The following is a 72,089-nucleotide window of genomic DNA, read 5'->3' on the forward strand; positions in this document are numbered from 1 at the left end:
TCATTGCATCAGCCCGGAGACTGCTAATGCCACCCTGAGCCTCGTCCCCAAACCTCCTCCATCATTTAAAAATCAGATTGACAGGACCTGCTGCAGGCTGGGAGTATTAGCTTCCCATCGGCATGGTCATTTTTCAAAAGCATGGATTGCTCCAGGAACGGAAGGAGTGGCAGAAACCTTGGCCATCCATGGAAGGAGAGAGAGAAAACCCGAGAGGCTGAGATCAGAGTTGAATCAGAAATGCAGACAGTCACTGCCAAAATGCATAGAAGTCATTGCCAGGACATAAAAGGTCAGAGAATTCCAGCCCCGGGAGGAACCAGGTTAGAATTGCTGCAGCTCAATGGGAAGAAACAGGTCTTAAGGTACTCTGGAGTGAGCAGGATCTGAGACCAAAGGTCTTTGAATAGTCCCTCCTCAGTAGCGACCATTTTTACAGTTGTTTGATTTTTAACTAGCTATGCTCTGTGCGTTTGTATTAAAAACAGAAATGCTTCTAGAATGCTCTGTGCCAGGCTTGGATAGTGACAGAAAGCCCAATGTGATGCATGAGTTGTGTGTGTGTGTGTCTATTTTCTGAATTCGAAAGGGCAGTGATGCTCAAGCTGGGGCCTGATAATATCAGTGGTTGATACCCTTTATTGAGCATCTACTCTATGTCACTTAGTGTTTAAATTTTTATGTGCTTGAATAGTTCTAGAGTATTTTCTTATAACTGAGCTGAATCTGCCTTTCACAAACTTATACTCTACGGCTTCCTCTTCCATAGAACAGTCCTCAGAACATGTAGCATCTTCTGAGACGTCTCTGCTCCAGGTTAAATACTTCCTGTTTTTTGATTAGCAGAGTCCCCTCCCTAAGTGGACTCCATCAGACCCATTTGTTGCTTCCATATTCCTGCCATTTGGTGAATCTCTAAAAGGAATCAAGGTCAGCTATTCCATTTGAGTCTAAATACAAAAAGAATATTTCCTGGCTGGAAAATTCGCATTTGGGCTTGTTGTTCAGTTGCTCAGTCGTGTCTGACTCTTTGCAGCCCCATGGACTGCAGCACACCAGGCCTTCCTGTCCCTCACCATCTCCCAGAGTTTGCCCAAGTTTATGTTTGTTGCATCAGTGATGCCGTCCAGCCATCTCATCCTCTGACGCCCTCTTCTCCTCCTGCCTTCAGTCTTTCCCAGCACCAGGGACTTTTCCAATGAGTTGTCTGTTCACATCAGATGACCAAAATACTGGAGCTTCAGCTTCAGCGTCAGTCCTTCCAGTGAATATTCAGGGTTGATCTCCCTTAAGATTGACTGATTTGATCTCCTTGCTGTTCAAGGACTTTCAACAGTTTTCTTCAGCACCACAGTTCGAAGCAATTTGGGGTAAGCTTCAATTTTCCTAGTGTACAGAGCTCTGCCTTCTATTGAATAATGGTGGTCAGGTGAGCTAGAATTTGACCTATTCTCTCTGGGCTCAGAAGGTAGAGGTAGGGCCATTGAGGATGCAGAGATATTACCAGAAAATTATATTTCAGCTCTGCTTAAAGGAGAATTTTCTAGTGAAAAAAAAATGCACACAACAATGGGGTGAGGTGCTTTGAGAGGCGGGGAGTATCCTACAACCTAGGGGTTCTCAGCAGACATGGGAATGGTACACTTGTCCACTGACTACAGGGTTCCATAAATGGCTTCTAAGGCACCTTCCAACTCTGGGATTCTGGGCACTCATTCACTCTCACATTTACTTAGGACATAATGGAAGCAAGGTGCCATTCTAGGCAAGGAGGGGATTCACACTTGTTATGAATAGTGGAAAAACAACTATTTTTTTCAATTGTGGCAAAATACACATAAGATGTACCATTTTAACCATTTAAAGCATGCAGTTCAGTGGCATTAAAACCTTTCACATTGTTGTGCAACCATCACCACCACATCATTCACTGAGCTACTTGCAGCCTGCAAAACTGAAACTCCTCTATCCATTTAACCCTTGTTTACCCTTCCCCCAGCTCCCTGGCAACCTCCATTCTACTTCCTGTCTCTATAAATCTAACAATGCTATGGACCTCATATAAGCAGAACTATACAGTATTTGTACTTTTGTGATTGGATATTTCACTTAGCATAATAGTCACGTATGTATGTGAGAGTTGGACCATAAAGGAAGCTCAGCACCAGAGAATTGATGCTTTTTAACTGTGGTGTTGGAGAGTCCCTTGGACTATAAGGAGATCAAACCAGTCAATCCTAAAGGAAGTCAGTCCTGAATATTCATTAGAAGGACTGATGCTGAAACTGAAGCTCTAATACTTTGGCCACCTGATGCGAAGAACTGACTCATTAGAAAAGACCCTGATCTGGGAAAGATTGAAGGTAGGAGAAGGGGACAACAGAGGATGAGATGGTTGGATGGCATCACCAACTTGATGGATGTGAGTTTGAGCAAGCTCCAGAGGTTGGTGATGGAGATGGACAGGGAAGCCTGGCGTGCTGCGGTCCATGGGGTTGCAAAGATTCGGACACAACTGAGCGACTGAGCTGAACTGAATGGTCAACCATGTTGTAGCATGTGTCAGATTTTTCTTTGCTCTTCATGACTGAAAATTATCCCAGTGTATGTATATCCATATTTTGTTTATCCATTCATCCATCAATGGACACTTGGGTTGTTTCTACCTTTCAGCTCTTGTGAATAATGCTGCTGTGAACATGGGTGTGCAAATATATGTTTGAGTCCCTGCTTTTAATTCTTTTGGGTATGTACCTAAAAGTGCAATAGTGAGATCAAATGCTAATTCTATGTTTAGTTTTCTGAGGAACTGCTATACTGTTTTCCATGGTGGTTACACCATTTTACATTCTCACCAATAGTGTACTAACATTCTAATTTCTCTACTTCTTTTTCCATGTTCACTGTTTCCTGTTTTATTGCTATTGTGCTTTTTCAGAGTAGCCGTCCTAATGGGTGTATGGTGGTGTCTCATTGTGGTTTTGATTTGCGTTTCCCCAATGATTTAGTGATGTTGAACATCCTTTAATATACTTATTGACCATCTGTATATCTTCTTTGGAGAAATGTGTATCCAAGTATCTTGCTCATTTAGAAATCAAACTGTTAAAAATATAAACAAATAAAAATAAAATTGTTTATTTTGTTACTGTTAAGGAGTTCTTTATATATTATGAATATTAACTCCTTATCAGATATATGATTTACAAATATTTTCTCCTATTCCAAGGGTTGCCTTTTTTTCTGTTGGTTGTATCCTTTCTGCCCAGAAGTTTTTAATTTTGATGGAGTTCAATTTATTTTTGTTGTTGCCAGTGTCTTTGTTGTCACAGCCAAGAAATCATTGCCAAATCCAATACCATGAAGCTTTCTCCTATATTTTCTTCTAAGAGTTTTACAGTTTTCGTTTTTATGTTTAGGTCTTTGATTCATTTTAAGAAATTTCTGTGTGAAATTGTGTAGGGTAAGGATCCAACTTTATTCTTTTGCATATAGATATCCAATTTTCCCAACATTATTTGTCAAAGAAACTGTCCTTTCCCAATTGATGCCATTTTGGTATCCCAGCTGTGAATCATTTTACCATATGTATGAGGATTTATTTCAGGACTTTCTGGGCTTTCTAGTTTATTCATTGGTCTCTGTATATCTATCTTCATGCCAATACCACACTGTTTTAATTACTACAGCTTTGTAGTCAATTTAGAAGTCAAGAAGAGTGATATTCCAATTTTTTTTCTTCTTTTTCAAGATTATTGTGGCTTTTTGTGGTCCTTTGAGATTCCATATGAATTTTAGGATAAAGGAACTAATGTTTATTGAATATGTATTTTCTCCTAAGCATTGTTGGTAATGAAAAGATGAGGTAGGGAAAAAGCAAGCCTTGCCCCTCTAAAATAACACAACTTTATAAGAAAAGGTAAAATAAAGGTGAAGCAGAAGTGGCTAGGTGCTTTAAAAATGTATGTATTATGAAAGAGTAGAGAAGGGAGGAAAAACTGAAGGTGAATGCTCTATAATATTTGTAGAAAGAAAAGTTATAGTGAAGTCTTTGATTTATTCTTTGTTAAAGTCACCATAATGCTTTTGCTGAATATGAAGACGTGGACCATGCTAAGATAGCCAAGCCTTGTCCCTTGGTTCCTCCTCTCTCCTCTTGCATTAACCTAATGGCTCATAGCTGTCCCTGATGACATTTAATTCATTCAAAAAATTATTTATCATATACTATGTGCTAGGCATTGGGAACAGTGATCAAGAACAGGTTTAGCCCCAGGGAGCTTACATCTGGAGGGACAGACGGACATCAGATACTTATATAAGTATACATAGCTACAACCTGATCAATGCAATGAAAGGGAAGTTGAGAAAATGATGAGAATATACACTTGGGAGACTGAACTGGTTGGAGCAGGAAGTATCAAAGAAGGCTTTCCCAAGAGTGACATTTGCTCTGAGATGCGATAGATGAATAGGAGTTAGCCCTGTGCAGGAGGCTTTCCAGGCAGAGGGGACCATCATGTGCTGAAACCTCATAACAGATGAATAAAATCTACTCTTAATATTAAAAAGAATAAATAGCCAAGCAAGTATAGTCCTACAAATGGATTCTCTAGTTTCAGAAGTTACCCAGAAGCCAGGAAAATTGAGGAATTCACTAACTGAAGCACTCAAATGTTGTTGTATATGTGATTTAAACAGGAACATGCTGTTATTGCTGCCATTTGGATGAATGCCACCAAAAAGTGTAGTTAAAACCATCCGTGGCTCCACAGCCTACTTGGCATGATGTGGGTCCATGAACTTACTGCCAGGAAGATACTGGAGTGATGAATGGTGTTCAGTGTACAGGATCAGTCTTCCTCAATGGCAACAGAGCTGGTTGCCCCCTGGGCACTTCCAGCAATATCTGTACGATAGATTGTCTCAAGCAGCAATCATCTAAAACACTGGATACACCATGAGGGACTTAAATATCCAAGGCTGCTTTATCTGTATTAGCATAATAGAAACAACTACTCAAAAATAGAGTAATGGCTAAGCTTATTGTGGTAATTGACTCAATGGAATATTAGACAGCAATTAAAAATGATAATTTCAATGAAAATATAAAACTTGGGAAAATGCAGCATAATAGCAAATGGAAAAAAAAAAACATGCAAAATGGTATGTACACCAGGACTACAATGGTGTGAAAATATGTGTACATTTGGTTGAGGGCTGGAAAAGTAGGTATGAAAATTGGGAACAGTTGCTATGTAGGTAGAAAAATGATCAGTAATATTTTCTTTTCATGTATTTAATTTTTAGATTTATTTTTATTTCTTTAGAAATTGTGGACTTTTTCAAAACAAGAATTTTCTTGGAGACAGAAAAAAAGACAATGTCTTCATTTTTGCTTGTTTATTTTTTACTTTTTGACTACACTGCATAGCATGCGGGAATTTAGTTTCCTGACCAGGATCAAACCCACAACCCCTGCATTGGAAGGGCAGAGTATTTTTTTTTCAGAAATTATTTATTCATTTCTTTTATCTTTTGGCTGTGGTGGGTCTTCATTGCTGCATATGGACTTTCTCTAGTTGTGGTGACTGGGGGCTATTCTTCGTTGTAATGTGCAGGCTTATTGCAATGGCCTCTCTTGTTGCAGAGCACAGTCCAGGTGCACAGGCTTCAGTAGATGCAGCACATGGGTTCAGCAGTTGTGACTCACAGGCTCTAGAGAGCTGCCTCAGTGATTGGGGTCGGGCTTAGTTACCCAACAGCATGTGGGATCTTCCTGGAGCAGGGATCAAACTCACATCCCCTGCATTGGCAGGCAGATTTTGAACCACTAGACCACCAGGCAAGTCCCTCTTTACACATTTTTAAGTTCACTGATGTGAAATACATTCACCTTGTTGTCACTGCTGTGCAATGGATGTCCAGAACTTTTTCATCTCGCAAAACTGAAACTCTGTGCTCACTAAACAATAGCTCTCCATTTGCCCATTCCCTCAGCTCCTGGCAACTACCACTTTGTTTTCTGTTTCCATGAATTTGGCAGCTTTAGATATCTCATATATGTGTGCATGTATGCTAAGTTACTTCAGTCATGTCCTACTCTTTGGGACCCTATGGACTGTAGCCCACCAGGCTCCTCTGTCCATGGGATTCTCCAGGCAAGAATACTGGAGTGGGTTGCCATGCCCTCCTCCAGCAGATCTTCCAACCAAAAGACTGAACCCAAGTCTCTTATGTCTCTTGCATTGGCAGGTGGGCTCTTTACCACTAGCGCCATCTGAGAAGCCCTTGGATATCTCATATAAGTGGAATTATACAGTATACTTGTGACTGGCTTATTTCGCTTAGCCTGAAACTCCTCAAACTTCATCCATATTGTCACATGTGTCAGAATTCTCTTTCTTTTTAAAGCTGAATACTATTCCATTGTATGTATCTACCACATTTTGTTTATCCATTCATCCACTGATGGATATTTGGGTGCTCCCCCCTCTTGGCCACTGTGACTAGTGTTGCTACAGACATAGATGTGCAACTATCTCTTCGATATAAAGTTATATTGTAATGGCCCCGTGATTTGGATCCTCTTTGGGAAATCACATTCCTCCATAGGCCTGATGCTCACTCTTCTATGTCTGGAAGTCTACCTTCTCTAAGAATTTTCTTTAATTAATCCTTGGCCTTCAAGAATTGGGAGGCTTGTTCCAGTTGGTGTGAGCTGAACTTCAAAGTCAGAAAGATGTCTCTTACGTAGTGATTGCTCATCACTTATCTCTTACCGGGTGCTTTCACCTATTTATAATGTCATTCTTTAAGTAAGAAGTATCTCTCAATGCTAGCACCAACATCTGAAGAAGATGCTGGTTTCCCAGAATAAAATTATGGCCTCAAAACAGCTTTATGTTTCTCAAGTGCGATTCGGGTTTGTGACTAATCCATCCTATACTCATCATATGCTCAGAGATGATTCCACCACTTAATAACTGGGTTTTCAGTGTGTGATAATTCAGCTGGTGCAAGAGTGATATTTATTTTTATACTGTTTATGAATTAAAAGGCTGCCAAATAAAATAGTTCTATAAACAAAATTACACAGTGGGGAGAGGATATTTCAACTGCTTAAGGGGACAAAACATATCCAAGGATATCGGCACTATAATTTGCATATAATTGATGTTCTAATTATAGATAAGTTTGTCTACTCATTAAAGTAACATTGTTAGAACTTCTACTTAGAAATATTCGTTAACAAAGTATAGACTTGAAATTAACAAAATTATATTTCTTTTCCTTTGCAATTTAAATATGAAAAATTTCCAATTTTTGCTAAAACTATTATGGAATGAGTTACTGTCGAGTAGTTTATATTTACCAGTAAGAAATGTTGGTAAATATTTGTCCAACATACATTAATTATGTGTCCAACAAACATTTTATTGAGCTCCTACCATGTACCGAGCATCGTGCAAGGCACCAAATAGAATATAACAATGAACTGGGCAAGTAAGATCCCTACTCTCCTAGAGCTTACCTCAGTGGATGAGAGAAAGATAATTATAGATAAATAACAGCTTAATAAATAATTTCAGATTGTAAGAAGTGTTTTAGAGGCAATAAAATAGGGTCACGTGACAATATGAGTAGGGGCCTTGCTCCTTTAGATTAATGGGTCAGGGGAGGTCTGTTTGAGGAGTTGACATTTGAGCTGATACTGGAAATTAGAGAAGGAACCAATGTTGTGAAAAACTAGAGACGGAATATTCTAAGACAAATGCTCTATGATTGCCTAAGGAAGAGCAAGGCAGACTACAAAAGCAGCAATTCCAGCTAATCATCAGTACAATAAGTAGGAGCAGTGCCCTGGGTTTGTGGGCAAGCTAAAAAACAAAAACAAAACCAAACTCATTTCCTAGATATTCATTTGCAAATTAACTCCCCCCTCCCACCCCGTAACACAAGCCCTAGGGTAAGGGACTTGGAGAGTGCTTAGAGGATCTGGATTCTTCTCATGGAACTTTCATCACATGTTGAGGAGGAAACAGAATTTGAGGTGGAAAGGAAGGGGTGTAGAAGTGAGAAAATCCTGGGTTTTATCTATCTGCCCGGCTTCACTCAGTTTTTCAAAAAAACACACTGAATTCATAAAGAGATTAATCCAGGAGGATTGCCTTACAAAAGGGTTCCCTAAAGAGTTTCTTCAGATTGAAAGGTCTCCCTAGTGCCTTCACTATTGTGAATCATTAAGTGGGAAAGACACGGTTCGTATTAGGACTTCGGGAGCCAATGGGAGCTGAGCTCTCATCCCAGGTCAAGCTCAGTGCTCTGCTTTCATGGTCCGTGTGGAATATGGGTCATCCAGTTGAATTCCTACTTTGTCTGAGCTATTTCCGAACTCCTGCTACTACTGTTGGCCTCCTCATTTGGCCTCTGCATCTTGTAGAAGATGCCAAGGCACTTGACATTTAAAATTTATCAGCAAAGTTAAAAAAAAATCTACCATGAATTAAATGGGATTTTTAATCCCCTCAACTGTTGCCATCAGTATAATCACTAACAGAATGAAATCAGCATCAGTGGAGGAAAATATTAATCATGCATTTGCATCTATTAAGTATAATGCAAGAATGAGTAAGTTGGATGCTCAGGAGTGGTATTCTAGTATTTGTGAGGCAGGCAGCTGTGGGTCACTGCAAGAATAGGGTGATATTTGGGGACATCCGCTCCCTTCCCACCAGTTTTTGTTCCCCCAGAACCCATAGAGGCCCAGCCTGCTCAAGGGTGACTTGGTTTATATCATATAGGGACTTGTGGGGAGAATTCAGGACTTGGAGTCTCTCTTTTAAAAAGGAAGGGGTACAGAGTAGACCTCACTGGGCTGGGAATTCATCTCTGAAGCTTTGAAATAAATCCAACTTGGAGTATTGAGTCAGATAACAACTGCAGGCCAGGAGTGAGGGTGACAGAAGCTCTTTGGAGATACTGTCTTCAGCGAGGAACTGGCACTAATGGTTAAGAGCTTGAACTTTACAACAAAATATACCTCTTTTTTTACTAGCTGTGTGACTGGGAAATGTGAGAATCAATGAATGCTCCTTCAGTTTCCTCCTCATCACCTCACCTCACCTCTGGTTTCAACCTCTAAAGCCTGAAAACCTTTCTCTTCACATCTCTTATCTGCATTCCAGACTCAAATGTGTTCTATACAGGATCCACAAGCACCTCAAACTCAAGTCCACACCTGAACGATAAATTCCCCCCGACCCCAGTCCAGTCCTCCTCTAGCCTCTCGTGGATAAAGGGCACCACTTTTCCCACAGCTACTGAAACCCTGGGGAGCATCTTCATCTCCTTCAACCTTACCTTCACCATTCAAATCAGGTTAGGTTGTCCTCTGTCAATCTTACCCAATAAGTAGCTCACGAGTCCATTTATTCCTCTTCCCAAATACTTCCAAGCCTAGATCTCCAGACTTATCTTCTCAAATTCAACCCACCCCAGAGTCCACAGAGAGAACTACTGAAATCATCTATTTGATCATTTCTATTCTGCCTACAGCCTTTTGTTGGCTTACAGAGTAGAATCTAGTCTTCTTGGCTTGGGTACAAGACCCTTCCTGGCTTGTTCTTTGTTATCCCTCCAGCCTCATCTCTTGAAGACTCCTATTCCTCACTTTGAGTTCCTTTAGGGAAATAAAGGCATGAGTCTAACCCTGAGTGTTTTGTAAAATAGAGTTTAAAAGGTTGGACTTTTCCAACTAGATATTTTTTTAATTACAAAAGTACAGTAACCAGGTTTTTCCAGTGGTCATATGTGGATGTGAGAGTTGGACTATAAAGAAAGCTGAGTGCCAAAGAATTGATGCTTTTGAACTGTGGTGTTGGAGAAGACTCTTGAGAGTCCCTTGGACTGCAGGGAGATCCAACCAGTCCATCCTAAAGGAGATCAGTCCTGGGTGTTCACTGGAAGGACTGATACTGAAGCTGAAACTCCAATACTTTGGCCACCTGATGTGAAGAGCTGACTCAGTTGAAAAGACCTTGATGCTGGGAAAGGTTGAGGGCAGGAGGAGAAGGGGATGATGGAGAATGAGATGGTGATGGACAGGGAGGCCTGGCGTGCTGCAGTCCATGGGGTCACAAAGAGTTGGACACAACTGAGCAACTGAATGGAACTGAGGTGATCAATAACCAGGAACTTGTAGAACAAAGTAGCGCATCTGACTCCAAAAGTACAATAACCTATTAATTTACTTATTCACCATATCAATGAGTATTTGAGGACCTACTGTGTGCTAGGCAACTCTAACATTGCAAATACAGTAATAGTATAAAAGAACATCCCTTTCCTCTTGGAGTTGTAATACTGTTGCAGGATCCCATAAACAGATCAATGGAACTGAGTGGAAAATCCAACTATGGACTTAAATATATGAAATATATGTGGTATTGGGACTTCCCTGGTGGTCCAGTGGCTAAGACTCTGTGCTCTCAATACAAAGGGCCCGGGTTCAATCCCTGGCTGAGGAACTAGATCCCACATGCTCCGACTAAGACCTGGTGAAGCCAAATAGAAATAAAAAAAATTTTTTAAAGGCCAAATGTCCCTTGTAAAAGTAACTATGAAAAAAATGTATAAAAAAAAAGAAAAGGAAAATATGTGGTATTATAAATGTGACATTCAAAACTCGTGGAGAAGCACAGATGATTCAGTATATGATATTAGGATAACTTGCTTGCTTTTTGGGAAACAAATTAAGTTGTATTGTGCACTGCCTCACACCTTATATCAACACTTTTCTAAATAAATTAAAGATCTAAATGTTGGGGAAAGGTGTTTGTCTTTAACCCCATAAATTATAGTCAACCTCAGTTTCTGTTTTTGTCCTCTTTCCACGCCACTGGTCACAAACTCAGATGCTGACAAGGACCAGGCAAGTCATTCAGATAAATGAAGTGGTCCTGCAGGAACTGGGTAAACTGAAAAGCATTTGCACCAAGGTGAATACCTAATAAGTACAATTGCAATCATATTCATAATAGCAGCAGCTAACATCTGTAGATCCAGGCTCTTTTCTAATTGCTTTACATGAATTTACTAACTGAATCCTTACAACAAATCTACATGATATGTACTGCTATTATAGATAGATAAATTGAGGCACAGAGGAGTAAGCAACTTGCTCAAAATCACATGGTTGGTAAATGTGTGGATTTGGAATCCAGGTAGTCTGGTTCCAGAACCTAAGCTCTTAACTCCTATATTCTAATCAGTTATTGTTCAGTAACTCAGTCGTGTCCAAACTTTTGCGACCCCATGGACTACAGCATGCCAGGCTTCCCTGTCCTTCACTATGTCCTGGAGTTTGCTCGAACTCTTGTCCATTGAGTTGATGATGGCATCCAACTATCTCCTCCTCTGTTGCCCCCTTCTCTTCCTGCTCCCAATCTTTCCCAGCATCAGGGTCTTTTCCAATGAGTCAGTTCTTCCCATCAGGTGGCTCAAGTATTTGAACTTCAGCTTCAGCACCAGTCCTTCCAATGAACATTCAGTGTTGATTTCCTTTAGGATTGACTGTTTGGATCTCTTTTCAGTCCAAGGGACTCTCAAAAGTCTTCTCCAGCACTACAGTTTGAAAGTATCAGTTCTTCGGTGCTCATCCTTCTTTATTGTCCAACTCTCACGTCCTCTGTACATGACTACTGGAAAAACCATAGCTTTGACTATATGGACCTTTATTGGCAAAGTGATGTCTGAGGTTTTTAATATGCTGCCTAGGTTTTTCATAGTTTTTCTTCCAGGGAGCAAGCATCTTTTAATTTCATGGCTATAGTCACCATCTGCAGTGATTTTGGAGCCCAAGAAAATTAAGTCTATCACTGTTTCCCAATCTATTTGCCATGCCAGTTATAAGACCAAACAAAACACATACATGTGCCAGACCTCATCCATGGCTTTCCAGTTCTCAACCCATGCCCTGGATTCTTTTATGAATTTCACCCACTCTTGTCATTTTATTGTCTCCTCTCCATTGACAGCTACACATTTTTATCTCAAACTCAACCTAAACTTCTTTCCTGAGCTCTGTATTTTTTTTTACACTTTTTCTGGATCCCACTTGGATTCCCCCCAGGACCCTCAAACTTAACAGGTTTAAGGGGCTCTTCTCTTGCAGTTTACTCCCATGCCTTCTGCGCTTTCTTCTTTTCCTTGGATCTTCCCCAAGTGTCATCTTCCCAAACACACTCATTCACACATTCCTGCCTACACGTCTAGTCCCTTTCCTTCCGCGGCTTATTTTTCTTCACATCTTTTACAGTTACCTAACCTAACCATATATTTTTCTCACTTCGTTTGTTGTTTGTCTTTGCTAAAAGTAAGCTCCATGAAGGCAATGATTTTTTAATGGAACGTATTTATTTATTTAAATGGAAGAGAGAGAGAGACTGTTCTAGGTCTTTGCTGTACTGCAAGTGCTTTCTTTAATTTTGGCTCATGGGCTTGGTTGCCTCGTGGTAAGTAGGATCTTAGTTCCCCCACCAGGGGGTCAAACCTGTGTCCCCTGCATTGGCAGGCAGATTCTTAAACACTGGACAACCAGGTAAGTCCCAAGGCAATGATTTTTATTCATTCTGTTCATTCTTGTATATTCAGAGACTGGAATAGTGGGATTATATCGAAAGATGGAATGAATGATGAACCCTGGTTTCCTCTTGTACAACAGTGAAATTTCCTTGAGGTCTTACGTTTTGTCTTTGAAAGGAATCCAGATTTTGCATTCTACTCTGTCTATAATATATCCAATTTTATTTTAATATTAAAAGATGTTTTATATTGTTACCCCTACTCCCCATCCAAATCTTCAAGTAAAATCAATTCTGCCTGTTATTTTGTGGCCTCCTGTTTGCTGGGCATAGCATCACACCTCCCACCCTGCTCTTTGTCTTGCTCTTGTTTTGGTTTTCCCAATAGTAAATGAAGAGACCAGCTGTTCCAGTGAAAGGCCTTCCAGGAGTGAGGTGCCTGCAAGTTCAGGAGCAGCTGACGGGTGTGAGAGACTGTGGAATGCCTTGAAGCCAAAAGCGTTTCAGGCGTCATGAATAGGCACTGAAGTTGGAGGCAGGAAGGGACCACTCCTATATTTTTCACAAATCAAACCATGTTTTTCCTTTTGCTTTTTTCTTCTTTTTGCCCCTACCTGCTTTTAAGAATGAGTTCCCCCTTTTTTTTTTTATTTCTTCACTTTTTCTTCCATCATAAAATGATCTCACTCATTAATTTGTTTAATAAATATGCAAGGGATGCCTTTAGGTTTGCTAAGCAGTGCTCTGGGCTCCAAGGATAAAGCAGTGGGCGTGGTCCTATCAGGTACACACGAGAATCCAGGCTGTGAAATCTGGGCGGATGGTTGCTGGGTTGGGGAACCGCAGGGTGATAGGAGGACACCTACAAGAGCACCTAACTCAGATTTGGGAGTTCAAGGAAGTATCCCCAAAGGAAGTGATGGTTAGGCTGATATCTAAGGATGAGTACAAGCACTCAGACCTTTGAGAAGGGCCCTGTCCTGATGCCTATATCCTATAAGGAACACAGTACAACCATGGTGGGGAAGGGGCAGGGACAGTCACGATGTGTGTGTGTGTGTGTGTGTGTGTGTGTGTGTGTGTGTGTGTGTGTGTGTGTGTGTGTGTGTGTGTGTGTGTGTGTGTGTGTGTGTGTGTGTGTGTGTGTGTGTGTAGAAGCCACTCTAGCAAGTTGCATTTGGAAGCTGGCATTTTTTTTTCCCCTGAGGAAGAATGAACTCAGGATCCTTCAGGTATTTGAAAAACTGACACATAAAAATGAATTGGGCTTTATTCTCAGTGGCTCCAGAAGGCAGGTGATAGCCCCAGGTGAGTGTTACAGGCAAGTGGGGCTTTCAAGCAGAACTGTCCCCAAAACACAGTGGCTACCAAGGGAGGTTTAAGGGCCTTATCACTGGAGAGGCCAAGAAAGAGCTGGAAGGTATGTGCAGTGATGCTTGCCAGGGAACTGGGCTAGAAGATCTTTGGTGGCAACTCCTGCTAGAGGTTCTGTGACCCTGGGTCATTGCCCTTCAGGAGGGGCTTTGTCGAGGAGAGCCTGGGATGCGTTTGGATGCTGCCTTGCTCTTGGCTAGCAGAGAGGTATTACACCTGAGCCTTGTCCGTGGGTGCTTACACGCCCTTTGCTAAGAGAAGCACAGGCAAGTCTTCAGGTAACTCACAGGTGAATTTGTGGGATAGATCATAGGAGTAAAAGTTTTGTAAAGGAGCAATGGGCTTCCCAGGTGGTACTAGTGGTAAAGAACCCGCCTGCCAATGCAGGAGACGTAAGAGACGTGGTTTCAATCCCTGGGTTGGGACGACCCCCTGAAGGAGGGCATGGCAATCCTCTGCAGTATTCTTGCCTGGAGAATCCCCTTGACTAAGACACCTGGCAGGCCACTGTCCACAGGGTCGCAAAGTGCCAGACATGACTGAAGTGACTTAAAACTCACAGCACAGAGGAGCAAGGGACCAGCTCAGAGCAATACAATGGGGCACAGTGGAGTGGAGTGAACAACCCTGTCTGAAGTTTGTGGCCTTGCGTTCAAGTCCACGTCCTGCCCCAGACCATATGGAGTGGCTTCAGGTCCACCATTTCCTTCTCTGAGCCTTTGTTTGCTCCTCTGTGAAATTAGAAGCCCCACTTGAGCTCTAACACTGTAGGGTTCCATGACCAGCATCCTGTAATGACCACTTCAATAGCTGATAACTAGAAGGGGAAAAGAGCATTCACTCATTCACTCACTCACTCATTCTGTAAGTACTTGTCAAGGTTTCCCATGGGCTTGGCGCCCGGAGAAGGAGCCAGATGCAAACAAGAAGATGACTGAGATGGTCCATCAGAAGACAGGCACAGATGTTCACTGCAGCCTTGTTTGCCACGAAAGCAATTAAAAATCCATCAGTGAGAGAATGCCAAGTAATGAGTCTTATTCACAGGAAAGAATAAAATTCCTCACTTTAAGGAATAAGCTAGGTCTCTCTATACCAAATGGATAGACCTCAGAAACAAAACACTGAGAAAGGCAAGATGCACAATATAAGTTTGGCTAATAAGTGGCAGATACCATTCGTAGGCCCCTTCCCTTGATGTAATTTTGTGCTGGTTTCCACAGCAACCTGTGCAGCCTGTGTGTAACTCTCCCCTCCTCTTACAGGGGGGATGTGAAGCGGACAACGTTGACTAATAGAATCCCACCCCTGACCATTGTGTGATTCAGGGATGGTTGTGTGGATCAGTTTAGCCACAAGTGAAGAGAAGTTTATCAGGACTTCTGGGGAAGAAGCTTCCTCTCTTGTCTTAGAGTACTTCCTTACTGACTCCCTCTCTCCCGGGATGGGCACAAAGAGGCATGCAGTCCCGGGGTGGCCGGCAATCTTATTACAGCCTGAAGGGGAGCCCGTCCTGGGCTGAAACTGGAGTCAGGGAAAGAAGGGCCAGGAGACAAAGGAAGCGGGGCCCTTAAGGACATTGTTGAGCTGATTAATCACCCTGGCAATCCTCCTTGCCACTAAACTTTTCAGCTGTGGGAGCTAGTTCATGCATGTGATAAGTCACTTTGGTGGTGTCCGACTCTTTGTGACCCTGTGGACTGCAGCCCGCCAGGCTCTTCTATCCATGGGATACTCCAGGCAACAGTACTGGAGTGGGTTGCCATGCCCTCCTTTAGGGGAATCTTCCTAACCCAGGGAACCAGCGTCTCTTACATCTCCTGCATTAGTAGGCGGGTTCTTTACTACTAGCACCACCTGGGAAGCCCATGGGAGCTAGTAAATCCTCTTTAACATTGAAGTCAGAGTTGGGGCTTTCTGTGTTTGCAGTTCAAAGGACCACTGTTTGTGTAAATTAAACAGCACATACAAAAAGTACTAGCTATTTTTCAAGGATCTATACATAACGACAATACACAGCCTTGACGTACTCCTTTTCCTATTTGGAACAAAGCAGGGACTGAAAGCATACATCCTCCATCCGTGATGTGGTTGACTCTGTTGGATGGTTCGGGAGGAGCAATGAGAAATAGGTTCAGGAGTGGAAGACAATTTAGCATTTACGGAGCACTGACTGTGTGCCATGCAGGCACTGTAATGAGACCCTTACATGTATTAACTCACTGAATTTTCATGACAACCTTCCACAGCCATTTTACAGGTGGAAACTAAGGCACAGAGAGTGATGCCACTTGCCCATGGTTGTCTGGCTTATAAGTGGCAGAACTGGCACTTAAACCAGAGACTCAAGCTTCAAAGCCGCTTATGAGCTTTATATTCTCTGATAACTATGCTAAGGTGACATCAGCTTAATCTATCCACATTTGTTGCCTTTAAAAAAATGTGAAGCAAATGTAACAACCATATGCCCTGGTGGGAGGATGTCCACAGGATGGTCTTATTATTCCTTGTCTTTTTGTGTGATTTTTCATATTTCTTTAGGAAATATGAAAAATTTGAAAATTTACTGTCTGAGCCACTTCCCTGGTGGCTCAGGCCATAAAGAATCTGCCTGCAGTGCAAGAGACCCAGGTTTGACGATTCTTAGGTTGTGAAGACCCTTTGTAGAAAAGAATGGCAACCCACTCCAGTGTTCTTGCCTGGAGAATTCCATGAATAGAGGAACCTGGTGGGCTCTAGTCCATGGCGTTACAAAGAGTTGGACATGACTGAGCGACTAAACACAAAGAAAAAATTAAAGCTGGAAACAGCTCCTGTTCTCAGGGTCTCAGTTTGCTGGATGCATGGCTGCAGCCCAGGTTAAGTGCTGGGAGGCAGGCTGAGACGGTGCTATGGGAATGAATAAAGAAGAGTCACATCATGTTTGGGTGCATTTGAAAGCTTTGGGGGCAGCTGTGTCATTAGAAGCTGGTCCTGGAAATGAGATCCAAATCAAGTTTGGGTGTGCTGTGTTGAGGGGCAAGCAAGCCACCAGATAAAGAGGAGGAAAGCGCAGGACCAGAGGAGCGCATTGGGATGGGGCTGAGGGCACACGATGTGGTCAGTGAGAGTGTTGCTAGAATGAGCCGAAGTCAGGCGGCAGCGGGCTTGTCCTCCATTCCCCCCAGCTCCCTGCTCCTCAAAGGATGGCCTTTTGTTCAGCGGGGGCCGGCTGGGGGATCTGGCGCTTGCCTCCTCTCCATCCTTGCCGTTCTCACGAGGTACCCATCTGGTTGTTTTCACTACATCTCCAGATGTTCTCTGGGTTCCTGCCGTGAATTATCTGCTGACCCAGCAGTAGCCCTTCCCCGAGCACCCGGGGTGTATTCAATGTAAAACATACAGCCACATTTAAACTGGCGAGACCTTGTCTGCCTGGGAGGCCGTCCTTAGACTGGTCTGCGTGGACTCTATTCTGGGCTCTGAGCCTGCTGAGGGTCACCTGCACAGAAGCATCCTGGGGCCATCCATGACGGCTCCTGACAGCCGCGGGAGGGACGCAGATGCAGGCTAGCATGTAATTAGTGCCAGGAACGCAGCTCGCTGATCACTTTCCCCCAAGAACGTGCTTCTCTGGCTGAGAGGCAGATAATGGACAATCACAGAAGATCCTTGATTATGGCTTGATTGAGCTTATGGGAGCTCCAGACGGCTAATGCAATTGTGGCTTCCAAACTGTTCAGTGGAGGGCATTTCCATATGGACAGGGAATTAAATAAAGCTGTCCTGAACACTTTCCTGAGCTTGTGCCTCAGCCGGATACAATCTTCTGCTTCAAGTGACCTCGACAGAGACTAAGGGGAATGGTCACGACCCAGGACTAGAAGGCCGGCTTCCTCTTTAATTACTGTCACATTTCTCCGTAAGGGCTCCTGACCCGCCTGGCATTAGCTTTTTGCTCCCTTTCCTGGAGCCAGAGATCCACTCCCTGCTTTCAGCCCTGAGTCGGCATCACAATTCCAGGCCTGGCGTCTCTTTCAGGCATCTTTACTTTCAGTAGCCAGGGAATCATCCTGGACATGCTTTCCACAGAGCAATGATGAGTCCAGGGCAAAGCATGGGATGCAGCATAGGTCTCTCAGGGCAGGGCCTCTGGGGTTGGTCCCAGATCTGCCCTGACCCACATTTTGACCAGTCCTTCTGCTTTCTGGACCTCAGGGTCTCATCCCCAACAGAAGGTTAGATGATCTGTGTGTGTGTGTGTGTGTGTGTGCGCGCTCCATCACTCAGTTGTTCCAACTCTTTCCGACTCCATGGACTGTAGCCTGCCAGGCTCCTCTGTCCATGGGATTTCCAGACAAAAGTCCTGGAGTGGGCTTCCATTTCCTCCTCTGGGGATCCTCCTGACCCAGGGATCAAACCTGCGCCTCTGTCTCTCCTGAAATGACAGGCAGATTCTCTACCACTGAGCCACCTGGAATGCCCCAGGTGATCTCTAAATTCTAGGAATTAAACGCATTACCTTCATCTACCAAAGCAGTAATGTAAGTGAAATACGATGCTGAATTTGCTTTCAAGACAACATCTGCTGTCTTGAAATATTAGCAAAAGTACCAAAGGTGGAGACCATAGCAGCCAGGTGCCCTCTCTGGAGGCTTCCAGAAAGAAAGTGTAACTGGTCCCCAGTCTTTTCCTCATCATCCATCTCCAGTCCATATAGAAGGATTGAAGGAGAGAGTTTGGAAGTGTAGCGAGCTGTTGGCTTAGTTAGGAGAGCTGTTCCAGGCTCCTCTCTGCCCTGTGGTAAAGATAAGGGGATATCCTCCTATCCAAAGCCAAGTGGCAGCAATTCCAAGTGAATTACTCAGAGCCTGAGATGCCAGCAGTAGTGCACGTGGGCATTTCACACACCAGCTGAATAACTGCTGAGCGGCAGAAACTTCCAAGACTACCCGGTGATGCCTGGAAGTGGAGCACAGTGGGAGATCTTTGGAGAGCTTGGTCTGCATCCTCTGGAATGTATGGACACTTGTGCCTGGAGAACTCTGCAGACAAGTGGTGACAGGAGTCATCTGTGAGGCCAGAAGCAGGACAAAGGATGGCCAGCCTGCACGTCACTGTTGAACATGGCAAGAACACACAGGGATCTCAAGAGGGAAGTGAGTGTTCTGGAGGATGGCTGAGCCTAAGTTGTGTCAGTGGTGAAAACACTCTGCCTTCTAGGAGAGGCAATTCCATCAATAGAGGTCCTGGGGTGGGAGGAGGAGGACAAGAGCTCATCCTCACATCAAGAGACTGTTCAGGATGGATATGCCAGAAGGAACCTCCCAATGAGAGATTCAGCATTCAAAGGCCTGTCACATCAAGGGCATCAGTGCCAGTTAGGTTAAAGACTTCTCTTTTCTTCTAATCTCTGTCCCAATTCTGGAATAGCCAAAAGCAGCAGAGAGATGAGAATGAGAAGGGGAATGGCATGGAAGAAGGAAGAGGAAGAAGAGACCACACCTCTTCTTTATGGCCAGTAGAACACACCCCTTCTCCATGGTCAGTGGACCACACCCCTTAGCCATGGCCAATGGACCACAATACTTCTCTGTAGTCAGCACACCACACCCCTTCTCTGTGCCCAGCAGACCATATCCCTTCTCCATGGCAAGTGGACCACACCCCTCCTCCACGGTCAGTGGACCACCCCCCTTCTCCATGGTCAGTGGATCACATCCCTTTTCTGTGGCCAGTAGACCACACCCTTTCTCTGTGGTCAGTGGATCGTGTCCCTCCTCTGTGGTCAATGGACCATACCCCTTCTCCATGGCCAGTGGACCACACCCCTTCTCTGTGGTCAGCAGATCACACCCCTTTCTCAGGCCCAGGGATGAGTCTTGAGCTGGATGAAAGAAAGCAGCTTTGAATCACATGCAAGACTAAAATTTCAATTTGGCAGGTTTTGACTTGGATAGCCTTGGACTCTTTAATACCTGAAAATAAGCCTTAATTATTAAACAGAATGTTCTCATGACTGTAAGGGAGAGGACAGCTCTGAGTTTTGCCAGAGATGGTGTCAGAGGACAGGGAAGGGAAATCAGAAACAGCACGTTTAAAGGCAATGATTAGAGAAAAATAAAGCCCTTTCTTATTTCTATGCCATCAATTTCAGATGGCTTAATATGCAGCCTTCATAACTAATTCTCTGGTTTAATCTGTTACCGTGTTTAGTTTGGTTTAGTACTGTAAATGAGAAGGTGAAATGCACTGGAGTCACACCTCTAGCTGGGCACATACTATCTCAGAGGTGCAAACCACTTTTCCTTGGCCCCTAGTCAGCCTTTCCTGGCACCCTAGAGAGCTAGAGGGCTCTGTTCTCACCCCCACAGTCCATCAGGTACTGTCCACCATCCCTCTCCTCGACTGGAGAGCATTTCTGCATTTGGTTTGTCTTTCTCTAGACACTGTGCTCCCCAAAATCAGAGGCTGAATCTCTAATGCTTAGTCTAGAGTAACTCTCAACAGATGCAGCTGATGAGTATGTTTCTGCCTCTAATCTTACTTCCCTGCCCAGTCCAGAGGCGGGGGCCTCAGTTTTCTCATCTGTAAAATGGCACATTGAACTGGATGATATATGGGTCCTTCTAAGCCCAGAAAACTTGGATTGACAGAATGGGGTTTTCTGTTTATTCCCACCCTGGGAAATGGCCTGATAACCAGCTGCTGGGTGTTCAGTGCCAGATTTTTTTTGAGGGCAAGGTCCAAAAGGGCCACAGGGACAACTCTCCTCTGTGCTGGTCATATATGATGCAATGTTTTGCCTTGGGGTGTGGCAGGACGTACTCAGGGTCCCTGCGTAGGACTGGCAGTCATCCCCACCCCTCCTGACTCACTCCATAAGCAAAAGGGAAGCCTGTTGTTAGGTGGCCTCTGATCTGAGTTTCACTAGGACCACAGTCCCTGGGAGAGAGGAAAAACAAGTTGGACCCCTGTCCCAGAGGTTTTAATATGCTGCGTATGTGCCAGTCGCTTCAGTCATGTTTGACTCTGTAACCCTATAGACCATGGCCTGCCAGGCTCCACTGTCCACAGGACTCTCCAGGCAAGAATAGTGGAGTGGGTTGCCATGCCCTCCTCCAGGGGATCTTCCTGACCCAGGGATCGAATCCACATCTCTTACGTCTCCTGAACTGGCAAGCAGGTTTTTTACCACTAGCACCACCTGGGAAGCCCCATTTTAACATGGTACACACAACTATGTAAGTAGCTCAAGCCCAGGAAGCATAACATTAGCGTCGCTGAAAACCAGGAAAGAGGGTCTAGGTCTGATTCACCAACAACACCGATCTGAGTCCCAAGTACTGGCTGGAGTTTAAGTTGCTGCTGCCTGGGCTCAGGATTAGGCCTCTTAAAGGGAGGCAGGGATGCTGAGAGTACAAGTGAGGATTAGGGGGGCTATTAAATTACAAGGGAGGCCCAGAGCTTGAAAGCTCCCCGAACTGGCTTCTCAGATTTCCCTATTGCTCTGTTTGTGGTTTGTATGTCAGCATTGTATGCTGTAAATGAGTAAGCACCGGGACTTGTGTATATTTGTCCACAAAAGCACCAAGCTTGTACAAAGGGGATGGAGCAGGGGTTGCCTGTAATGTTGGATCTGGAATATTTCAAGGAGGTTGGGGGGTCCTCTAGGGTGCTCAGCTATGCTGAGAGAACTTCATGATACTGGGGATGAACCAGATAGAGGTTTGTTGTTGTTTTTTTTTAAATTGGGATATAATTGCTTTACAACAGTGTGAATAAGCGGAGAAGGAAATGGCAGGCCACTCCAGTGTTCTTGCCTGGAGAATCCCAGGGGTGGGGGAGCCTGGTGGGCTGCCGTCTATGGGGTCACACAGAGTCGGACATGACTGAAGTGACTTAGCAGCAGCAGCAGCAGCATACTTACATCCCCTCCATCTTAAGCCTCCCTCCCACCCCACCATCCGACCCCTCTAGGTCATCACAGAGCACTGAGTTGAGCTCCCTGTTCCATACAGCAGCGTCCCATAGCTAGAGATAGAGGGGTTTTGTGAGCCTTCAAGCTGTGGAATTCTAAGCCCCCTCAACCTTCTCAATAGACACATATATAAGTGCATTTCTATAATTAGAACAGGCATGGCAGCTGATCATTTTGGAGCACACGGCCCTCCTGTGCCTCCATCTCCTTTCCCACGGACAGGATGTATACTACTAGGACCATCCCCAGGGTCTCTGCCTCTCAGGAGAATTCTTAGCAGGGAGAATTCTGTGCCTGGGAGGATGACTGGGGTCGAGAGGGCAGGGAGAGAGAGCAGAGCTGCCATCCAGACCCTGGCCATCTCCTTGGGGCTGTTTGACTTACATGAAGTGTGACTTTGCAGAGAAATTCAAACCCCGGCCGGTGGGACAGCTGGCTGCAGTCCCTTCCCACTCAGCGATGACTCAGGCAGGCCAGCCCCACTGGAGGCAGGCAGCTGTTTCATGGCTTGCTCCAAGAATGCTGTATTTCCTGGTCTGATTTCTTTAGGGTCTAACCTAAGCCCTCTTAGGAATGCACCAGTGATTCTACGCCAGGCTTCCTGGGGTGCCTTGGGCATCCTCATTTTATCCCGGTGACAGGAGGTGGCTGTTTCAGCAGAAAAAGTTATCACAGTGACTAGGCTGGGTCAACACAAGGGAGAAATGTTCTACTTTCCAACAAAAGGAATCTCTGAAGCGTCCTCATCCTTTTAGGGTTTTAATGATGAAATAAAGCAAATTTATGAGAGAAAAATAAACATTGAACTCAGTTTTAATTAGGGCTCATTTTCGATGGCCAGGAGTAACCCTCATCAAGCCATCCAAACAGAGACATCAGCATTGGAAGATATATGAACTCAAAAGTAGAATTCTGACAGGGACCCACTGCTCACGGCTTAGCCTCTCTGCAGCTGGACGGGGAGGGAGTTGTAAGTTGAGGGAGTCTCTGGGGGGTCCCAGAGGCAGGAGTCCATGGGCCTTCTCTGCCATATCATTGCGGCCCAGTATTATGGGTTCAGTTGCTTCCCCGCAAAAGGTAGGCTGAAGTCCTGACACTCCCACCTGCCCTGGCATTTATGGATGTATCCTTATTTGGAAATAGTCTTTGCTGATGTTAGCAAGGAAAAATGAGTTCATGCCGAATTTGGTTGGGCCCAAAATTGAATCCCTGGTGTCCTTATAAAAAGAGTCAGAGTGACACACATAACCCATAGAGGTCATGTGAAGACAGAGACAGAAATTGGAATGGTGCAGTCAGGGCAGTCCGCAGAGTCGGACACGACTAAGCGACTGAACTGGACTGAACTGAGTCTAGGTCAAGCGATTCTAGGATCACCAGCAGCCACTGGCAGTGAGAAGCACAGGAGGATTCTTCCCACGAGCCATCTGGGGGAACCTGGCCCCGCTGACACCTTGATTTTGGAATTCTCCCCTCCAGAACTGTGAGAGAATAAAGGTTCTGTTTCTTAAAGGCAGCTGCTTTGTGGCACTTTGTGACAGCTTCCCTAGGAAACAAATACACCCAGGTACCCACATGGGCCTTCCAGCAACCAGCAGCCTCTTCCATTGTTTCCTGCTCAAGTTTTTGACACAAAAGTAAACTGGCTCCAGGCATCTTTGTGACGGTCCTGAGGTCCATTAGCTCTTGATGGTTCAGGGGTGCCCTGGGCCAGTCAATTATAACCCGATGTGTTGGGATCACATGGAACACAGCAGGGCTCCTTAAGCCCAAAAGGCCAGAGATGTCCAGTCTCCTAAAGCGTGTCCGTCAAATCCAGGTGCCTGGCTCCAGAGCCCTTCTGAACACGGGCAGGGCCTGAAGGGAGTTTTCTGTGGTGCTGTGCTGTGCTCCGAGAAATCTTTTGCGTCCTCCCCTTTCTCTCTCTGTACATCACCTAGGTCCTACTTTTCATTGCTAGTGGCTGGGGAGAAAAGCAGATCATTTTTACTAATGGAGTTTCTATGGAAAATACAGGGACTTGGGTCCTGGACTCAGATTTCCAAGTCTTGAGCTTAAAGCTCGATTTTGGTACTTATTGAGCAAACCTTTCCACCTCACTGAGCTTCCGTATCCCTCCTGTGAAATGAAGTCAACGCCATGGACCTGCTTAGAATGCAATCAGATAAGAACATGGATGTGAACATTCTTTGATCTGGTGGAAGCTCCCACCCCAAACAGAATCCTGCAGGTGAGAAGCAGCCCCTAGTTCAGGATGGGTTCAGGGCAGAAGCCAGGACTTGCAGACCGAGGGGCAGGCTCAGGGATGGGGTGCTTGCTGGCCACCTGCTTTTCCTTTGTCTTTTTCGATAATGCTAATTTGGTTACTCTTAGTAACAGCTATTCCCCATTACTATTACTCATTGCAGGCTCTGAATCATTCTGATGGATACAACTTGACATCAACCAATTTGCCTAATTCATCACCTGTGCATTTCTTTAATACTAAAGACAAAGTAGGAAGGTTTTCCAACTGGCTTTGCAATTTTCTTTTCTCCTCTATTCCTGCAAACATGGGGGATGCAGAGAAGGCTTCCTTCAAAAGGCTCTTGGGTGGAGAAATCCACTGACTAGTCCCTGTGTGGCCTCAGTCAAGCTCAGAGTGACCATGGCTTTGCTGTGTCCTTGACTCTCAGCCACCAGGGCTGGTTGTTGGGCAGCCATTCATTTTTCTGTCTGTGATTAAGCCTAGCCCAGCTGAGTCTGACTGCAGTCCCAGCTGCCTTGCACTAATACAAGTTTAGGTATGGCTTAAAGGTTGGCACTCTTGTCCCATGGCTCAGCCCAGATTCTCCCCAGCTCTGGTTGTGAAAGGTCCTAAGTGGACTCATCCTTTCAAGCCCAGCCCTGCCATCTTCTCCACGGAGGAACAATTCTCCTCCCCTATCTCTTCTCCTGTTCCTTCATTAGGACCTTCAATCCTTTCTTTCACATTGCAAAACAAAAGTGTTCGCTGTAAGAAAATCAAAGAAGTCAGAAATATATAAGGAAAAGTTTTCTTTTCTTTTCTCTCTTCTCTCTCTCCTGTTTCACCCTCACCTTTGCATTCCCCTTGGATAACCAATGTTCTGTTTTGTCTGCATTTTCCAGTGCCTTCCATTGCATACCCACACTGACCTATTCATCTTTATATTCACATGCATAAAGGGTTTTTTTCTAATTTTTTTTTTTATCTTTGGCTGCATTGAGTCTTCACTGAGGCATGCCGGCTCCAGAGCACACGGGTTCAGTGATCACAGTGTGAGAGCTTTGTTACCCCTAAGCACATAGGATCTTAGTTCCCCTGCCAGGGATTGAACCCGAGTCCCCTGCATTAGAAAGCAGATTATTAACCACAGGACCACCAGAGAAGCCGTTCTCTTAATTTTTAAATGAGATCTTACTACATATATAAACAATTACCTTTTCTTTTTAACTTGACAATATATTGTGGACATTCCTTCATGCCAGTTCACATATATATAATTAATTTTAATGGTTTTATTATGTCCTATACATTCATTCACCCCTTGTTTTCTGTTCTGCAATCTTTGGACACATATCTTTTTTTTCTCTAGAAAAGAGTCTCAGATGTGTGACTTCTGGGTCAAAGGCTGTGATTACTCAATTCCTGCAGTTACTACCAGATAGGGTGTAGTGGCAATATGGAGATGTCTGTTTCCTCACACTTTCACCAGCTTTTCGAGGTTATGAGTAAATAGTTTCCATTTGTGCCTTTCTGCTAACTGACAAATGGCATTTTATTGCTCTAACTTGTATTTCCCTAAATACTAGTGAGCTGAAGCATCTTTTTATATTTATTGGCCCTTTGCATTTCTTTTCCTGTGAATTCCTGTCCAAGTCTTTTGTCCATTTTTAATTGTATCTTTTAACACTGAATGCCTGATATTATAGTTATCTTTGTATCTGTCCAACATTCCCCATAATAAGAGCTGACATTTACATAGCATGTAAAGTGCTTTTTGTATGCATTAGCTCTTTATGTCCTTGCTTTGATTTTATGAGATATCTGTGATTATCCTCAGTTTGAGGAAACCAAAGCTCAGAGATCTGCTCAAGATACTTGGGCTTTCAGTGACAGGACTGAGACCCCCAACAACCTTCCAAAGCACTGCCTGAAGGATCCATGGGTGACTTATTCTTCCATATGGTGCCTTGCATAGGCCTTATACTAGGGAATAGTTGCAGAATGGGTAGGGAGACATGTGATGGATAGATTGATGGGGGAACTGGTAGAGAAATTCACGGATACATGAAAAAATGGAGAGTTGGCTCAATTTCCCAATTTAATCACTTCTCCCCACCCCCGTGTTTGTCTCCTGGATCCCTGCTAAGAGACACCCTTCTCAACCTTCATTATCATTGCCAAGCATGGTCTTCTGGACCTTTCTGTATTCCTTGACTTTCCCTCAAATAGTGAGGTATCTCTGACCCACACATGGAAAACAGCCCCTTGCCTCAGGTAGACATCATTTCAAAAGTGCCACAGAAAGAAAAGGTATAACACAGCAATTCTCAGCTAAAGTTGAAACTGCATCCCCTTTGGCAATGTCTGGAGACATTTCTGGTGTCACAAGTGGGAGAGGAGCTGCTACTAACATCCAGGGGTTGAAGCCAGCCATGCTGCTAAACACCCTCCAATACACAAGACGGTGCCCACAAAAAGAATCATTCTGCCCAAAATATCAATAGTACTGCCCTTGAACAGCCCTGGCTTCAAGTCACAGCAAGCCAAGAAGCTGTGTGATGAAAGGGAAGGATAGAGGATTTGCAAACTCAAGGGACTCGGCTTTGAGTGTTAAAGTGCCTGCACCTCAGCTGTATGATCTTGGACCAGTTATGTAGCCTCTCTCTAAGCCTTCCTTTTCTCGGATGACAGATGGGGATAATTATATCTTCCTTGAGAAGGGATTGGGAAAATGCAGCAGAATGACAAATGTGAAAGGGTGCCAGGTAAGGTCATGCGGAAGCATTTGGGAAAGTCTCTTGTTTATCAGAGGCTTCCCTCACAGCTCAGTTGGTAAAGAATCTGCCTGCAGTGCAGGAGACCCCGATTTGATTCCTGGGTTGGGAAGATCTGCTGGAGAAGCGATAGGCTACCCACACCAGTATTCTTGGGCTTCCCTGGTGGCTCAGCTGGTAATGAATCCGCCTGCAGTGCAGGAGACCTAAGTTTGATCCCTGGGTTGGGAAGATCCCCTGGAGAAGGGAAAAGCTACCCACTCCAGTATTCTGGCCTGGATAATTCCATGAACTGTACAGTGCATGGGTCGCAAAGAGCAAGTTTGAGGGGGCTTGGCTTCTACTCTCTGGGTTTCTGGACTGACTGTGTGTGGGATCTTTGGATGTAAAAATGCAGGTGTTTGTGGTTTAGAGTCCAAAAGGCGAGCTGAATGCTAATCTCTCAGCGTCCTTGTTTGCTCCTCTGGAAACTTCGCGGGTGGACAGCTAATCAATGGGCGGAAATGATGACTCCTGCATTGTGCACATGCCAACTGGCAGCCCGTGGCTGAAGCCCAGTCCTCGGGAACGTGTTCTTCCTCTTGAAGGAAGGCTGAGCCAGGAATGGAGGTGGAATTCTGAGTCCTAGGTCTGGTTGGCTGGGAGCAAAGTCTGATGCATTCAGGGCATCGAACAAGGTGGCAAAGGAAAACGGGTCAGACGAGGAAGCGTTGAAATTAGGGCCTGGAAAATCAAGAAGAACTAAAGGGGAAAGAGAAAGGAAGGTAGGAAGAGATCTTGAGGAATTTTGGAGCCGGACAGCAGATCCTCAAAAAGGCATTTTACACTCTTGGTCTTGGGATGGGAAATAATTTTTCTAATCAGCCCCTTTCACCTCATCTCAACTCTGACCTAACCCTCACAGCTGACAACATTTCCTAACCCAGACTGCAATCTCTTCTCTATCCCAACCCAGGCCCTGTCCTCTGGTCTCTCTTTTCCCCATGCCTAGACTGCCAACCTTTCCTTCAACCTCTCTGCTCTAACTAGAATGCCATCCACCATCCTTGGCTCCATCCATCATGTTGACTTTGGTAAGGAAAGAGAAAGGGTGAGGGGCAGAGGAGAGGAGCTGGTTGATTTTGAGCACAGGGAGTCAAAACTCCCCAGCTGACTTCCAGCTTATTCTGCTACAAGGACCAGAAGGATAGTCTTTTCCTTAATATATTTGGGGCTAGAATCAGCCTATGCACAAATGCACATGTTCTGTTTGGGGTCATAAATGGTGGTTCATGAGCATCTTTCTAGAGTTTCTGGAATTCACAACTTGAATGCACTTAGGACTCATGCCCTAAGCCAGGTTCTGCATCTTCCCAGCATGACTGACCCCAAACCCATTGGCCTTCTTGCCTTTCTAGAACTGTAGGGCTAGGATTGCCCTCATCTCTGTAAGAAGCTTCTATGGGGGAGGAGGAGAGGAACAGATAAAGTCAAGGATGTCAGGTTAGCTTGTAAGGTGATTCAGACCCTAGTTCTGGGAAGGAAGAACCCTGGGAAATTCCTTAATCAGTGTTTCTCATTCAGCAGTAGTAGCAGGCGGGGTGGAAGGGACACAGACCGCCTGTCTCCCTCTGTGGGGACCAGCCCCTGGGAGAATCAGGGCTGCCTCCAGCCTGTCTGGGTGGGGTGGGGATTGCGGGGCCGGTGTGGCAGCTGTGGGCTGCACGGAGGCCTGTCAGGGAGGAATGATTAATGAACAGCCGCACCAGCTGAGGCTAACCTTTGGAGAGCCGGGCAGGACATCTGCAGAACTGTCAGCGCTCTGACAAGGACAGAGCTGAACAACCAATTATGCCGCCATCACTAAGGTGGGCTGTCACTTTAATCCCAGCCATTCACTTAGGCAAGGACAGGGAAATTTCTCCTCTGTAGAGGAGTATGCCTTGACCACCTTAACCATTTCAGGACAGGGCAGGGGCCCTTGATGGGAGCTGCTCCAGCAGCTGCTCTTGATAATTTTTTCCCTTTCTGGGCTTTCCCCCGGGTTTCTAGTCCCTCTTTCCTACCAGCCATGGAAGCAGAATTCCAAAACCACATGGATTCCTCCCATTCCATTCTGCTGCCTTCCAGGGTTTGCAGGATAAAGTCTGGATTCCTTAACCTGGCATCAAAGCTCTTCATTCCATGGTTCACTCCATCATTTTCTAATGAGCAATTACCTATTGAGGATTTGGTATGCAGTAGGTAGCCTTCTCTCTCATGAGCAGAGTAATTAAACACAAGAGAGTTCTTACCCTTTAGAAGCTTGTGATCTCAGAATAGAGGCAGATAAGTAAGTCCTTGAGTAGAGTATAAGACCTCTCATAGAGGTAGTAATAGAAAGCTGTGGGGAGTCAGAGGAGACACTGCGGCCGGATTGGTGGGGCAGAGGGGCAGGGATAATCTTGGGCTTTATCTAAAGCACTGAGCACACATTTGTCAGACAGAGAGGTAGGGAAAGGACCAAGACACAAAGGTAAAAAATTTATGAATTCCAGCAATGGCAAGTAATTCCATGTGTCTCGAACACCAGGTACATGAAAAGCAGTTGATAAGTCTGGAAGAGTGAGGACCAAGTGGTGAAGGGCTTTGAAGGACGGAAAAAGTGATTTAGACTTTATCCTGTCTCTTGGAGTAGATTCAGAAAAATGTTCTCCTACCTATGTTTTTGACATACTCTATAACTCTATTTTACCATATATCCTGGTTTCCAACCACAATGGAATGACTTTTTGTCATTTCCTGGCCTTACCTATTTTCATACACCTATGTTTCTGCTCTTGCAATTTTCTCAATCCGAAATGTCCTTCCCCCATTCTTTGCTGTAAAGCTGGGAATTGTGTTTAACTGCTGATAACAGGCCCCAAAGAAGCGTAGCTTAAGTAAAATGAAGACTTCTTTCATGTAACATGAAGTTTACTGATAAGTAATTCAGCAGGAAGACCACAGTATCATCAGGTTACCCAGGATCTTTCCAGTTTTCTGTTGCATCATCCTTAGTGTATAGCTTCCATCCTCAAAATCATCTCATGGTCACATGGTGGATGCTAGAGCTGCAGCCTTTGTATCCTCATTCCAGGAAAGAGGAAAAGGACAAAGACAAGAAGAAGGTTGTCTTTCAAATAAGTCAGCCACTTTGAGCTATCCTAGATGTTTTACATGATGTAAAAATAGAATAATATAAAACAATACTTCTAAAAAATGATGAAGCATGGAGTTGGAAGAAGAGAACATTAAAATATGTTTAGCTATTTATCTTAAATAGAAAAATCTTAAAAGATTCTGATATGACAATTAGAAAAATGTAAATTAAGATTTATTTTTGAAAAATATTGAATCGGGGATAGTGGTATTAAAGCCAACATTTGTCTTCTAATGCAGCAAACAAAATGAATGCAAAGAAACTAGAATCCATCTACCAACAGATAAGTGGAAAAAGATAGTTAATATAAGATGAAAGAAAAGAAACTAGTTGTAATGATGTGTATTAATGCATTAAACTCCCCTATTAAAATATAAGGACTCTCATATTTTAGAAAAAGTACAATTTGACTATATTTTACCTTTTGGACAATCAGCTAAGTTAATGTTAGAAAAAATAACTTTTTAAGGGGACGGGCAGATGCTCAGACAAACATGAAAGAAATAAGAGACCACAATATTAACTGGGCATCATAGAAGTCAGAACAATGAAGAATTAGACAAGAAAAAGAATCTTGGTTTAGGTAGAGGAAATTTCAGTCTTAAAATAATATTTGTCTGTTTGTTTTATGGATGCATCAGGTCATAGTTGTGATGCATGGGCTTCTTTCTGGTTGCAGCTTGCAGGTTCAGTAGTTACAGCATGTGGGTTTAGTTGCCCTCCAGCATATGGGATCTTAGTTCCCCAACCAGGGATGAAACCTGCACCCCCTTCACTGGAAGACAGATTTTTAACCACTGGACCACCAGCAAAGTCCCTGGGGATCCCAGTTTTAACCTGAGTAGGAGTCAGAAACCTCTCTTTCTTTTGGGATACCAGAAATCTACGTGAACAGAGGCTGAAGGGTCTCTTGGGAGAGAACTCAAGTTGCGTCTACGGCAGGGGTTGAGATATGCTCGTTATGTCCTATGAGATGATGTGTCTTCCTGTGCCCAAAGTCTTTTTGCTGAGATTTTAGAAGGCTCATCATTAGGAATAAAGAAACCAAGTGCAATGAGTGTAATCTAGGAAAGAAACCTTAGTCACCAGAGGTGAAGCAATTCTTAGGACAGTGTGGTATCTATTATTGGAATTTGCCTTTGGGCCCATTCCCAGTTATTTTGCTAATATGTCTTGTAGAAAGTATGGAAATTGTAATTGAAGACTTAAATGATTATGTTCTCAAAAAGATGGTGAAAGAAAGAGAGCAGCATTAGATCCTTGAGATCCCTATAACAGAGTATAGTGCAAAAGGTCAAGAGAGCTATTCATTCACCTCTACTTTGAATTTGGTACCATGCAACTTGATTGATGTTTGGAAAATATTTACTCTGTTAGCAGTATGGGGTAAGTCTGTAGTTAGAGAGAATAGGCATTTAAAGCACTGTTACATTAATCTAAGACAGAAGTGAAATTTGGCATCAAAAGGGCTCCAGCAGCCCCCTAGGCTCCTCTGTTCATGGGATTTCCCAGGCAAGAACACTAGAGTAGGTTGCTATTTCCTTCTCCACTGGATCTTCCTGACCCAGGGATTGAATCTGGGTCTCCTGCATCATAAGTGAATTTTTAACCAACTGAGCCTCCAGGGAGGCATAATATCATTAGTGCACAGCAAAGAAACAGGGGCACTTAACATGTAAATGCATGGTTGTATTCCATGTATGCCTGGAAGAGAAGCAGTGGAGCTCCCACTTATGGTCATGATGCAGTAACTGGGATCAGGCTTCCCTTCCATTGTAAACAACTAGAAATCTAGACAAACTGTATGAAATAACTGTTTTCAAACATTGGACAATGACAGTGCAGGGCTGTGCTTCCTTAAAGAAGGGGAACAAACAAGGTAACCTTGAGAGTTATTTCATATTTCAGTCTCGAGGTGTTTTCTGGATCATGGTTCCATGAAAGGGATCACAAATCTTGCTGGTTCAATATATAAACATCAGAGAGAAAGAGACTGAAGTAATTATAATTTTCAGGGAAGAATACTAGAGAAGAGGATGCTACCCATTAAAAACAATCCAGGAATTTCCATGGACTCCCTTTAAATCTGTTGCTGAATCCTCAGCTACCCAAAGTTGGGCAAAGAATGACCAAAGGGTTTTAAGCTGAACAATTCCTAGAACTCACACAAGTCTAGGATAAGTTAGAGTTCTGACCTTTCAAGATGGAGAGCCACTATAAATATTTCAGATATTCAACAGAGACCCCAGAAAGTCTTGCTTTAGTAAAAGGGTTAAACTAGTCCTAGAGTAAAGTCTGCTATAGACCTCTCCTTACAAAGCTTCAACCTTGAAAGAATCAAGCATTTGCAAAAACTCATCTGCCTGTTAAAACAAAGTTTAACATTCCTTGAGGGAAGTCACAAAAATTCAGAATCCTACAGCATAATACAATTTTCAACTTGCAATAAAAACCTATTAGATAATTTAAGGAGCAGAGTAATGTGACCTGTAACCAGGAAAAAATCAACGATTTAAAGTAAAATTAGAAATGACAAACATAATGGAATCAGTAGTCAAGAATTTAAAAATAGTTATGAATGTTTGCATATGCTAAAATATTTAAATAAAAATATAAGTAGAATAAGGAAATTAATGATTTTTAAATAAAAAGAATCTAGTGGAACTTCTAGAAATTAAACATACAATATCTAAAATGAAATATTCACCGAATGGGATCAGCCACAGATTAGACACTACAGAATAAAACACCAGTGAACTTGAAGACATAGCAATAGAAGCTCCTCAAATAAAAGCATAAATAGAAAAAAAAAACCTGAAAAAAAAAATTGAACAGAAGCTTAATGACCTGTGGGATAAGATGAAATTAACATTCATGTAATGAGTCTCAGAAAAGGTGGGGAAAGAAATATTTGAAGGAAAATATTTGAAGAAATAATTGTCAAAATTTTCCAAATTTGATGAACTCACAGATTCAAGGAACTCAATGAGCCTTAAGTAGGATAAACACACTAAGGCACTTCATAATCAAATATATGAAGAACAGTAATAAAGAAAAACATCTTTAAAGCACTCGGAGTATAAAAACACATTACATATAATATTTAAGAATAGCCACAAACTTCTTTTCAGAAACTAATCAAAAGACAATGGAATGATATCTTTAATCAGCCAGCCAATCAAGCTATCAGCCTAGAATTTCTATATCTGGAGAAAATAGCTTTCAAAAACAAGGTGAAATAAAGGATTTTTTTAGATAAAAGCTGACAGAATTTATTGCCAACATAAATATTTTAAAATTTTCTTTAGGCTAAAGGAAAATGAGACCAGATGAAAACATGGATATACACAAAAGAATAAAGAGTGCTAGAAAGAGTAAATGCATGAGTAAATATAAAATGCTCCTTCTATCGCTTTTAAATTTCTATAAAACTTAATTGTCTTTAAGGATTAAGTAATACTATGTATTGTGGGACTTACTACATATATAGAAACATAATGAAATGAAAATATGCTGTCATAAGGCTTCTATATTACATCTAAAATGGCATATATAGTATTATTGAAAGGTAAACTATTGCGTGCTGCAACCCTTTGAAATTAAACAAATGGTGTAACTAACAAGCCAATGGTATTATTGGAATATTAAAAAATTCTGAATCCAAAAGAAGGCAGGACTGTCTATGCTCAGTTGTGTCCAACTCTTTTGCAACCGCATGGACTGTAGCCTGTCAGACTCTTCTGTTCATGGGATTTTCCCAGCAAGAATACTGGATTGGGTTGTCATTTCCTTCTCCAGGGGATCATCCCCACGCAGGTATCAAACCCAAGTCTCTTGCGTCTCCTGCATTGGCAGGCAGATTCTTTACCACTAAGTCATCTGTGAAGCCCCAAAAAGAAGGCAGGAGAAGAGGATTAAAAAAGAGCAAATAATAGATAGGGCAAATAAAAATCAAACAGCAAGGCTGTAGACTTAAGTCTAATCATATCAATATTTACACAAAAGTGTAGATGTTTAAACATTACAATTGAAAGGCAGAGATTATCATACTGGATAAAAAAAAGCAAGACCCAACTATAAGATGACTACAGGAAATCTACTTTAAATATAAATCAAATATATTAAAACTGAAAGGATGCAAAAAGATATATCATGTAAACATTAATCAAAAAGATAGAATAGATAGATTACTATCAGACAAAGTATATTTTGGGAGAAATGTTACTATAAATATTCACAAAGATAAAAAGGTCAATTCATTAAGAAGACAGAACAGTCCTAAAGGCCCCTAATAGCTTATAAACAAGCATATATAAGACCTGAACAGCACTATCAGCCAAATTGACTTTTTAACTAAGGATGGAAATCAACAAAGTAGAAAATAAACAGTAGAGGAAATTAATGAAATCAAAAGCTGGTTATTTAAAAAGTTAAACAAAATTGATAAACCTCTAGAGAGGCTAATAGAGAATAAAAGAGTAAAGACACAACTTATCAATATCATGAAAGAAAGAAGACATCCCTGCAGACCCTATAGATATTAAGGCAGAAGAAGGAATTTCAATGATGTCATAACAATAATTTCAACAACTTAGATGAAGTGGACTCATTTCTTGAAAGACACAATTTTTTATTTTTTCATAATATTTCCCTTTTTAAAGATTTTTTTAAATTGGCAGATAGTTGATGTACAATATTGTGTAAGTTATAGGTGTACAATATAGTGATTCACAAATTTTAGAGGTCATGCTTCATTTATAGTTAGAATAAAACATTGGCCATATTCTCTGTGTTGTGCAATATATCCTTGTAGCTTATTTTATATACAGTAGTTTATACCTCTTAATGCCATATCTCTGTATTGCCTCTCTCCACCCTTCCCTCTCACCACTGATAAGCACTAGTTTGTTCTCTTTATCTTTTTTTATATTCTTTTTGTTATATTCTTTAGTTTGCTCCATTTTTTAGATTCCACATACAAGTGGTACCATGCAGTAGGTGTCTTTCTTTCTTTGACTTATTTCACTTAATTCCCTCCAGGAATAATTTCCTTCAGATCCATTCATGCTGTTGTTGTTTAATCTCTGAGTTGTGTCCAGGTCTTGCGACCCCATGGACTAAAACTCACCAGGCTTCTCTGTCCATGGGATTTCCCAGGCCAAAATACTTGAGTGGGTTGCCATTTCCCTCTCTAGGGGACCGTCCAGACCCAGGGATTGAACCAGCGTCTCGTGCTTTGCAAGTAGATTCTTTACCACTGAGCCACCAGGGAAGCCCCCATTCATGTTGCTGCAAATGGCAAAATTTCATTCTTTTTTATGACTTAGCAGTATTCACTGCATTGGGCTTTCCTAGTGGCTCAGTGGTAAACAATCCACTTGCTAATAGGGAAGATGTGGATTTGACCCTTGGGTCAAGAATATCCCCCAGAGAAGGAAATGGCAACCCACTCCAGTATTCTTCATGGGAAATCCCATGGACAGAGGAGCCTGGTGAGTTTTAATCCATGGGGGTCGCAAGACTTGCAGGAGGCTGCAGTCTATGGGGTCACAAAGAGTTAGACACAACTTAGTGGCTAAACAAAAACAGTATTCCATTGCATACATATTCCACATTTTCTTTATCCATTCATCTGCTGATGAAAACTTAGGTTGCTTCCATATCTGGGCTACTATAAACAATGCTGCTATGAATATGTGGTGCTTTTGTTGAAAGACAAATTTAAATTTAAAACTGATTGAAGAATAAACAGAAAATCTGAATTGTCCTCTATATTTCTATAAGAAGTAGAATTCATAATTTCAACATCTTCTCACAAAGAAAATTCGAGTCCTAGATGGCCTCAACAATGGATTCTATCAAACACAATTCTATACAAACTGAAAAAATCAAAGCAGGAGAACACCTGCCAACTCCTTCCATGAGGTCAACATTATCCAGATATCCTAAACAGACACAGACATCATGATAAAAGCAGGCTATAGAGCAATATCATTCTTGAACCTAGAAGAAAGGCCATAACACCAGGTAGACTTGTTAGTCCTCATAGCATCCTCACGAGGAATTACGGTACTGGAAGATACAGAACTCACAGGTGGACAGCTGGTGGGGCAGAGGGTGCAGTCTAGGAGAGGGAACTTGTTAATGAGCAAATGTGAACCCCTGTCCCCTGAACTCTCCTGAATATAGCAGAGAGAGACTATTAGGAAATCTACAGAGTCTGTATGAGTGGGTGGGACCAAGAACTAGTGAAATTGTGGTGTCATTTGCTACCACATACAGTAAGTACTAGAAAACTTGGGTTTTAGTGGCAGAATGCACATGTTAAAATGCAAGTATAATTTCAAGCACCCTTAGGCACAAAAGAAGGCAGAGCATCAAAGAAATGATGCCTTCAAACTGTGGTGCTGGGGAAGACTCCCGAGAATCTCCTTGGACAGCAAGGAGATCAAGCCAGTCAATCTTAAGGGCAATCAACCCTGAATACTTGTTGGAAGGACTGAAGCTGAAGGTGAAGCTCCAGTATTTTGGTCACCTGATGCTAACAGCCGACTCTTTGGAAAAGTCCCTGATGCTGGGAAAGATTGAGGGCAGAAGGAAAAGAGGGTGTTAGAGGATGAGATGGCTGGATGGCATCACCAATGCAACGGACATGAACTTGGGCAGACTTCAGGAGATGGTAAGGGACAGGGTGGCCTCGTGTGCTGCAGTACATGGGGTGGCAAAGAGTTGGACGTGATTGGGCAACTGAACGACAACAGGAACAAAATAATTTTGCATCCAAAGATATAGAGCAAAAGCTATCAAATATATAAGAATAAATGGTCGGGAATACAATTATGATGAGAGATTTCAGTATTACTAAATAAATTTCTAAATATCCAATAAATTTTATTTATTTTTATTCATTCCTTGGTAAATCTTTTTTGATGTATATATTCACCTTTAATTTGAGCTCAGAAAGCTTTGCTTTTTATTTTTCTTTTCTTTTTTCAAAATTATGTCTTTGACTATTACTTCTGGTATAGATATTCTATATGTATCTTTGGCACCATCTTTAATTTTTCAATTGAATTTTCTGTTTTCTTTTTGTCCTCCATGTTTCTTCTTTCCCACTGTTTAATCCTTGCTTTTCCCGTTTACTTAGGAATTTTCAAAACTCCACTTCAAGTCCCTCACATTAATTATTCTTTTCAAATACTATTATTATTGTTACTGTTATTATATTACTAGTTCTATTCTGCTGGTCTTTGTAATCTACCCTTCACTTAAGCCAGAAACATGGGTGCAAACTCTGACTTTATCCTTATCTCTTTCCCCTCCCATTTCAATGTATCATCAAGTCCTGTAGCTTTAATCTTCAAAAGATGTCTTGGAACCAACCTTATCTCTATTCTCACAGCTAATACTCCTTTTGTTTGGTTCCTCATCATTTCTCTTCAGAATTATTACAAAAGCTTTCTAATTGATCTGGACTCCAGCATTTTAGGACAATAGGCTGATTCCTTAGCTGACCTAAGACACTGCTTGTAATTTGGCCCTTGTCTTCTTCTCCAGATGCATCTCTTCCTCTCTTTGAAGCTGAACTAATGAGCATTCCTGAACCAGCCAACCTTCCTCTTATTGTGATTTTGTGTGTGCTACCTAGACATTACTGCCTATACCCCATTGGCAAGCACTCATTTGTCTCTCAGAGTCAGCTTAGACATCATATACGCTGGGAGCCTTCTTTCAACCAGTCACCCTCCCGAGTCTCTGTCAAGTAGGATCTCCCAGATTCCACATTCTCTTCTATCACAGCACACATCACACAATACTATAACCCTCTCTCATGTATCCATCTCCCTTACCCCCAGAATGTGAGCTCCTTGGGACAGGGATTGTCTTATTCATCTTTATTTCCCTAGCACCCAGCACACGGCCTAGTATAAAGTGTTTTTGTTGAATAAAAAACCTAGAGTGATAGCCCTAATAACTCCAAGTCCTAGATGGACAGTACTCACACTCACTCTCGGGCTTAATGCTGATTTAATCTAGCTCCTAGACTGCAGTACAAGTTGCAGAAAAGTTGGCCACTGAACAAGCTGAGCCTCCAGCTCCAGGCACCAGGCATGGCACTCAGTGGGTATCCAACAGACATTTCTTGAGCTGAACTTGACCACAATATATTATTCTGTCTTAAATTGGACCTGTGCATTGAGAAAGGAGCTGGAAATCAGTGATGGAAGGCTATTTAACAGCATATGAACCAGTCTCCATAGGATTGTATAGGTTTTATTTTCTATGGGGAAGTGAGGGGACTACTGAATAGAATAAACCCAGTGTTGCTCATTGGAAGGGTTGTGATGATGAAAGTGCTGGTGACTTAGTAAGATGGGCTCTGTTGTGCAGTGTTTCTGAAGTTGGCCAAATTCAGTGTGATGGGCGGTAACAATGCAATCTCCTGCCCATTCATGGGAGGCATCCAGCAGGTGAAAATCAGATTTAGAGTAAAATCATGTCTGTAGGAAAAATAAATAACAAGCTACCAAGCTCCCTCCATCCTGCTCCCTTAACACCTAGATGCAGTGAGAGGTCCAAAAGGTAGAATGGTGGCTGGATACTGCTAGCCAGTGGTGCCTAAATTAAGAGGGCAATCCCAGAGAGGGAGATCCAGAAGCAGATGCAATAGGCTGATGATACTGCCCTATGTATGGATGCAGCAGCTGCATCCATCTGGACCAGGGCATTGCTTTCTGCTGAACCACGCCCAAGGGCCACTTTAAGAAGTAATAATGAGAGTTAATCAATTATTGTGCAGGAGTGGGAGAGAGAAGTGGTTTTCCTAAGCACTGCTTGCTAAAATCTCAAATTACAGAAGAAAGCATTTACTTTCCCTAGCTTTTCAGTTCAATTTTAATTTGATAATTTTTCACTGAGCACCTCTTGGTTGCTGGCAACTGTTGCAGGGGTCAGAGATCCAAAGAAGAATGAGACAGAGTCTCTGCCATCAGGAAGATCTCAGTGTGCCCAGATGGCTGGAAGACAGCAAGAGGAGCTGGGCTGGCCCAGGGTCTGACATGGGCAGAACTGTCCAAGAGTCAAAAGCCAGAGCCTCAAATGGGCAGAGAACTCTCCTTGGGGGTCATGGGAGTCAGGCAAATCCCAAGGAGCCTGGACCCCCATGGGAAGGGGTGTCTAAGCCAGTGGATGAGAGTGGGACATTAGGTAGCTACAAAAATAACCAGGCAACCTGAAATGGGATAAGTAAGGCTGCTGTGTGGGAAGTTGTGGGAAGAAAACGAAGACCTAAAATTAAGCCCAAACTGGTCAGATCTGAAGGTACTCAGAGCATCCAAGGAGCCAGAAGGAAAGGGTCACTCCTGCTGCCTTTGGTCTCCTATAACTTTATTCAGTGTCTCCATCCCAGGTATTAAATGCCGCCCACATGACCTCTGTCCCAGTGCTGTGGGGAGAGAGACACAAACCACCCAGGGTTAAACTCACCCAGGTTAAACTCACCCTGGGTTAACTCACCCAGGGTTAGGTGAGCAAGGAGCTCCTGAGGCCAGGGCAGGCTTCTAGGACAGGCTTCTAGGCCAGGCTTCTGGAAGCGATGACACTTGACTTAAGCATCCTGGAAGGGTCAGGGCAACCTTGGCCTTGGCTCACTCCCAGGAGGAACCGCCCTCCCAGCATTGGATGTCTGAGTGACTGGCAGTTCTGCTTCGCTCCTTTCTTGAAATTCCGCTCCACCAACTGTTCCGGGGCTGGAACATTGAGATTCTGCGAAGCAGTGGGTCTATTGTAATGCACAGGAGGCAGCAGCCTGCCTGCCATCTCCTCTTCTTTCCCTGGGCTGTGTTCCCAGGGAAGGCGCGAACCTTCTTTTCCATGTCTCTTGGGTGGAACATTTGAATTCCCCTGGGAAACCCCACTAATTCAAAACTCAGTGATTCAGAATTGGTGATCCTATGAATAGGGACTTGGATTAACTTGTTCCTTGAAGCTTGATGTGAAGGATGGATTTTTTTCTAATTATATAAATAGGCAAGATTTCATAGGTAATGATGCATTTTAAATCTATTTTTATAGGCTTTAGGAGAAATCAGAGTCACAAAAGAGATCTTGAATCATTCAGTTCAGTCACAGGTTGGTCTGGTACCCAACTTCTGCTTGCATGGTTACATACCTCCTGTGACAGGGAACCCATTCCTTCCTGAGACAGTGGATACATTTTGCAGCAGGTTGATTTAGTTCAGTTCAGTCACTCAGTCATGTCCAACTGTTTGTGACCCCATGGACTGCAGCATGCCAGACTTTCCTGTCCATCACCAACTCCTGGAACTGGCTCAAACTCATGTCCATTGAGTCGGTGATGCCATCCAATCATCTCATCCTCTGTCATCCCCTTCTCCTCCTGCTGTCAATCTTTCCCAGCATCAGGGTCTTTTCCAATGAGTCAGTTCTTCTTTGCCTCAGGTGGCCAAAGTATTGGAGCTTCAGCTTCAGCATCAGTCCTTCCAATGAATACTCAGGACTGAGTTCCTTTAGGATTGACTGGTTTAATCTCCTTTCTGTCCAAGGAGGTTGATTAGAAGGCCAATCAGTCAAGCAAGTTGACTAGAAGGGCCTTTCTCATAATGAAATCTGTGTAGGCTCCTTTTTGTTCATATTTCTGGCCTCTGGAGCTGCAGAGTTTATGGCACAAGGCCTGAAGATAAGCCCTCTGGGTCTTTTCTTGACTGGTTCTCCACACAGTCATTTGTATAGAACACAATGGAGGCCTCAAGGCCTCGAGCCTCAGTGAAATTGCAGACTTTCTGGGTGAGAAACCCTCCCAGGGATAGAAGTGGTTGGACAGCAGCTGCAAAGCCCTGGCCTGGAAACCTCAGGCCAGGGAAGGACTGGAAGGGGGAAGGGATTCCAGGTCAGCTGTGCCCTGAAGCCAGGTTCGTGGAGGAAGTTGAGGAGCTGAAGCTGTAAGGCGCAGTGCTGTGGAGCAGAGTGCCCTTGCAGAAGGTTGCCGGAAACAGGAACCAGGCAACTTGGTTAACTGAGTCTCTCCTGCCTTCTTTCCTCCCTGGATCCTCACTCTTCCCCTTCCTCCTGCTCTTCTTTTCTCTCTGATCACAATTTTTGGCTGGCATCCCCATCCCTGACTCTCTTGTCTCTTTCAGCCTCTCATCCTCTTTCTTTCCTATTATTTCGATGTCACTTTCTTTCTTTCTGCTTTGGTTCTTCTCTCTGTTTTCCTGCTCTTTCTGTCTCCATCACTGTTTCTGTGAGTCTCTCTCCCTCTGCCAAAGATATATTCAAAGAGAATATATTATATACACAAACGAGGCTTGACTAAAGCAACTTGTGAACTGGGCTTCATTTACCTGTTATCTTGAATACTTTCTGTGAGACTGGTGACCCTTCCTTGAAATAAAATTCTATTCCCTGCTTCTGAGTGATGGTCTCTGCATCCATTTTGGGAAAGTTGAGAACAGGTAATTTCTGCAGCAGGCAAACAGGGTAAATAGATGAAAATCCAGATTCACAAATACAAAATGATTTGCTTCAGGAATTATTTAAATAGCCAGTGTATCTACAGTGTGATTCAATTTATAAACATTAGCTTCACATGCAACCTCTATGTAACTTCCCTCTTATGTATGGTGAGTTCATATATCAGTCTTTAATAAAATGTTTAAAAAATTAGCAACATGTTTGGCAGCCTGAGCTCTTATTCCTTTGGGCAATTGGAGGAAGCAAAGTCTTTTTTGAAAGCAGCTTGACATAGTAGAAAAAGCACAGATTTTTTAATCCCAGCTTCTCAATTCTTTGGGTCTTAGGAAGGCTTAGACTCTCTGAGTCTCTATTTTCTCATCTGTAAAGTGGGGACAATAAGAAAACCTGGCAGGTCTGTTGCAAGGAAGAAATGAATTGGTAGTTTAAATCCACAACCTTTGAAGCTATTAAGATTACTTGAAAGTTGAGAAACAAGCATATCTGGGGTTTTCCTTGGCATTTTCTAACCAGGGTTAGCAAAGCCATAAAGATTTGGAGACTGTATTAGGAAGGCCATGGCTCTTTACAGTAAAATCTAACATAAGAATTACCATCAATTCCCAGGATTGAAAGGAAAGATTGTTTGACAAGCTGGGATGTGGAGACACCACTGCAGCACCCTGTTATTAATAGTTGGGTTAACAGGAATATTTTAAATGGTATGCTTGGAAGATTATATTCCTTAGAGGCAGTAGTTAGATATGAATGTAAAATTTGGAAATTCTTGGCTCTATAAAAGTAGTATCCAATGATACATCAGGAGATGCATATTTCAACAATAAATAGAAAAGATAAAATGTTGAATCAATTCATACCAATAAAGAGTAAAATAGAGAGGTGAAGGAGTAATTAAGCAGAGAGAAAGTGGTAGGGTTGGAGGGAATCCACTGTGGAGAATGAGGGTTTGCACTAGACGTTGTGGGGGCTACAAGGTACCTGATCAGTTTCCTTGTGAATTAAGAGAGTGAGAGGCCAGAAACTGGGTGGCAAGACCCAGCCAGGGGGTTTCAGAGGATTCCCCCAGAGCAGTGTCCAGTCAACACTGGAGGAGAACCTAACAGCTTTTAACACCAAGTTGACTTTGAATTCATAGCTCATGGAGTGAGTGAAGGACTCAGGATCAATGAGAAGTGTTTTCCTCAGTTCTGGGACTAAATCCAGGCCAGATTGGTTTAAATAGTCATAGATACTAGTTAATGATTAGAACAGAATGAAAAGAACGGAATGAAAGCACACTAATGATTTCCTTCAGTCCTACCCTAAATGTGCTAAAAAAAAAATCTTTTAAAATATGTTTCCAGTTGCCTTCTTTACTCTTTCAGTTTACATTCTCTTCTCAGACGCTCCCAACAGAATCTCTGCATCACTTCTGCAAGACTGCTTGTGGCCACAGGTCACTAGTGGCCGCCATGTTCCTAAACCCAGTGACCACTTCTGCAAGCTTATTTTATTTGACCATCAGCAATATTTAGCACAGTTGACCACAACCTCCTTTCCCCCCATATTTTAAACACTTATTTTGAAAATTTTCAAACCCATAGAAATTTGCAATGTTAGTCTAACAAATATCCATCTATTGTTTTACATTTTCTCACCCTTGTGATAACTCTTTTGACAAAATTCAATGTATTATTATTGTGGTTACTTTTGCTGAACCACGTAAGGGCAAGTTGCAGACATTATAGCCCATCACTCCTAAATACTTCTGCATATATTTCCTAAGACCAAGGAAATAGATATCATTAATACATATATCACTGACTTGATGGACATGAGTTTGAGTAAACTCCGGGAGTTTGTGATGGACAGGGAGGCCTGGCATGCTGCAATTCATGGGATCGCAAAGAGTCGGACACGACTGAGCGGCTGAACTGAACTGAATACATATATCTAAAAGATGCTCGTTATTCTAGTTTCTCCCATTGTCTCAATAATTGATCCTTACAACAACGAAAACAAAAATCCAATCCAGGAACCAAACCATGAGTATGCATTGCATTTAGTTATAGTATTAATTTTGTTTTTTCTTTAATCAGGATCTGTCCTTCTGCCTTTCTTTGCCTCATGACACTGACATTTTTGAAGAGGCCAAAGCAAGCAATTGTTTTGTAGAATGTCTAATTCTTCCTCACGGTTAGGTTCAGATGATTCATTCTTGGCAGAAATAGAAGTCATGATGTGTTCTCTGTGCCTCATGAGACCATGACGCTGCTTTGTCCCATCATTGGTGATGTTCCCTTTGATCACTCAATTAAGGTAGAATCTACCAGGTTCCTCCACTGTGAAAGGATTTTTCTCCTTTTATATTTAGTAGGTGGTCTGTGGGGAGTACTCTGATCTTAATCCCTAATGAGAGATTTTTAGATCCATTAATGATTATTACCCGAACCAGTTATGGCAAAATGTTGAATTTCTTACTCTATCATTCCCTCTATGATTTTTAGTTGAAATTCTACTGTAAGGAAGACTTTCCCCTTCTCTTCCACTTTGGTTGGTTGGCTGCTTGCTTGTTTTGAATTAGTGCAAATTTATTACCCAGATCTTGGTTTCTAAATACCATTCTCCAACAAAAAGAACTAGGCTTCCTTGGACAAATGGCAAATTCTAGGGCTGGGACAAGAAAAGACAAGATGAGTCTGGGGTATCTTATAGTAAAAGAAAGTGAGGAAGAGCTGAGCGGGGCAGGGACAGAGAGGAAGGAAGAAAAGTTAAGAAAAATGATGGGAATATGTCAGAAGGACACAAGAGTCAATCTGAATGAGCTCCCAATGGCCAAAACTGGGACAACTGAAACAACAGAGTACTTTATGATAGTATTGGATTATAGATAGTGTTTGTCACTCAGTTATATCTGACTCTTTTGCAACCCCATTCACTGTAGCCTGCCAGGCTCTCTGTTCATGGAATTCTCTAGGAAAGAATATGGAAGTAGGTAGCCATTCCCCATCTCCAGGGGATCTTCCAGACCCAGAGATAGAAGTCAGTTCTCCTGTATTGCAGGCAGATTCTTTACCATCTGAGCCACGCCGCACCCGCCCCCCAAATAAACTTCTATTAGGCTGTACTGATATAAGTAACTATTGACCAAACAAGTATGGGAAAAGAGACAAATTCTTCATGCAGAAGTCCAAATACAATATGTAGAAGAAATATGTAGATATTTCTTCCACCAGGCAGAAGAGCACAACTGTGCCTACCCCTTAAGGATGGACTGTGCATATGACCCTCTAAAGAATATACTAGGAAAGTGGGGAGAAGAGAGTGACTCCAAGTGGAGAAACTGACAACCACAACCTCAGCCAGGTGATCAAGGCCAACACCAAGTCACAAGTCATGTGGATCATACGTACCTTTGATATGATGTGATAAACATGGCACTTTACCTCTGTGGTCTTCAGCCCCCAAACCTATAACCATAGTCTGATTATAAGAAAAACATCAGAAAAATCCCAAGGAGGGACATTCTACAAAATACCTAGTCAATACTCCTCAAAAATGTCAAGATCATCAAAAACAAGGAAAGTCTGAGAATCTTTCATAGCCAAGAGGAGGCTAAGGAGATATGAAAACTAAAAGTAATATGGTATCCTGGATGGGATTCTGAAACAGAAGAAGGATATAAGGTAAAAACCAAGGAAATCTGAATAAAGTATGGACTTTAGCTAATAATATGTCAATGTTGGTTCATTGATTGCAACAAATGTACCTTTTAATTGAAGGTGTTAATTATTAAGGAAGGGAAGACTGGGTACAGAGTATATGGGGACTCTGTACTATCTTTACAATTTTTCTGCAAATCTAAAACTGTTCTAAAATAAAAAGGTTTTTTTCTTTTTATAAAAAAACTCACTTAGTATTTTAAAATGTGTAAATTTCATTGGATAAAAATAATACCTTTATTTTTTAAAATAAAAAAATATTGAGGAACTTGAGACATTTCCTCAGAATAGCTGGCGTGTGGTGAAGTTAAAATGAGAATTCAAATTGCCTTATAAATCTCATACTACCTGCAATGATCTGGATTGTGTCTCCCCTAAAATTTGTATGCTGAAGCCCTAACCTCCAATGTGACTGTACTTGGGAAAGGGCCTTTAGGAAGTAATGAGATTAATATCAGGATGGGCCCCTAATCTGATAGAATTGGTGGCCTTATAAGAAAAGGAAGAGATCTATCTCCCCACAACCCCCCTACCTTATGCACAAACCAATGAAAGGCCATGTGAGGACAAAGCAGCCATCTCCAAGGCAGGAAAAGAGCGCTGTTACCAGTAACTGAACCATGCTGGGCCATGATCTTGGATGTTCCAGTGCCAGAACAATGAGAAAATTGATTTTTGTCGTTTAAGCCTCCTGTGTGTGTGTGATAAGTCACTTCAGTCGTGTCCGAGTCTTTGCAACCCTATGGACTGCAGCCTGCCAGGCTCCTCTGTCAGTGGAATGCTCCAGAGAAGAACACTAGAATGTGTTGCCATGCCTTCCTCCAGGGATCTTCCCCACCCAGGGCTCAAACCCACGTCTCTTAAGTCTCCTGCATCTGCAGGTGAGTTCTTTAACACTGGTGCCACCTAGGGAGCCCCTTATGCCCCCTGCTCAGGGGTATATTGGTATAGGAGCCAGAGAAGACTAATACATTACCTTTAAAAAAAAAAAAAGAATAATACTGTCATTTATTGAGTTTTATGTCCCAAGTAGTGTTCTTAGAACTTTACAGACAGTCAATTATCACAGCTATTATGACAGGTAATTAAGTAATATTACTTTCCCATTTTGCAGATGAGAAACCAGAGGCTTAGGAAGGGTAACTTGCCTGAAATCACACAGCTAACAAGAGTCAGAAGTGGGGCTCCCACTCGTGATTATTTGACCTCAAAGCCCAAACTCTTTCAACCATCCCCCAGGGTCTATTCGTGGGGAGTAGGCAGTTGTGCTCCTCTGCGTGAGGAGAGAGCTGCTGCACAAATTATTTGGAATTTTTCTGCATGGGAAGTTTGTCTCTTCTGCCCCATTTGTTAATTTTTCCAATCATTGTTTCTATCAATATAGACTTGTGGATATTTCTTTTATTCAGTGGGTTATATTCTAATACTACTTCATTTACGTTTTGACTCAAATTGTTCCAGTTTTAGTCACAGGGAGCTCTTTCAGTGGCTCCCAAGACCCTTTGACATATCCTCAGCATTATGTTTTAGTTTTTGCTCTTTCAGGCACTTCTTTACTTCCTAGAACTGCAAGATCCTCCAGGATTGTCTTACATATTTTCTGCTCCAGTCATAGAATCAACCATTTTTCCAAAGAGCCCTGGTTCCTTTTATTGGAGAATGTTATTAGAGACCTAGACTTGGGCAATAGGTGTAATCATTGTTACCAGTCTATCCTTTCTAGGCCCTCTCAGTTGACAGAGCAAAAAAAAAAAAAAAAAAAAACCAAACACGTGTGTTTATACTAATTCATGGATATATGCATATCTATAAATATTTCTGTATGAAACTATTTGTGTCTAATCTAAGCTAAACATGAATTCATGGTGTCTCCCACTTTAATCCATTACCCCATGGATCATTCTAGTGTCTTTTGCTTATTTGTAACCTCCCACTGCAACAGTGAGAAACCTCACTCACATCATCCATTTACTTAATTGTTCAGCTCCAGTGTACCTGTTTATTGCTGTCAGAATTGTTAACTCCGATCCCCATGGGAAATGAGGATTTTTTCTAAAGAAAACAGTTTTAATCTTACAGTACAGTACCTGGAAAAGTACAGTAGTACAGTACAACACCTGGCATACAGGGGCACGTTCGCATTTTTGAAAGTTCCCAACTTGGAGCTTCGTATGTAGGGAACTTACAGTCATCACATTGTCCCCGCCTGGTTGTAAATGAAACAGAGGAACGTGGGGCACACTTTTGGAGTATTTGATGAGCACCAACTTTATGAGTTGATCATCTATGCAGAATTGTCTCTTTTGCATAGTCTCCATTTGTTTTAACCACTTATTGTGGATTCATCTTTCTCTTGCCTTCTCTCCCTCCTTGATTAAAACCTCGAGACACCCCCATTCCTGGTTTGATGATTATTTATCTGCCTCTTATCAACAATTCTGAGATTTCCTGTCCTTTTACAAAGAAACAACTTTTAGTGTTTATTTATAGGTTGTCTTTTTGTTTGTTAGCTTTTAGTTGTATAAACTCCACTCGTTTCCCAAGTTACTTAGGTCAGGAGCTTTCCCCCTACTCCCTTCAGTGAGATTGTTCCATACATTTGTAATATAGTTAGATTGGTTTGTCACATTCTGTCCTAGACATTAATTTCCTTAAGGATTTGTTTTAATCCAAATATGTACGCCCAGTAAGGTTCATTTTTTGTGCTGCAAAGTTCTATGGGTTTTGATAAATGCAATTTGTCATGTATCTACCATTGCAATATCATACAGAAAAGTTTCAGTGCCCTAAAATCTCTCCTGTGCTTCATACATTCAACCCTCTTCCCAAACCCCTGTGACCACTGACTTTTTATCCTTGCTATGGTTTTTGCTTTTTCCAGAATGTTATGTAACTGGAATCATATAGTATGTAGTCTTTTCAGACTGGTTTCTCTCACTTAGCAATATACAATGAAGTTTTATTCATATCTTTTTAAGATCTAAAAAATCATTTTTTTGCCACTGAATAATATTCCATTGTTATGGATGTACCATTCGCTTATCCACTTACCTATTAAAGGACATCTTGGTTGCTTCCAGATTTTGGCAATTATAAATAAAATTGCTATAAACATTTGTGTGCAAGTTTTAGTGTGGCTATGTTTTCAAATCAATAGGGTAAATACTTAGGACCACAGTTGCTGGATCATATGGTAAGATTACATCTATCTAGCTTTGTAAGTCTTCAAATTTGTTGTACCTTTTTGTCTTCTCATCATAAATTAATGAAAATTCCTGCTGTTCAATATCCTCATTAACAATTGATATTGTCAGATTTTTTGTTTTAGCCATTCCAATAAGTGTGTATTGGTATATTATTTTTCTTTCAATTTGGAATTCTTAGTGACATAGGATGCTGAGTATCTTTATGTTTGTGTGCCATCTATATTATCTCCTTCATGAGGTGTCTCTTCAGATCTTTCCCCATTTTTAACTGAGCTGTCTGTGTTATTAGAATCCTTGAAGGGTTCTTTGTATACTTTGGACACTAGTTCTTTCTCAGATATCTGTTTTTCATATATTTTCTCCTAGTCTGTGGCTTGTCTTTTCATTCTCTTCACAGTATCTTTCATGAACTGAAATTTTAAATTTTAATAAAATCCAACTCACTTTTTTATTTCATGGATCATGCTTCCAGTGTTATAACTAAAAACTCAACACCAAGCCAAGATCATAGGTTTTTCTCTCATTTAATCATTTTGATAAACATAAACACTCACATGTTACAGATTGAATTGTTTCTCCACAAAAGAAATATTGAAGTCCTAACTCCTGGCGTCTGTGAATGTGACCTTATTTGGAAACAAGGTTTTTGCAGATGTAATCAAGTTAAGATGAGGTCATTAAGATGGGTCTTAATCCAACTTGGTGAGTGTGTCTATGAGAAAGGGAAACTTGAACACAGACACACAGGGAGAAGGCCATGTGAAGACGGAGGCAGAGATTGAAGTGATGCATCTACAAGTCAAGGAATACCAAAGATTGCCAGCTATCACCAGAAACTAGGAGAAAGTCCTTCCATGCAGTTTATTTTCAAAGTTTTTTTTTTGCTATTCTAGGTTCTTAGTACTTCTGTATGAATTATAGAATCTGTTTGTCAATTTGTACGAAAACATCATGCTAGAATTTTCATAAGGATTTAGTTGAATCTGTAGATTCATTTCAGGAGATTAGCTCAGTTGATAAAGAGTCCACCTGCAATGCAGGAAACCCCAATTTGATTCCTGGGTTGGGAAGATCTGCTGGAGAAGGGATAGGCTACACATGCCGATATTCTTGGGCTTCCCTTGTGGCTCAGCTGGTAAAGATTCCGCCTGCAATTCGGGAGACCTGGCTTTGATCCCTGGGTTGGGAAGATCCCCTGGAGAAGGGAAAGGCTACCCACTCCAGTATTCTGGCCTGGAGAATTCCATGGACTGTATAGACCATGGGGTTACAAAGAGTCAGACATGACTGAGTGACTTTCACTTTCCTTTCAAAATCTTAATATAGGTTTTTACAGTACACAAACATGGCATATCACTCCATTTGTTTATGTCTTTAATTTTTCTCAAAAATGTTTTGTAGTTTTTAAGTATAAAGATTTTACATCAGTTATCAGATTTATCTTTATTATTTTTGATACAATGTAAGCACTATTATTTTTAACTTTAATTTCCAATTTTGTGCTTCTGATATATTAAAATGTATTGATAATTGTATTTTGCTATCCTGCTGAGCTCACTTAATAGTTCTAGGTTTTTTACATTCCATAGGATTTTCTGCACAGACAGCTGAGAATGAAGACAGTTTTATTCCTTTCTTTCCATTCTGGATGCTTTTTTATATTTTGATTGCCTAATTGCACCAGTTAGTACTTCTACAATATTGACTAGAGGTAGTGAGAGTGAACATTTTTGCTTTTTCATGATGTTAGGAAGAAAGTGTTCCATCTTTCATCATAATTATGATGTTAGCTGGTAGATATCCTTATATGCCCTGTATCAAGTTGAGAAAGTTCTCCTTTAACAAATTTTTTAATCTAAGCATAGTTGATTTAAACTGTTGTGTTTCAGGTGTGATTCAGATGTACATACATATGAGTGTGTATATATACAGATATAGTCTTTTTTCAGATTTGTTTCCAGTATAGGTTATTGCGAGATCTTGAATATAGATCTGTATTACACCGTGGGTCCTTGCTGTTGATTTTATGAATATTGGTGTGTGCGTGTGTGCTCAGCTGCTCAGTCATGTTCAGCTGTTTGCAACCCCATGGACTACAGCCCTCGAGGCTTCTCTGTCCACGGAATGTTACAGCAAGAATACTGGAGTAGGTTGTCATTTCCCACTCCAGGGCATCTTCCTGACCCAGGCGTGGAACCTGGATCTCCCGCATCTCCTGCAGTAGTGTATGTATCTGTTAATCCCAAACTCCGAATATATCCCTCCCCTGCCCTTTCTGTTTGGTAGCCATAAGTTTTCTGTCTGTGCGTGTCTTTTTTGTAAACTAGTTCATTTGTATCATTTTTTAGGATTCATATATAAGTGATATTATATGACATTTGTCTTCATCTGACTTCACTTAGTATGATAATCTCTAGATCCCTCACGTTACTGCAAACGGCATTGTTCCATTCTTTCTTTCAATTTTATTCTTTTTGATGGCTGAGTAACATTCCATTGTGTATGTGTACCACATCTTTATCTATTCCTCTGTTAATGGATTCAGGTTGCTTCCTTGTCTTAACTATTGTAAATAGTGCTGCTATAAACACTGGGGTGCATCTTTTCAACTTAGAGTTTTCATCTCTTCTGGATATATGCCCAGGAGTGGGATTGTTGGATCATATGTTAGCTCTATTTTTAGCTTTCCAAGGAACCTCCATACTGTTCTCCATTTGGCTGCACCAATTTACATTCCCACCAACAGTGAAGGAGAATTCCCTTTTCTCCACACACTTTCCAGCATTTATTATTTGTAGACTTTTTGATGATGGCCATTTTGACTGGCATGAAGTGATATCTCATTGTAATTTTGATTTGTATTTTTCTAATAATTAACAATGTTGAACATCTTCTCATGTGCTTACTGACCATCTGTATATTTTCTTTGGAGAAAGTTCTTCTGCTCATTTTTTGATTGGGTTGTTTAGTTTTTTATATTGAGTTGTATATAAGGAAATTCCTTTTTATTCTTAGTTTGTAAGAGTTTTTATTAGGAATGGGTGTTGAATTTTACAAAAATCTTTTTCTGCATCTAGTGAGAGAGTCTTAAGGTTTTTAGTCTGTTATTATGATGAATTATATCTATTGGTTTCATAATGTCAAATGAAATTATTATTTCAGGGATTAAATCCCATGTGGTCATATATTAATACTAATATATTATTAGTAGTATATATTGTTGCATCTGACTTGCTAAACTTTCATAAAGAATTTTTGCCTTTGGGGATTTCCCTGGTGGTCCAGTGGTTAGGAATCTGCCTTGCAATGCAGGGGACAGGGGTTCCAACCTTAATTGGGGAACTAAGATCCCACATGCCACAGGGCAACTGAGTCCATGCACTCTGGAACTCTTGTGCCACTACTAGAGAGCCTACTCGCTTCAGTGAAAGATCCCACATGACCCAATGAAGATCCCAAGTGCCACAGAAGACCCAATGCAGCCTATATATATATATATATATATATTTAAGGTATTAATAAAAAAGAAGTTTTGCATTTATGTTCTTGATAGAAATTGACCTTTAGAATTCTTTCCTTAATGTTTGAATGGTTTTGATATCAGAATAAAATTGGCCATAAAGAATGAGTTGGGAAGTCTTTCCCCCCTATTCTTTCACCTTTCTGGAAGAGTTCAGATTGAATTGGTGTTTCTTCCTGAAATGTTTGCTATAATTAGCCAGTGAAATTATCTGGACCTGCAGTTTTCCTTTTTTTGGATTAATTAATTTATTTTAATTGGAGGCTAATTACTTTACAATATTGTACTGGTTCTTGCCATACAATGACATGAATCAGCCATAGGTGTTCATGTGTCTCCCATCCTGAACCCCGCTCCTACCTCCCTCCCCATCCCATCCTTCAGGGTCATCCCAGTGCACCAGCCTTGAGTGCCCACCCTGTTTCATGTATCGAACCTGGACTGGTGATCTATTTCACATATGTGGACCTGGAATTTCTTTTGTGGAGAGGTTTCAGCTGTAAATTCAATCTCTTTAATAAATGCAACACTATTCACACTATCAATTTTTTCTTAAGTGAGATTTGGTTAATTGAGCATTTAAAGAAATTTGTCCATTTTCATCTAACTTTGAGAATTTATTGACATAAAGTTGTTTTTAATATTCCCCTACTACACTTTTTAAATTTGCAGTGACATCTGTAGTGATGTCACCTCTGTAATTGCTGATATTGGTAATTTGTGCCTCCTCTCCATCTTTTTTTTTAGTCTAGTTGTGAAAGTTGCTCAGTCATGTCTGACTCTTTTCAACCCCATGGACTCTAGCTTGCTAGGCTCCTCTGTCCGTGGAATTCTCCAGGCAAGAATACTGGAGTGGGTAGCTGTTCCCTTCTCCAGAGGATCTTCCCAACCCAGATCAAACCCAGGTCTCCCTTATTGTAGGCGAATTTTTTTACCATCTGAGCTGCCAGGGAAGCCCATCTTTTATTTTTTCTTAATTAGCTCCATCTTTTATTTTTTCTTAATTAGCCTGTATAGAGGTTTAATAATCTTGGTGTTGTTTTCAAAGAACTTGCTCTTGGCTTCATTTATTTTCTCTATTTTTTTCTATTTTATTAATTTCTATTCTCATACATATTTCTTTTTCTCTGCTTACTATGGGTTTGATTTGCTCTTCTTTTTCTAGTTTCTTAGGGTGAAAGCTGATCTCGTTGATTTGATACCTTTCTTCTTTTCTAATATAGGAATATAAATTTACCTGTAAGTACTACTTCAGTTACATTCTACATATTTCAAAATACTGGGTTTTCATTTTAATTCAGGCCAAAATACTTCCTAATTTATGTTTTGATTATTTTTATGACAGAAGGGTTATTTAGAACTGTGTTACACAGTTTCCAAATATTTGGGAATTTTCTCTTAATAGATATCTTTCTGTTGTTAATTTCTAACATAATACCATCATGTTCTCCTCATGAATTTTATTTTTCTGGACCTTTGTGTGCCTGGCTATTTTTTAATAGATGCTGGATAGTGTGAATTTTACATTTACATTACATTTGGGTGCTGAATATTTTTGTATTCCTACAGGTATTCTGGAGCTTTGTTTTAGAATGTGGTTAAGTTACCTGACAATAGCTTTAATACTTTTGGTGCTTGATTTTAAGCTCAGTTAGGTAGGACCAAAGCAGTATTTAGCTTAGGGTTAATTTTTCCCAGCTCTAAGGTAAGACCCCGTCAGTTATTATTCCAATTAATGTGCCGTAACTTGTAAAGGTTTTCATTCTAGCTATCAGAAACAAGCTCTATTTCCATCCTTGTGTGATTTTCAGGCACTGTTCTGAAAGTTCTATCAAAACACTACATTGAGAATTCTAGATGCTTTGGTTTTTTTGGCCCTCAAATTTAGACTTCTCAACTCAGGAATAGGGTGAGGCTTTACCAGGGTCCTGCCTTTCTGCATCATTGCCTGAAAACATTCTCTAAGCAGTAAACTGGGTCAATAATAAGGCTCTCTTTGTTTCCTGTAACTTAGGGATCACTGTCCTTCATTCCTCTGATGTCCAATATCTGGAGAGCCATTATTTCATATATTTTGTTCATTTTTAAAATGTGTTTCAAGTGGGGGGTTAAAATCCATCTCCTGTTACTCCATCTGAGCAGAAGTCGTAGTCCCAGTAATTCACTTTTTAAATGTTTAAGAAAAGAAGAAACTTTTTCCTTTATATTTTTTCACACAATTACCAGTGTCCTTTATTCCTTTCTTTAGATTTGAATTTCCATATGGTCTTATTTCTCTTCAGCTTGAAGAATTTTCTTTAGCATTTCTTGTAGTTAGGTGTCCTGAAGACATAATATCTTGCTTTTCATTTATCTGAAATTATCTTTATTTTATCTTCATTTTCATATTTTCCCTTGATATAGAATTTTAGCTGTCTGACAGGTGTTTTTTGCTATCTCTCTGTCTTTTTTTTTAAAATAGCATTTTAGTGATGTCTTGTGGCCTCAGTTGTTTCTGATGAGAAATCAGCTACCTCTGGTTGCTTTTAAGATTTTCTGTTTATTTGTGTTTGAGGGGAATTTAACTTTGATGTGAATTTCTTTGTATTTATCTTACTAGAGGTGTGCTGAACTTTCTGAATCTGTGGACTTCTTTCTTTCTTTTTGAGGGGAGGGTCAAATTTGGAAGATACTTGGCCAATATTTCTCCAAATATTTTTTTTTTTGCCCTGTTCTCCCCTCTCCTTCTAGGGCTGGAGTTGCTCATTTGTTCAGCCACTTGATGCTGTCTCACAAATCACTGAGGCTCTGTTAATTGTTTTTCAACCTTTTTTCCCCCCTCTGTGCTTCAGTTCGAATGATTTCTATTGAACTGTCTTCCAGTTCACTGATCCTGTCCTCTTCTTTATCCTATCTACTATGATATTTTCTAATGAATTTTTTAAAATTTCTAATCTTACATTTTCCAGTTCTAGATCTTTAAATAATATTCATATTTCTTCTCAAATTCCCCATCTCTTCACACATTAAATACACCTTTCCTTAAGGATTTATTATCACATTTTTCACAGTTATTTTGGTGTTCCCTTCTGCTAATGTTGGTATCTGGTTCATTTGTCACTTTGTTTTTGTCAACTGATTTTTCTCTTCACTGGGTTATATTTTTCTGTCTCTTCACATATCTAATTGTGTGTGTGTGCGTGTGTGTGTGCATGCTACTCTTTATATTTTATTGAGCAGAAATTAATTTCCAACTGTATAATTGATTTTCTTTCTCAGAATTATACCAGAATTGAGATTGCTTTAAGTAAAACATACAAAATGACAGCTATAAAACTATTTAAACTTGACTAAACATTCTGACAAGCATACATCTAATGGATGAAAAACAAAAACAACACTCCAAAAAACCCAACTATACCATTTGTTAGGATTGCATAGCTTTTTAAAAAAGAAAAAAAAAAATTCCTCAGATTTCCAGCTATCATTTTCCACATGGGCTTCTTGGAGTCTCATCCACTGTTTCAGGGTTAATGTGTCAGCCAAGGACTGGAGTGGGGCTCTTCTCGCTAAGCCTCCTTTCTTGGATTTCCCCTTCAATTTCCAAATGCTCTGGCAGGTCCAATATTCACCCGTCAACTGCTCAAGCCTGTAATGACTGCAGCTTTCTGCTTGAACTCTCTCTGAAGTGCCCCAGCACACCACGCAGACTGGGACTGCCCTCTCAAGAAAAGCTGGATAAATGGATATCACCTTGTGTGGTTCCCTTCTTTTCAGAGTCAAAACCCCTCTAGTTTCTGCCTGATTTGGGGTCATTTTCCTGTACCTTCAAACAGTTCATTTTTTTTTTCTATTTTATGCAGAGTTTATAATTACTCTTGGTAAGCTAACACAGAACAAACTACCATTACCCTAAGTTGGAAGTCTCCTGACAACGGTTTTTAAACTGAGGATAGTATCTACTTCATAGGTTTGTTTTTCCTCTGTGCAAGAATTAAATAGGAATACACATGTAAAATGCCTGGCACAGATAAATATTCAAAAAGTGTTAGTTTCCTTCTCTTTATGTTGAATTGGCATCGACTTCCTTTTATCTTCCCCTCATTAGCCCGTGCTTTGCTCTCTGGCTCCAACCTATATAGGATGATTTCCTTTCCATGGGGCAGCTAATCAGGGATTGGATGACCGAGATCATATCCTGTACCCCAAGCCTCCCCTATCTTCAGGTCCCAAACCCCAGTTCTTCCTACCATTTCTCAGATCATAGTTTTTTTCTCTAGGGAACGTGGAATCTCTTTAGCCACTCCATTTCTTCACTGAGGAACCTCCTAAGTTCAAGCTCCAGTTCTGCCATTTATGAACTCCATAACTTGAGGGAGTCATCTTTTGGGTTTCAATATCTCCTTCAGGAAAATGGCATAATAATCCCTATCCAGCGTGTGCCTTACAAACCCAGACCCATTATGAAACTTTAGCTGCTGTTGGTGGGAAGAGTCTTGAGGCGAGGTCTCCACTGCCCAGGTTTCTGTGGGGCTCCCTTCCTCTGGTTGTCTTGGTGGTGGGGGAGAAGAAGAGAAAGGGAATATCAAAACATAATTCAGTCTCTTTCCACCAGAGAAACCTGTGGCTAGTTTTCTCTTGAATTACCAGAGGTAATCACATCTTCCTATTGCAAGTTTCAGTTTTCTTTCCAAGACCACACAGTCTAATCTCATCTGAGAAATGCATATTTTTTTCTGTGATTATAACTTCAATCCTATTTTTTTTTACCGGTCTTATTATGCCACAGAGGTATTTTCTTCCTTCTGAGTGTCTCTGTCTGAAACACTAGGATCAAGTAATACATCCCTGACCTGACAAAGTTTCTCTGTGATTAAAATTTCTTTTGGAGGAAAAGGAATGATAGTGATTTGGTTTTTTTCTCCAAATAGTAGAAAGCAACAGCAAAGGTAACAATTCCTTTTTCAAGTTCCTGTAGTCATGATTAGGGTGATAATAATTGGGTAATTTTTTAACCAAAGCAGGATACCTTTGAGAATAAAAGGGCATATCAATAATTATGCCATGACTCTCCCAGGAAACCTGGAATGTGTATGGCATTATACTCTTACATGCCATAGGGTCTTGACTTCCTTTACAGCATCCTGAGTCTTAAGGGATACAAAATACTAAAAAAAATACAAATAAACAGCCTTTCTCCATTCCTGTTTAGAAACTTCCTTTCTGAGGAACTTCATCACTGGGGACTTCAACCAAGTGGTCCGGGGGGCTTAGACATGATCACCTGTGCAGAACCACCAGGGAAAGGACTAATGTGGTCACTTTTGTCTGAGGCATGGTCTCAGCTCTAGAGGCAAAGGCTTGAGCTCAAATCACCCTCTTGCAACTCAAGGACTCGCTGCCCCTCATTGAGCTGTGTCCTGACTGGCTAATATCTGTTTACTGCCACAGCTTTCACCAAAGGTCACTGCCTTCCCCCAGAGGTGCTGGTTTGCATGTAATGGAGCTACAAAGTGACCCTCCTCTCCTCTAGCTCAGCTCAGCCCTAGTCCCAGCCCAAGTCTAAGTCCCAAACAGAATATTCAAGAAATACACGTGACATACATCTTAATATTTTTCTGAGCAAGGCATGCTTTTTCATGTCTTGCACCTTTCCAACCAATATTATTGTGTCTGGAATGTCTTTATCCTTTCTAATCCTTTCTATCTGGTAAGAATTTACTCCTTTTTCAAGTCGCAACTCAAATAGCATGTGCTCGTGAAGCCTTTTCTGACACCTCTCACCTCCACTAATCTGCTCAGGTGTCAGAATTCATTTGGCTTTGCTTCTGCTAATGTAATTTTTTAAAAAAATCTTTCTAAAGCATGACAGTAGTTTAAACAAGATGGGACTCTACTTCACTTCCACACAGTAAAAGTCAGAAGGTCAATAGTCCAAGGCTGGTACAGTGGCTCCTTGGTGCCATTAGGGATTCAGGCTCCTACCTTTCTGCTTTGCAATCCTCAGGAGGTCACCTCATGGTTCAAGATAGCTGCTAGAACCAGAACAGCATGTCCATATGACAACTGGAAAAAGAAACAGTAGAAGAACAAAAATGGATTTTCCTAGCTAATCAGGTCCTTTTTATGTTAATGTTATGAATGACATGAAAAAATTTTTTCAAACATTAAACCAACCTTGAATTCCTGGAATTAATCCAACTTGGCCAAATACATTATCATTTATACACATTGCTGGGTGCCACTTGCTAAGGCTTGAAGATTTTTGCATCTGTGGTTCACGAGTGAAAATGACCTGTAATTTGCCTTTATCATGTGGTCTTTGTCAAGTTGTGGTGTGTGACTATGCTAACTTCATAAAACGGGTAGAAACTACTCTTTTTTTTGACACTTTGGAATGTTTATGAAAGATTAGAATTATTTGTTCCCTGAATGTTTGGTAGAACTCACTGATAAAATCTCCGGACCTGGAGTTTTCTTTATAGGAAGTCTTTTAACTATTCTTCAAATTTCTTTAGTGGTTTTAGGACTATTCTGGGTTTCTATTTCTTCTTGATAAGCTGTTTTCTAGGTTGATATGCACTTCATCTAAATTTTCTTTAGTATATTCTTTTTGTCTGGTTCTTCCATCTACAATTTCTGCAGCATTTCAGAAAATATCTTCAGTTCTGTCTTTCATTCACTGATTCCTATTTTTATTTTTAGGTTTTTATTTGATTCTTCAAATCCACTTGCTCTTTTCTGATATTTTCAAGCATTTAGCATCTTTATTGAGTTATAGCTAACATAAAATAAATGACATTTATTTAGTCTAAAATTTTATGTTTTAACCTAAGTAGACACTTGTGAAATTGTAACCACAGTCCAGAAAATGAACATATACATCACCCCCACAAAATATCCTTTTTCTCCTCTATAAACCCCTTTTCTGTCCCTCCTTACTCACCTCCCATTCCCAGGCAATCACTGATCTGATATGTCACTATAATTTAGTTTACATTCTTAGAATTTTATATTAATGAAATAACATCATAGGTATTCTTTTTGCTATTTTTTGTCTGAAAAAGTGAAAGTGTAGTCATTCAGTTGTGTCTGACTCTTTGCATCCCCATGGCTACTCTCTGTAACACATCAGGCTCCTCTGTCCATGCAATTTTCCAGACAAGTATACTGGAGTGGGTTGCCATTCCCTTCTCCAAGGGATCTTTCTGATCCAGGGATGAAACCCAGGTCTCTTGCACTGCAGGCAGATTCCTTACCATCTGAGCCACCAGGAAGCCCTGTTGTTGCCTGGATTATTTTATTCAGTATAGTTACTGTGAGATTTATTTATATTCTTACATGTATCAATATTTCATTCCTTTTTATTGTTGAATGTATTCTACTCTTATGACTACACAGCCATGTTCTAGTCATTCACTTGTTGATGGACATTTGAGTTGTTTCCAGTTTAGAGCTATCACAAATAAGGTGCCATGAACATTTATACATGCCTTTGAATGGACATATGCTTTTAATTCTATATAGTACATGAAAATGGAATGATCATGTTATACGGTAGGTGAGTGTTTAAACTTTTAAGAAACCACCAACTGTTTTCAAAATAATGCTACTATTTTACAGTTTTGTCAGCAGCATATGAGGGTTCCAGTTGTTCCACATCTTTTCTAATACTTGGTCTGGTAATTATTTTTAGACATTCTAATAGATGTGCAGAGATATCTCATTATAGTTTAAATTTGCATTTTCCTAATATCTAATGAAGCTGTGTCTTTTCTCTCTCTTTTTTCCCTGATCAGTCTGGCTAGAGATTTATCAATTTTATAATCTTCTCAAAGAACTATCTCTTGATTTCATGGATATTCTCTATTGTTTCTGTTTTCTATTTCAAGAGTTTCCAATCTAACTTTTATTATTTTCTTTCTTATGTTTTGTTTAGGTTTCATTTATTTTTTGTTTTCTAGCTTCTTAAGGGGGAAGCTGTGGCCATTGATTTGAGAACATTCTTTTTAACGTAGGAGCTTAATGTTAAAATTTCCCTTTAAGTACTGTTTTATCTGCATTCCATAATTTTGATATGGCACCTGTTTCACTTATAGTCAGGTCAAGTCAAAATACTTTCTAAATTCCTTTTTCCTTCTTTACACTGTAGGTTATTTAAAGTATGCTATTTGGAAATTTTCTATATATTTTCTATTACTGATTTCTAACTGAGCTCAGTTTTGATCTGAGAACATAATTGTGTGAATTGAATTCTTTTAAATGTATTGAGACTTGTTTTGTGTTCTGGAATGTAGTCAGTTATAGTGAATGCTCCATGTACACTTGAAAAGTAAATATATATTCTTCTGTTACTGGGCAGAATGTTTCATAAATGTCAATAAGATGGTTAATAGTGCTCTTCAAGTCTTCTATACCCGTTTGATTTTCTGTCTATTGTCCTAGCAATTACTGAGAGAGGAGTACTGAAACCTTTGACCATTGTTATGGATTTATCTATTTCTCCTTGATATTCTATCTATTTTTACTTTAAATATTTTGTTACTTTGTGACTAAGTGCATAAGTATTTAGATTTGTTTTGTCTTCTTGATAAATTTCCTGTTTTATCAGTATAAAATCCTATTCTTTATTCCTAGTAATACTTTTTGCTTTGAATTGTACTTTGATATTAATGTAGCCACCCCCAACTTTCTTTTGATTAGTGTTACATAGTGTATTTTTTTTGTCCTTTTATTTTTAATACATTGTGTCTTCATATTTGAAGTGAGCTTGTTTTCTTTTTTTTTTTTTTTCTGCTTTACATGACTTGCTTGCAAGTCATTAGTTTCCTGACCAGGAATCGAACCTGGGCCCTCAGTAGTGAAAACAGAGTCCTAACCACTGGACAACCAGGGAAGAAACCTCAAGTGAGTCTCTTTTAAGGAACTGAATTTTGTTTTTTTTTAAATCTAGTATGATCATCTTTGCCTTTTAACTGGAGTCTGTAGACTATTTATAAATTTTAAATTTTTATTTATATGGTTGGATTTAAATCTACTATCTATTTTGTTTTTTATTTATCCCAGCTATTCTTTGTTCCTCTTTTTCTACCTACTTTTGAATTAATTATGTTTTATGATTTCTTTTATATCATTTTCTGGTTTATTAGCTGTAACTTTGTTGTATTATATTAGGACAGGCATACCTGCATATCTCATTTTATTGCACTTTATTTTATTGCACTTCACAGATGCAGTTTTCACAAATTGAAAGTTTATCATAACCCTGTGTCAAGCAAGTCTATTGCCACCATTTTTTTGACAGTTTTTTTCTCATTTTGTGTCCCTGTGTCACATTTTGGTAAGTCTCATCACATTTCAAACTTTTTCATTGTTATCATATTTGATATGATTGATGGTGATCTGTGATCAGTAATCTTTGATGTTACTAGTACAACTCATTGAAGTCTCAGGTGATGGCTAGCATTTTTAGCAACAAAGTACTTTTAAAATGAAAATATATGCATTTTTTAGACATAATGCTATTGCACACTTACTTGACTACAATATAGTATAAATATAATGTTAATGTGTACTGGGAAAAAAACAAAAAAGAGATCTTGTGGCTCATGTTACTGTGATACTTGCTTTATTTTGGTGGTCTGGAAATAAATCTGCAGTGTCTCTGAGGTCTACCTATAGTTAATTTAGAGTTTATAGCATACATGCATGGGATTACATTCTACCTTCAAAAGGTATACTACTAAACACATAGTGTATGGACCTTACAAATACGCTTCCTTTTCTCCTCATCCCAGCTTTTGTGCTACTCTCATCATACATTCAAATCCTATATCATACCTCACTATGTATTTTTTTCTTTAAACAGTCAATTATCTTTTAAAGGTATTTAGCTAATAATAGTTATGGATTGCCACCTCTCACTAGAGTTTCCTCCCAGGTCAGTTTTTGTTATTCTGTAGCTCTTTCCCCATGCTACTCTGAGTTATTCTTTACTGCTTTGACCCAAGCCTAGATACAGAATCTTTCATTGATTCTTCCAAAGAACACTCAGCACAGTAAGGGTATATGTGTGGGGGGACAGGGTGGGGAAGTGGTGGGAGCAGGGGCAGGTGTCAGGAGTGGGGAAGAACATGTGTGAGGCTAACAAAAGTAAAGGAAAAATTAAAACTGAATATCAGATATACCTATTCCTAGGGTCCATAAACAGTCATGGACATCTTGGTCATCCTTGGCCATCTCTGCTTCACACTCTAGAACTACTGCCATGTTCTGGACCAACTTACCTCTACAGAAGGGAAGCCCCTTTGATCATGTTCTTCTAAATGGACTTCAGGCCCTCGAAAGACTGTGAGATCCTCTTTTCCCCAATCTGAGGCCTACCTCATTTCCTTCCCAGGGGATTAACAGTGAGAATCTCCAACTCTTACAGACTAGATACCCTCCCTCCATTCCCGGGCAAGATTGGGTCCTATGACCTGGTAGTCGTCACATGGTCCCCAGTGCATTTCCTGAAGATAACACCAAATCCCCTTCACTTCCATGTCATAGTTCTTCATCTCCAACGTGGATTGAAAAGAACGTTAGGCATGTTCATCCCTCCTTATTGAATATAGGCTCATGATCTCAATAGCATATATTTGAAAAAAAATACACACACGAGTGAAGACATTGCTGGGTAGTTCTTTACCTTTTTGCTTTTTAAAATATTATTTATTATTTTTGTCTGTGCTGGATCTTCATTGCTGTGTGCAGGCTATCTTATTGTGATGGTGCTTGAGTTGTGGTGCTCGGGCTTCTCATTGTGGTGATTTCTCTTTGTGCAAAGCACGAGGTCTAGGGTATGCAGGCTCAGTAGCTGCAGCATATGCGCTCTAGAGTGTGGGTCAGTCGTTGTGGGGCATGGGTTTAGTTGCTCCATGGCATGAGGAATTTTCCCATACCAGGGATTGAACCTGTGTCCCCTGCATCAGCAGGCGGATTCTTAACCACTGGACCATCGGGGAAGTCCTAAAGTTTTGCTTATAGAAAAATAATCTCTCCCCAGAGCCCTGGTCTTGCTAAAGATACAGCTGATCCACAACACTGAATGGACCACTCAATGTCAGCATACATTTGAGCCATGGCACTGGTTGTACAGTGGGGCATATCTACTGACCTTACATCTGCAATACAGGGTGGTGATTAAGAGTTGACTGAAAGGCCTCCCCTTAATGGCTCTTATCAGAATGAAAGGCTGGTCTTCTCAATTAAAAAATAAAAAAATTACATCTCCCTCTCGAAGAAGGACACTGGAAGCAGACACTTTGCAAGACTTCCAAATGAGCTTCCTAACCCTACCAATTTTAAAATCTAGAACTAACTCTAGGTAAGCTTTCTGTTAGCAGCTTTAAGTTAGTATGCCCACTGTGTGAGGTCTGAGACAGAATACTATAAAATCTTTAGTCATCATTGCCATCAAAGGTACCCAGGAACTAGAACACGTCATTACTAGCCTTTCCCAGAGTGCATTTGGGGAAGCCTGCTCAACTGCAAAAGGATTGTCCTATGTTCTGCATGTTCTTGTCTTTCCTTTTCCCCAACATGTGTTTGCACCAGGTCTGGACACTTGTCCCAAGGCCAGTCATGGACCAGTGAAACCATATTACTGCAGAATTTAAATAGGAGTCAACATTTAGTTGGTAGTGACAGGAATTTGTGTTCAAGTTTACAGTTGGTGATAGAGTAGGTTCTATATGCAATACCCCATGCACTCTGAAGTTACAGGGAGCAGAAATCACAAAGGCAGCAGAGGGAATAGGCCAGTAGAAGAGGCTAACAAAGTAAGAACAATGTGTTCCCTGGAAAGGAGATGCAGAGAGAGATGCTGCCTCCTTCTGTAATATCACTGACCCTAGTTGCAGTCGCAGTGAGTTCTTGCCCGGGATCCTGTGACATCCCTCCATATGATAGGATTTTCCCATCCAAACCTTTCTCTCCCATTCTTGGTTTTATTCCATGTGATGTGCACAACAAAAAGAGGGCATCTCCCACCTCCCTTACAGTAAGAATAGCCTTAGCCTAAATCCTGGCCAAAGGAACTTCAGTGGAAATTGTTGAGTGGAACTTCCTGGAAAACTCTTTTAAAGGGGCTTAAATGCAGCTGGAGTGTACTTTTTGCCCTTTCCACTCTCCTTCTACCTGCAACCTGCAGTGCTGAGTTGATGGCTAATGCCCTAGTTTAAGGGTGGATGTCTTAGCTAAGAATGGAGGAGCAGATTGCCATCTCTGATGACAATCAAGCTGTTATACTAGCCTGAGATTGCCTGCCTCTCAAATTCTTTTAATGAAAGAAAAACAAACTCTTCATGTCCACTTTGTTCCACTGAGAGCTACAGGCAGTCAGCAGCACAGGTCCCTCACAGATCCAGAACTCACTTGGCAAATGGTTCATTTGCTAAACATGTGTTGACAGCCCATGAGCTGAGACATGGGCCCTCCCTACCTTGGTGACTTTCTTCAAAGGCCCCATGTCTACAGAAGAAGCAAAAAAGCAGGTGCTGACCACCTAGAACAAGAAGAGAGATTCTTTGAGGGGTGGCTACCCAGCAGCATCAAGGTAGCTGTGTGGGGCACCCTCTTTGGTGCCTTTAGATGGTCACAGGAGGAATTTCTTCTTGGGCCTCAAGTTGATGTCCATGCTATGGGCAACAGCACCACTATTCATGAGTTTTTAAAATGCATCTGGGAAAGGTTTTCTATAATGGTTGCACCAAGCCTTTCTTCACTGGTTTATAGGAAAAGGGATGGATGGGGTGGAATTCATGAAAATTGGAAATTACATGATGATCTGGTGTTGTAATACCAGTAGTGTGAAGAAGCTGTAGTTGATAGAGAAGAAGCTTTTATAGATGGTGAGAAAACCGTCAGTGAGTAAAGGAGCCTCTCTGCCTCTAGTTCTAAAAAGACATGGTATTTCCTTAACCCTTCATAACTGAAGATTTGAGCATCTTCAAACTTCAAATTGCCACTGGGTCAAATGGCTCACATGTTTCTAAAGAAGTTAATATAGGACCCTCAAAAACATGATAAAATTGTGATGACAGTCATCTGAAATATAGAAAATTACTAAAATAGGGAGAGATTGGGAATCCCGCCAATCAGATCAGATGATGAGGACTTTCTATTAATAATACAGGACTTGAAAGACCTGGTGGGCCATAAAAAGCTAAATAAATAAGCTTTATTTTCTATTAAGGGTCCAGTGATGTCTCTGAGATTTAGCATGGAGTGTAGTTAAAATAATTAGTACTCTTTCATCCTTTTTTGATGAAATCCTGAAGTCGTATAGGAATATCATGTCTTGAATATGCAATATTAAGGTTTGAAGCAATCTTTTCATAGTAAAATATTAAAATTTGTAAAAGAAAAAGGGGGGGGGGTGTTTGCTAAAAATTACTTGATATTATCTAGTAGGACTGAAAGTATGTGAACCCAAATGATACAACTAACAAGGGCTTAATTTCCAAAATACAAAATAATAATATAATAAAACTTTGAAGCATTCTTGTCATAATAAAATACTTTAAAAATTGTAAAAAGAAGTTTGCTAAAAAATTAATTGGTATTATCTACTAGGATTGAAAGTATGCAAACCCAATGATACAACCAACAAGGACTTTATTTCCAAAATATACAAACAATTCATATAATTCAATAACAACAATAACAACAACAACAAAAAAACCCAGTTGAAAAATGGGCAGAAGATTTAAAGAAATATTTCTCCAAAGAAAAACAGATGGTCAATAGGGACATGAAAAGATGCTTGACATCCTTAATTATTAAAGAAATGCAAGTCAAAACTACAATGAAGTACCAACTCACACCAGTCAGAAAGGCCATCATTTAAAAGTCTACGAATAACAAATGCTGAAAAGGGTGTGGAGAAAAGGGAACCCGCCTCTACTGTTGTTGGGAATGTAAACTGGTACAGCCACTATGGGGAACAGTATGGAGGTCCCTTAAAAAGCTAAAAATAGAGTTGCTATATGGATCCAGCAATCCCACTCCTGGGCATAATCCAGACAAAATATAGTTCCAAGAGATATATATGCCCCTATGTTCACAGCAACACTATTCACAATAGCCAAGATATGGAAGTAATCTAAATGTCCATCGACAGATGAATGGATAAAAAAATGTTTGTGTGTGTGGAATACTGCTCAGCCATAAAATGAAATAATGCCATTTGCAGCCACATGGATAGAGCTAGAGAGTATCATAAGTGAAGTAAGTCAGAAAGAGAAAGACAAATATCATATGATATTATTTATATGTGGAATCTAAAATATGATACAAATAAACTTATCTATGAAACAGATTCATAGACATAGAAAACAAACTTGTGGTTGCCAACCAAGAGGGGTATTCAGGGAGGGATGGATTGGAATTAATATATAAAAACTATTATGTATAGAATGGATAAAAAACAAGGTCCTACAGCATAGCACAAGAAATTATATTCAATATCCTGTGATAAACCATAATAGAAAAGAATATGAAAAAGTATGCATATATGTGTATAATGCAATCACTTCGCTGTACAGCAGAAATTAACACCTTATAAATCATCTATATTTAATAAAGTAAATTTAAAAAAATATATACAAGCCCTATAATCATACAATTCCCTCATAAGTATATGCCATAGAGCAGAGGTCAGAAAACTTTTTCTGAAAAAGGCAAGATAGTAAATACTGTCAGTTTGGCAGGTCATGCAGTCTCTGTTGCAACTATTTAATGCTGCATTCATAGCTAAAAGCAGCCACAGACTATATGTAAACAAATGGGCATGGCTATATGCCAATAAAACTTTACAAAAACAAGGGATGGGTCAGATTTAGATCAAGGGTTATAGTTGGTCAACTCCCACCATAAATACTCATACAGATGTGTACCAAAATATGGGTATAAGATAATTATATCATTTGCAATATCTCTGAAATGGAAACAACCCAAACCCAAAGTCCATCAACAGGAAACTCAATAAATAAACAGTGGCATGTGAATGATAGAATATCAAACAGCAAATCCAATGACCTCTGTGTACATATAACAACATTTTTTAAGATTTATAATTGAATCTTAAATGTTCAGCAAAAGTAGCCAAGACACAAAGGAATATATGTTGTATTACCTATGATTTGTTGAAATTAAACCGTATTATCTTGGAAGGCTTTCACATAAAGCAAACCAACAACTACAATGAAAGTCAGAAGACAAGAAGCCGTGGTGACCAGGACGGGTTTGTAGTGGAGCCTCGGGTGCTTTCGCCACCCATTTTTTACTTACCTGATGGTCACATAGTCACTATTCAATGTTTTATAAATGTTGTGCATTTGGGTTTTTATGTGTTGTTCTGCATGTGTGTAAATTCCATAAGAAAAATGAGTTTTTTGGTATTTTCCATCTATAAAATGCTATAGACATGACAGGTATTAAAATAACATGGTGTCTTGTCTCTCTTGATGCCACTGATGGTTTTCATTTTCTGGGTAAGAGCAGGTTTCTGTCTTGTTCTGATTGGTGGGAACTGAGGTTGACCAGCAGTATGAACAAATCAGGAGCATATTAGCCAGGCTCTGTATCTATGTTCTTTCATGTGCACATAACATAATTTCTTAGCAGTTCATACGTCTTTTATTTTGTAATCCACAAAATACTAATGTTGCAAACTCTTGAAAAATGTCTGCATTGTTCCTGTAAGTGAAATCAGACATTGACTACACTGTGTTCTGGAGTAGTTGGGGTCTGCAGTTGTCTTCCCTATTTCACTCTGAAAAATATTATGAAACTGAGAAGTGCTATCTTTGATAGTGTCTCCTGGGAGCAGAGCACGTGATGAACAGACTTCCACCGTGGAAGAGATGGGTGAGGAGGTTAAGTAAATTTTCTTTGTGTAGTTTCCATTAAACTTCAATCAGAGTTACAGAAAGAAATTTCCTCCAGGCGGCTGCGAATACAGGTATTGGTTTGACTTTAATAAAAGTCATAACTGATCTCTCTGAGGTCTCTCGTGGAATGAGCTCAGCAGAATTCAAGCAGGTCCTTCAGAGGGAAAACGCCCACTTAAACATCGCATTATCCTAATAATCCCATTCCAGAGCTGCCGTCCCATTATTTTAAAGGTCTTCATTTGCAAATTGTGGTATTTGAAAGTTTTCTTTTTACATTATTGCAGAAAGCGGGGATGGATCTTTCTGAGGGCCCCATACCTATGTACATACTCCCTCTGCTTCCAGCCGTGCATAAGACAGCACTGTGGATCATCCAAGCTGCCCATAACCCTTGCATCGCTGCTTTGATTAAACCACCTGTTTAAAGACACCTACTTCAGAGGTAAGAATGATTTTTAATGAGATTTTCTAAGAAAAGGGAAAAAAAAAACCTTCTCATTGCTAAGAATAGTTCTGGTCATAATGGAGATCAGGAATAACACTGTCATAAGATATGAAATACTATCCATTCAGAAGTTATCCAGCAAATATTTTCAGGACACGTACTATGTGTTAAGTGCTATTCTAGGTACTGGAATAAAGCAGGTATCAAGGTAGACAAGATTTTTCACAATCTAGTAAGGAAGATATGCAGGGGACACGTGAAGAGTTGGTAAGTTAATTTCAGATATAAGAAGAGATACAGAAAATAAGATTAGGTAACAGGCTGGAGGACTGGGACACAATGGAGACAGGGTGGCCTCATTTATAGGGTAGCCTGAGAGTTGACAACTAACTGATGAGAAAGAGCCATTCATACAAATATTTCTGGGAAAGGATTTCCAAGGAGAGAGTATAGCAGCTGTTGAACATTAAGGCAAAACGAGAAGAAATTTGGAGCTGCCAGAGTGTTCTGAATGGGGAAAGAGAGCTAAGATACATCTGGAAAAGGGGGCAAGGGCCCATCCTGCCCTTGTGGACTGTGATAAGGTGTTAGATTTTATGTACCTGCAAAATCTCTTTGCTCTTTGAATATGTAAATAAGTATTTCTTAGGATAAAGGCTGGCTTTCTTCTGGGATGCAGACAAACTGGGTGGGTGTGAGGGAACATGCAAAGTGACCCTAAGTCCTGGCATTGCCACTGGACTTCTGCAAGACCTTGAGTAAGGGTGCAAGGCCTCTTCCAGCGCCATCTGTAAAATGGGGATAATCACCCTCACTTTATAGTCATCAGGAGTATTCTGTGTTTGTGAAAATACCCCCACCCCCCAGTGTCTGTACTCAGCAGGCACTAGATAATTTTCAGTAGGATCTTAATCTGAATAACCCTGGCTCCTGCTGAGCCTCTGGGGAAACTTTCTTTTCAGTAAAAGCTCATTGTTTAAAATGAGGTCAAGCCAGTGATAATGCCTCAAGAAAAAAATCTGAAGATATTATCTGATCATGGGAAGGCAGTCTTGATACTGTGGGCCAGGCACCAAGTTCTGGTCCTAGCTCTGCTGCTCACTAACCAAATGGTCTTGGGAAATTGGGCCTCGGTTTGCAAATCTGGAACATAGGAATGATCATCATCAAAATTCTGGCTCTGGCCATCTCACAGTTATGAGGGTTTCTGATGTGATGATGGATGTAAGCCATGAGGGCTTCACATAGGTGACGTTAGCCTCCTGGTCACTTTTGCTAACACTTCTCTCTCTGTCCTGGGAGATGCGGGGAGACCTCTAAGTAAGACTGAACCAGTGCTGGGAGCTGGAGGAGGAAGCAGGCCCTCCCCTTCAGGACGTCTCATAGTCTTATCCTCTATTGGAGTGAAAGTAATTTATCTGTGAATTTTCTTGGGACGCTCTGTCATTTATGCTCTTTATCAGATTTAGAATGACTTTAATTCCCAGGTCAAAGATCCCCTGTCTTTGAAAGAGTCCTAACCCAGAAGCTTCCTGCCCACCTTTTCCTTTCTCCCCTCTCCTTCCCTCTCCTCTCTCCTTTTGCACCAATAGATGGACTTTCATTCTGGACCACCCAGGAGTCTCATTAGGAGTACTTAACAAGCCCAGTCAGCACTGTTGAGGAAGCAAGCCTGATGGTGTTGCAGGTAGTCAGCCTCTCTGATTAGAAGGGCTCCACTAGGTTTAGGACTCTAGCCTTGCTTCACTTCTGCCAGTGGCCCTAAGCAAAGGGCCACAGATAAGAAAGGCATGGCTGGAGCCAGGTGGGATGGGGGGCGGGTTACAGAGAGTGGGCAAGGCCGGACTCAGCCTTGGACAGAACCAGTGAACAAGCGGTCCTGATGACAAAGCTGGAAACTGGATAAAATCAGAGCAATTTCAACTTGACATCAACAGACAAATGTGTTTCTGCACCTAAACTGAGGTTGGGACCCAAAAGGATAAACACAGTCATGGACACTCGGGTTCCAAGCAGAAGGAGAAAGTGAAAGAAAGTGAAAGTGATAGTTGCTCAGTTGTGTCAGTCCCTGCAACCCCACAGACTGTAGCCCGCCAGGCTCCTCTGTCTATTGGATTCTCCAGGCAAGAGTACTGGAGTGGGTTGCCATTCCCTTCTCCAGGGGATCTTCCCGACCCAGGGATCGAGCCTGGTTCTCCCACACTGCAGGCAGATTCTATAGGAGAGATGTAAATATAGACTCAGCTGGGTTTGAGTTCTGTTTTGGTTATTTTCAACTCTTGCTGGTTGAGCAAATTTGTTTCTAGTTCTAGAAATGAGGATGGGGTGGTGGGGGAGAGACAGGATTGTGGAGGGGGTCTGTCTTCCAGGGAAGCCTGACAACACACATCATTTTTATATTTGATAGATCAGTTCTGAGAAGTAGGGTAGGATTGATCCCTTTTCCCATTTACAGGTGAGAAAACAGTGTCCAAAGGGATAAAGGACTTGTCCTGTGGGGACAACTTGTGAAAGGCAGGACTCTCTGGAAGAGTGAGCATCCGGATCGAGAGAAAGGATGCTGACTGCTCATTAACCGGACCCAGCTCTCTCCTGCTTAAAGGAACAATTTGTACTGATTAGGAAAGGCATTTGTTCAAGTCGGCAAATCCTTTTTAAGAACTGGAATTCACTTCTGTGCGGAAAAGTCCTGGGCTCGGAGCTTCTAACTGATGATAATTACTGGTCAGTTCCTCTTTTGTGAAGCCCTTGAGCCTGGCAGAGCACCCTGAGGGGGTGATGCCTGCAGGCCCAACTCTACCCTGCCTGGCTCCTCCAGGATCTCTCGCTGGGAACCAGGAACCAAGCCACTGGGTTCCCAGAGACACCAACAATAAGCCCCAGTCTTGTCCGCTGCCCATTTTTTTTGCCACATAAAACACAGGTAGGACATTTGGGACCTACATACCTAAAAAATCACATGCTGTTTTTCTGAAATTAAATTAAAATTTAACTGGTCATCCTGTATTTTAATTTGCTGAATCTGGCAGCCCTACATGCCACAACCCTTTCCCTTGAGCCCTGCTGCCTGGCACCTTCAAATTGTGAATGATCACTTGGGTAATATGCCTTTTCTCCCTTGGGGGCCCCCCCATGGTTTGGGCTCCCCAGAACCAGTGGGGGTCAGTGGGGCCCAGATACAGAATAATGCCTAGGTGCCAGGCTCCCTTGGATATTCCACACACAGTCATCCCCCCCTTATCTATGGTTTCTCTTTCCGTGGTTTCAGTCACCCATAGTCAACTGTAGCCTGAACGTATTAAATAGAGGTTTTCAGAAATAAACAGTTCATAAGAGTTTTTTTTTTAATTGAGGATAATCGCTTTACAATGTTGTGGTGGTCTCAGCCTTACAACAACACGAATCAGCTATATATATATTTATAAATACGTATATCCCCTCCCTGTTGAGTCTCCCTCTCACTTCCCATCCAACCTCTGTAGGTCATCACAGAGCACCAGGCTGGGCTCCCTGTGTATACAGCAGCTTCCCACAACCTATTTTGCAGATCACAGTGTATGTGCAAAATTCAGCTTTCTTAATCCGTCCCACCTTCTCCTTCCCCGGTGGGGCCACGAGTCTGTTCTCTACATCTGCGTCTCCATTCCTTCCTTGCAAATAGGTTCATCAGTACTATTTTTCCAGATTCCATATATATGTGTTAATATATGGTATTTGTTTTTCTTTCT

Source organism: Cervus canadensis, chromosome 2 (assembly GCF_019320065.1).
Source record: "Cervus canadensis isolate Bull #8, Minnesota chromosome 2, ASM1932006v1, whole genome shotgun sequence".
In the NCBI taxonomy this organism is placed as follows: Eukaryota; Metazoa; Chordata; class Mammalia; order Artiodactyla; family Cervidae; genus Cervus; species Cervus canadensis.